Raw genomic sequence first — 72,089 nt, 5'->3', positions numbered from 1 at the left:
CTCCCCCTTACAGCCTTTGCTGCTGTCATTTCGCGGGGGGAAAACTGGAAGTCCCTGCACAAAAGGAACAAGCACTCACGCAGGGAGTAGAAATTTGCACCGGGCAAGTGTACCGTGCCCCAGGAGCTCCCCCTCTGGAATGCAGTGCCTGCTGGAGGAGTTATTTGTCCCCCTGACACCAGCCATAAATTCGGCGGCTGGGAGGAGCCATTATGCTAGTGTGAACCCTGGCAGAACACAGCCAGTGATTTGCGCATCTAGCCCAGAACTCCCTCTGGAGATCCAGTAAATTTTGGGGAAAAGCAGCCTGTCCTGACCTAAGGGCTGCGGGAAGCACTTTTGGTGGTTAATGACCCTTACAACATGAACACACACACTCTCCCGGTCTGAACCTGCCCACTTTGACACCTCACTGCGCCTTTTCTGCCCAGGGCTTGTTTCCCTGGGATGGATCTCAGCCCCTATCACCTTCTTGCTACCCCCAGGCCAGGGGAGCAAATTGAATTTCTCCTGTGTTACCTGTCAGCTCGTTGCTGGGAGGCATACATACCAAGCATGGAAAGGAAGAGGAGCGGGCAGCCCACCTGGTCACCTGCATGCCAGCACCCACGATCCAACAGCTAGTCTCCCTTATGCCATCACTTGGAATCATAGAATCACAGAATGGTTTGCACTGGAAGGGACCTCAAAGCCCATGCTGCCCCAATCCCTGCCATGGGCAGGGCTGCCCTCCACCCGCTCAGCTGCCCAGGGCCCCATCCAATCTGGTGCCTCTAGGGATGGGGCACCACAGCTTCTCTGGGCAGCTATGCCAGTGCCTCACTGCCCTCTGAGGAAAGAATTTTGTCCTCACATCTAACCTAAATCTCCCTTATTTTAGTTTAAAGCCATTTCCTCTTGTCTGATCACTATCTGCCTTCCCCCCTGTTCATCAGCTCCCCTCAAGTACTGGAAGACTGCAGTGATGTCTTCCAGAGCTCTCTCCAGGATGAACAAGCCCAGCAGCCTCAACCTTTCTCCACAGGAGAGGTACTCCAGCCCTCTGATAGTCTTTGTGGCCTCCTCTGGACCCTCTCCAACAGCTCTGCATCCTTCTTGTGCTGGGGGCCATAGGCCTGGATGCAGTACTTAAGACTACATCTTGGGGATCTGGCAGCTCCCCAAGGGAGGGTCAGGGTCTGCTGCAGGACAGGAGGAGGGAGAGGAGAGGAAGACTGTGCCTTGCACTGGGCAGAGCAGGAGACAGATGTGAGTGAAGGATTCTCAATGGACCAATTCTTCAAAAGTAATCTCGATGCCAGAGTGAGTTGGATGCTCTCTTTTAAGCCGTTCCTCCCAGTCATTAGAGAAAAAAGCAAACTCCTTTAAAAGGGTAAAAAAGAATGGAATTAGTCTGCATATTTTCCCTGAAGGTCATTGTTTATTTCCAGCTGCCACAGGACAGAATGCTGCCTGAGCTTGGATGCTCAGTCCCTGATCTTTCATTACCTGCACACCGGGGTCAGTACTAGACAGAAGCTCTGAGAAAGTCTTATTCCTCACTCTGTACTTCCACTGCCCTGCACCCTCAGGGCAAGCAGCAAGATAGGAGAGGGCAAGCAGCAGTGAGATAGGTATTTAACCAATCTCACTCCCATGTGGAAGACAGCCTTGGGAGAGCTGGAGGTCTGCTCTGCTGAGCTCCTCAATGCCATGTGGGGCTGGTGGCTTTGTCAGCTTGTCAGTGGGGGTGTGATGAGGGGCAAACTTCTACACTTTTGCAGACAAAGAGAAGTACAACCTTTGGTGCTGCTGGAAAGTAGGGGCCTTAGCATCCTGGAGCATTAAGACTGAAGACATTCTGCTATTAACTCCAGAGAAAACTGTAGAGAGGGGAGTAAAATGCAGCCCCGAGGCAAAAGGTGATCTCCTGCATGAGATAGCAATTACTCTCCATTTACCCCTCCTTCTCTGACAGTCCTGTCACTGTTGAAATAAAAAAAGCTAAATCACACATTTATAAAAGGACAGCTAAGGCTTTCTGAAAACCATTCTTCAGCACAGGAAAAGTCAACTGCTATTTTCAGTGCAATCACTAATCCCAGAATTTCTCCTCCTCAAGTCTCCAGCATAGCCTCACATTTGTCCCTAAGGCAAGGTTAGGCTGACCATCAGGGTACCCTCAGGAAGTAGGGTGTGGGAGGCAACTGAGGGAAGAGGGTCTTCTTTCAAAACACAGTCTGACAGCAGATGTACTAATGAAAATGTCACAAAGGACACTACTACTACTTAGATGGGTCCGTCGTCACCATTCTCAGGTTGCTCACCTCAACACATGTTGGCCTCACTCAGGGGATGTGAGGAGTAAAGCTTGTAACTGCCATTTTGGTTGTGACCATCTGTTTTGTTCAAAAAGGGTGGGATTGGAACTTTGATGCCAGTTGGAGTTGACTCCAAATGAGCACCATAAAAATTCTATTTGTGATGGGGGCAGACCACTGAGGAAGGTAGCATTCATGTGGCTTCCTGGAATTGCTTGATTTGTCACCTACTTGTATGCCTAATGAACCAGAAGAAGAAGCTGATCTGTTCTTTGTGTTCCAAAATGGTGTGACGCAAGGGGGCCAGAAGTTGAACTGGAGTATCCAGAGGTCAAGAGCCCTTCCAGTCCATGCAGTCCTGGAAGGAACAGAGGTCCCTTCAAGGCTGTGGGACAGCTGACACCGGCAGGAGCTGTGTTAACATTATCACTGCCTTTGCAGCAGTGCAGCAGAGACCTGCGCTGCCCTTCAAAGGAGTCATTTTGAAGCAGTGGCTTTGTCTGTTCTGGCTTCCTTTTCTTAACTTGTCCTGGAGATTCCAGATTTTGGATTCTCCTCAAGATCATGGAAGAGCTTTCAAAAGACAAATCTGAAATAAACCATTTTAATTTGTCTCTAAATCCTGGCTATGATTCATTCTATGTCCACATTTAATACCAGTGCTTATCTGTGTGCCCTTGCGTGCTGCTCTATCGATTTTGATGATTCTGCTTATAGCAAATGTGTTTAAAATCATAAGATTAGACAGGATCTTCTGGGCTGCTCTGTCACGTCTTCTTCTGTCACACGCAGTCATAGTACACAATCCCTTTCATAACTTCACAAAGCTCCAGCCTAAAACTAGGCAGCACTTTGCCCCTAGGATTCCTGCAGGAAGGTCTTTTCAGCATTACATTCTTCCAGCAATCATTAATTCTGTCGTTTCTCATCTAAACATAGTCAAGGAATAGTTTAGAGGCATTTGCTCAGTGGCCAACTTTGTCCTCAAGCCTAAATAACTCTTCTGCTTGCCTAGCGGACGCATCAGATGATGGAGAAGTTGTGGGGGCAGGCATGGTCCCATACAGCTCTGAGACTGTGGGCAGATACTGGAGTCCATCAGGTGAGGGCAGAGAGCAGGGCTGGCACAGGAGGAGATCCCAGCAGCACTGGCATGAACCCAAGCATGGCCAAGGTCTCCGTGAGCCCACAGCCCCTGGACTGACTCTCCAGGCCTTTCTGGAAATATCCTAGCTGACGCCACCTCCATTTGCATTTGCCTTTTTGTAGCCACAAGATGCTTGTGGCTCTGAGCCATCTCATGCCTGAGTAATCCATCTCTGCTGCTTTGTGGATAAGCTGCCAACGTCTAGCAGAAATTCTTGATGCTAGTGTCCAAGTACATGGCAGCGTATTTTTTCCTGCTAAATTACACCCCATTTGTCTCAGTCTCATCCTTAAGGGCAGTCAGCTCCTCCTACATCATATTCCAGCCCTTATCAGTACTCACAGTGACTCCCAGCTTCACGTCATCCCTGCTCTCTCTGCTCTGGTCTTTTAAAGAAAACACGAATTAAGATAGCATCCAAAACAGCTCCTTGATGAACTCCACTGGGAACCTACTGCCAGCTCTTAAATCCTCTTCCAAGCACATCCTGCTTTCTACCCACTGTCTGGCTCCTGACCCAGACCAAATCTCTTCCACAACACCTTATCTTAATGAGCACATTCCTGCTTGGCAGCAAGGAACCAGACAAATTTCATGTCCCCTGTGCCCTGACTCGAGCAATTCAGGTGCAGACTATAGCTAGCAATCCTGTTCCATCCTTCCTTGGAGTTAGCATGTGTTGGCACATGTATTTAGCAATGCTTGGATGACCCATTGGGCTGTCTCCACTCCCTGCTCCTTCCCTGACTCCAGCTGCCATGTTGGCTCTTGTCCTACCCACAGCCTTCAGCCTGATGGCTTCAAGAAGCCAGCCTTACAATTGCAAATAGTGGTCCTGGTGTGTGGAAACACATCACTTTGGAGTTATCTTCTCTCCTTGACTCAGCATGCTCTTTCTTTATGTCTGCACTCTCCCAGGTCATAAATTCCAGCCTTTGCGTCCATTTCCTATTACACCCTGCCCAACCCGATGGCTGCCACTGACAAATGAGACAAAGGATTGAATTCACATTGGGGCCTTGCAGTATTTAGTTCATGTTGGGTTGATGCCCAGATCACCTGTGCTAAGACGCATGCTTGTTGCATATTTCCTTCAGCCACATTCTTCTTTTGTTTACTGCTCTCCCTTCTGCTCTCAATTGGTCTTCTCTGCATGTTTAATACTGCTGCTGTTAAAGTTTTATAAGCTTGGTCTGTATTTTTATGGGTGTAATATTCCTACAGTTCAGATGTTTTTACAATATTACATTTATTTTCTCCCACATTCGCAGCTCCTTTGGTTGGCACAGTGGAGGTGGTTTTAAAACTAAAGTGAGAAAAAAAAAATTGTCTTCCTTCTCCTGATTTCAGAGTCCTAAAACCTTTTTACATCGAAGTGCACTTGTGTATTTGATTCAGAGATTGATTCAAAGAAGCCAGGGACACAGAGGAAAAGCAACAGATGGCTGATATTGCTAGGAAGTGAACTCATCCCTTCAGTTATCTTCTGGCCCTCCTGAGCTCATTCTGGAGTTATTTAGAGCCAGTCACACTCTGTTTTTCCTCTGTGGGAAGCTGAGAGACATTGACTTTTGCAAGCTGCAAGCTGGACACATCCCCCGGTCTCCAAAAGGATGGCAACTCACAGCCTGGGAGCAACAAACTGTGCAAAGTATGGTGCACAACTCCACAGCAAATGACTTCGTGCTGGCAGGAGTGGGTACGTGAAGGTCCTACAGGTTGTGTTCAAGCTTGTTCTGCCCCTATAAAATTCCCCACACATGCAGACACTTGAAGAAAACTCATCTCCTGCTTTTTCAAGCTACTTGCTTGAGAGAAGGATGTATGGAGTGTGAACCCTTAAAAAAACCTCATCATTTTGGATGCCTTTGCTCTGCCCTCAAGATGAGTCAGATTGAAAGAAAACAAAACAAACGAACAAAAAAAGAAACACATTTGTGACATCTTTAGCTTTTATGAGGATGTGCCCTATCTCTCCTGTGCAGAATGGATCATACATCATGTTGATGCACAATGGTCTGAGAATGGATGAGAATTTGCACGGAAGCACCCCTGAGGTACGTAAGGAACAGTGTTAGATACAGTACAAGTATGGCAATCTCTTTCTACTTGTTTTTAGAAGGCAATTGCAGACCTTTCCAGTGCAGGGGAAGTACATCTGCACTCACGCACTGAGCAAATCTCTCCTCCATTGAGCCTGCTCAATTCCTGTGCCCTAAAGGGCCCCACATCACATCACTCCATTTTTCTTGTCCTCAATCATTTCCAGCCAGCCTGAGTGCTGAGATTTGAAATCATTTTACCAGCGATTTCTCTCTATGAAAACAAGGCAGCTTTTTAAACCACCTAAAAGACTTTACTGAGCCAGTATCCAGCAGATCTGAGAGCTGGGTGCTGCTCTTCCAGAAGAGGGGAAGATGCATGACTGGCACAAAGTCTGCAGCAATCTTATGTGTCCCCCAGCAACCCTGAGCCTTGCCTGGGCATTGTAATAACAACCCATCAGCTGCTGTCCATTTTACCCTGGGTAGATTTGGTGCTTTTGGGGTGGAGTCCCCTTCTGTGAAGGCTTTTCACCTCCCTGCTTTTCTGCTCATTCCTGGCGCCAGGCAACATAGCACTAAGTCATAAAGAGGGGAGAGACAGCTTCTCTCAGCTTCTGTTTTTGATTGTGCCTACCTCAGTTTCACTTGAGGAAGTTTTCTCAGCAATTAAACCATAACTCAAATGCTGAATAGCACCACAACGCGCACTTCCCACGCTGCCTTCAGACAATTGCACCTTCCTGAGCCTGCTACAAAACACAGCACAAGCTGTGTTGCTCACTACCACAAAACACCAGCCAAGCTACTCCTGAATCACCATTTTTCCTGTGATATGATATTCCTTTAGCCTGGAGAAGTTTGCTGTGTGTGTACTGACTGCATGTGTAAAGAGCAAAAGTTTGGGTAACTGGAATGCCAATCAGCTGCTAAAAAAATGCTTTGGGTCCATCTGGCCCAACCCCAGCTCCAGCAGGGACTCTCAAATCAGCATGACTAGGTGCATGTCCTGGTGACTGCTTTAGATCTCCAAGGAGGAGACTCTGCAGCCTCTAGGCAGCCTGTCGCAGTGCTCTGTCATCTGTATGGCACAGATGTGCTGCTTGGTGTTCAGTGCCTCCTGAGTTCTAGTTTGTGTCCATTGCCTCTTATCTCTGGAGGTGTTCATTAGCCATGTAGATGGGTGCTGACAGTTAGACTAGGTGATCTTAGTGGTCTTTTCCAGCCTTAGTGGTTTTGTGACTATGATTCTGTTCAGAAATATCTCTGACGAATACTAGTTGCAGCCAGTACCCTGCAGAGATGAGAGATGACAGCAAAGCCATCATAAGAGCCTGGCCCCCAAGAACAATAGCAGGAGTGGTCAGACAAGTCAGCAGCCCTCTCCCAACAGTGAGAGGGCAGTGACAGTAACCAGCTCAGACAGTACTGATTTTCTGCTCTCCATGATGTCCAACTCTTTGTGCCTCTCCAGAGGAAACCAAGTGGCTTCTGCTCTGTGTCTGCAGCTAGTTTCCACCTTGGCAGAGGATAAGATGCAGTCTAGTCTTCTATATACCTCAGCCTGGAGGGATTCTCTGTGTCGCAAACGTTGGACAAGAGAACATCCCTGCTAATCAGTAGCCCAGGAGTCATACAGTGAAAGGGTTTGATTTGGCCTTGAGAATCATGTCGTGATTGTGATATCTTGGCATGACGCCTTGCAATGGAAGAGGGCTGGGATGTGCATTGCCTCTGATAAGAAACTCAAGGCCAAGGACCAACCCCAACCTAGCCACAGCATGATGAGAATTATCTTGGGATTAAATCAACAGCCCTGATCCTTTGGCCCTGAGTGGGCTCAGGAGACTTTCACCGGGCTTTGCCCTGGCTTTCCTTTCCCTAAAGACCCCAGCTGGTGGCTTCCAGCCAGGGGATGGCTGGTGTCCCCACTGGACCCACAGCTCCTGTCCCAAGTTCCTGTGCACTGTGAGGGGACAGTTTCTGCTCTGCCCTCAGGACCCACATGTGGACCTGCGTAGAGCTGATACATTCTGACAAAGGGATTTCAAGCACGAGCAGTCAGTTCCAGGCTTGTTTATTTCCCTAATTTCCACAGAGGCACTCAAAGACCCCACAGGCGATCTGCGCAGAACGCTCCTTATAAAAACCAATAAAAAAGCCTTTGCTGTTCCAAATGAACTTCCCTCAGGGTCCGTTTCAGCCCGCAGCCTCGGCAGCAGCTCCCGCAGGAGCTGGGTGAACCACGGGTTGCCCTCAGCGGGCACTGTGCTCCTCTGCCCGGCTGGTTACGTCAGCGCTCCTGGGTTATGCAAGCTCCGTTCACAGATACGGTCGCAGTTGGTCTTTTTAACCTTTATTCCCCAGCTCATTGCACAGGGAACTGAAATAAAAGCTTAGCTGATAAAGCTTCTGAAATAAAAGCTTAGCTGATAAAGCCCCGTAACGTACTGGAAAGGGGAAAGCGTGGCATCGGCAATAGATTATATTTGTGTGAAAGAAGGAACAAAGAAGCCAATTGCAGCCTATAGCTGTAGCTGAATCTTCAGTAGGACTGCCTCTGGAAAATAAAAGCATGATTTCCCAACTTGTCTGGGCATAAGCAAGGGACAGAGCTTTATCCAGGCTTTCAGCTTACCAGACTAATGCTTTGCAGCCATGGGTCCTGCAGGGCTAAGTTGCCTGCTCCCTGTGTGGCACCCCAGGTTGTGCAGCAGCTTCTGAATTACGAGATGGGAGCCTTTTACTTACATATTTTTTCTTTTCTTTTTTTTAAAATTAATTTTAGTGGCTATGTTTATTTTATTTATGGAAAATGGCTTTGGTGAGGGGAAGGTGAAAGAAATTTTCTTTACCAGGAGCATTTGAGAACATTTTTCTTCATTCAGCTCCAGCATCTCAACTGTCCAAGCCTGTCCTTCATCCCCAGTTGATGAGTGCGGGGTCACTTGCTGGTCTCCTGTTTTTGCAAGAGATAAATGTCCTGCATTCCTCCAAATTGCCCATAGATTTGCTCTTTAACCTCCCTTTCACAAGGAGTAAGCATGAAGACAAGGCAGATATGCGTGATATTAGTGCAGTGGGGTCTTAGTCCTGCTTAATCAACAGCTGTGTGCAGTGTGATGCTGATCTACTTCCTACTGTTTGAGACAGGTATTAAATCTGACTGTAATGTGAAATAATTGGCTGGCTGGGTGTACTTAGGGTGGTAAGCGACTCTAGAAGCTCCTTGCCTGTGTAGCAGAGCTGTGTTCAGATGACTGGGGCCAGAAAGCTGGGTGGTGCAGAAAAACAAAAATAAATACATAAAAGAAAGTAAAAATTCTTGCATTGCTTCCAGCTGTGAGCATCATTGCTGAACAAATGCTAATATCCATACAGCTGAGCTCTCGCAGCTCTTGCTGGCTGTGGTGCTCACAGTGAAGTGATGGGGAAGTGAACCCAAAAGATGAAACTGGCCAGTGCTTTTAGAGTTATCGAATCAGGCTGGAAAAGTCCTTTGGGGTCATCAAATCCAATTGTTGACCTGACTTAGTGACCCCTAAATTATATTCCCACAGTGCCATATCTACAGGTCTCTCCACAGCTCCAGGCGTTGAGTCTAAACTTCCCCTGATAGAACTTAAGATCCTTTCTTCCCTGAGACTGACATCCCCTCGTTGCCTCTTTTCAGGTAGTTGTGGACCGTAACGTCTCCTCTCATCCTCCTCTTCTTCAAACTGAACTGCCCCCGTTCCCTCAGTTGCTCTTCACATTTGTTTTCTAGCAAGAAACAATTTATATGTGCTGAAACCCATGACTGAACGGAACTGGTGGCCTGAGGAGCCCCGAGGATCCACCCTGGCCAGCTGTATAGCATTTTTGCAGCTGGTTGCTCGGATCCCAGCCAGGAGCACAAACAGAAAAGGTATGGCCTGCCTGTGTGGCCCTATCCCTATCCCTTGCAGGCTGCTGCCTCTGATCCTCTTTCATGAGCAGCAGGACAAGGCTGGAGGTTTAAATCAGGCACACAGAGCCAGGGATTAGTGAGAGGTGCATGGGTGTTGCATGGGGGATAAGAGCAGCTTACTCTGCAAGCCAGTGAGGAGTCATGAAGCCTTGCTAGCATTCTGCAGGCCCTGCAGCATGGTTAGCCTTCAAATCCAGCAAGCTGGTCCATGTTGCATCAGCTCCATCAAATGTCAGCTAACACCATGCAGGTCTTGGTGGGAGAGAGGGCTCCAGGAGAACTTACATCTGAGATCCTGCCATCACCACCACAAGACCGAAAGGCAGAAATAAGTGTGTCTGGGGCCAGCTCCCATTTCTGGCTCCCAGCAGTTTTCCCCTTTTGCCATGATCTCATATTTTCAGTCCTCTCAGTTATCCAACACCAAAGCATCTAGCACTGTATTGCCTTTGAGATAGCACGTTTCCATGCAGCACTGTGAAATATTCAATATTAGGATGTCATATTTGGGATGAGCAGCATTTTCAACAAATGTGGGAAGCAGTGAAACAGCACTCTTTTGGCTCACCATGCACACTGCCTGCAAGGAGTATGAGCAGGCAATGAGCAAGAAAGGAGATCTCCATGCCCTTTGAAGAAGAAACCTCTTGAATTAATAATCAGTACTTACATCTAGCCGTAGATCCAGTGTTATTAGGAGGACCAACAGCAGCCAGGTATTCTTCATTAAGCGTGGACAGCAAACCACCTCACTACAGAATATGTCAGTCTGTCTGGGGCTGTGGGAGACATCTAAAAATGACGGAATGGGACAAACTCATCTCACCCCTCTTTGGGGCTTTTTTGCCTCTGGTGCCTGACGTCTGGCTGTGCCCATGCTCAGTAATGCAATTAGCACACGCTCTCTGAGGCTAATAAACCTGCTTACAGCACTGTGAGCAACTGCTTGCAAGCAGGGGAGGCGTGGGGACGCACGCTGTGATGCCAAGAGCATCCCTTGAGGCTTCAGGTCAGGGACGGTCTCATCCCCTAGCTAGGTTTGGGATGCAGGAATGCTGCCCCACACGTGCTGTGGCAGCCAGTGGGGCACACGCGGCTCCCAGAGCTTCACACGTGGCCGCTCCCCGGCGTCACCAGCTGCCCACCTAATAAGCGCTAATTCAATTTTTGGCTTTGCGCCTTCATCCTTTCACGCCGCCTCCTGAGCCGCTTTGTGCCGACGTCTGCTGATGTCAGGAGCTTTGGGACAGCAAGGGGAGGGCGAGGAGGGGGACGCTGGGGCTGGCTGTGAGTGAGACAGAGCACAAGTTCCTCGGGAGCCTCTGGATGGTGGGAAGAGCACCATGAGTGGGCACTGCATGGCTGCATCCAGAAGTGGGATTAATGTTTTGAGTCAGTGATGTGGGAAGTCGTCTGTCATGCTCTGAGTGGAAGATTAGTGAGCTCAAACTCGGCGTGAAATTCAGGAAGAAAATCCTATCACACGCCAAACAAGTGTAGCCACGTGCTATAATCCTGCTGGAAAGGGCTGAAAAACAAGTAGCACAGCCTTAAGGTTCCTCTTTCACTATCTCAGCCCAGCTCTCGGGCAGCACACTGCTATAGGACCAGGCTAAGCACCATTATTCCAGCCATCACCCCTGCTCTAGTGCTTGCTGAAAGTCAGCTGGGCACTGCCTTTCTGTGTCCTCACAACTGGCCAAGCAATGGGGCAGTGCAACATGACAGGAGCTGGAAGCCTCCCTCCTCCTCTGTGCCTCATGTGCATACATGGATGCCAGTTCTCAAGCAGCTCTTGATGGACTATGCTTCAGGCCAGCAGTAGGCTACCAATCAGCCTGCAGAACAGATGAGTCACTGCTGAATGCAGAGGAGAGGCTAAGAGCTTCATAAAGCATCCTGGTCCTTAAATGGAACAACTACCATCATAAATGTTCCAAACGAGTTTATAAAACGTAAAGCATTAGGCCTGGAGCAGTTCATAAAGTGAAGAGATCCTGGGTAAGCTCCTCAAGGATGGGAGAAGAGAAGGACATGCATTGTCTAACCCACGTGCTGACTCAATCCACCGCAGTGCTGCCATCAGAGGTAGGCATACCGTGTGGCTACAGAGAGGATACGTGCTCTCAGAAGGAGTCCTGTCTTTTTGGATGGATCTGGGTTTTGTCCTGGGGCTAGGACTGCCTTCCTCCCCAATAGCACTCACTGCAGCAAAGCAAGGAGCAGACCGCAGCTTTTGTGCACCACAGCTAAAAAGCAAATTGAGCTGTAATGAGATGCAGTACAAACATTTGGAATCAAGTGGTGAGAGAACTGTAGCACAAAGAAAAACCTCAGTAAAGGATCATTGCAGATGAGGTAGAAAAAATGCTTGCCAAAGAACCACGGAGCTCTCTACATCCTCTACAGCATGCCGTGTACCCAAAGGAGACGCTCAGCATTACATCAGCATTGCCCCAATTATGCAAATTGCTCATCGGTTTGTGCAGCAGGACAGCAGCATTTTGTTTGCTTTGCTCCCAGCTGTAGTGCATTGCTCCTGGGGCACATGATGAACAACCGGGGACGCACTGGGGCTGGCAGGTGCAAGGGTTGCATTTCAGAGCCCCACTCCCACCACTGGGGCTTGTTCCTTAGGCAAAAGAGACAGGGGATGACAGGAATCATAGAATTGTAAGGATTGGAAGGGCCCTCTGGAGATCGCCAAGTCCAACCCTCTGCTAAAGCAGTTTCCCTACAGTGGGAAGGGGCTTATGGGTTTATTATCCGCATTATAATGTACTTCCTCAAGGCAACCAACCTGGCTGTGTTCACAGGACATGGCGCACACTCATCCTCCAGCACTACCTGTCCTTCAGGCTGTGAGCAGTGGGTGATGCAGACACACTGACCTTATCTCTCACCCTGATAACTGGGAATGGTCTGGCTGATTGCTGAGATCCATTTTCGCCTGAAGTAGAGGTTTCGGTAAATCTGTCAGGGAAGCAGTTTCAGTGGTTTACTCAAGGAGAAAAACTTCCCACATCCATGGATAATACAGCATAGGTAATTTATTTTATTTTATTTTATTTTATTTGTTTGTTTGTTTGTTTGTTTTGTGCTAAAGATCCCTCTGGGATATTGAGAAATTCTACTGACAAAGTTCAGAGCCAGGAGAAATAATCTGAAGGGCATCCTTCTTGTAAATATGTCCAACATATCAATTACATCAGCCAAATGCTAGATACACTAAATGTCATGTTATCAGAAAAGAGAGGCTGGCTTTTCTGTACCATGCTTTCAGCTTTTTGCCCTGATCCTGCTACTGGAGATACGCAGGGAAGCTTTGAGCCTTGGAAGTTCCCTGAAATCTGTCAAAACTCCTTGCGAAACTCTATTTAATGATCCATTTCAGTGCCTAACTATGCTAGTTTCAACATTCTTTCACTACAACCTAATTCAGAAATCTTCTTGGACCGTACCCAGCCTTCACAATTTCATCAGTACTCCTGAGCCCACAGACTAAGCCTCAGCAATTAGTGCTTGCTAATTTATTCACATATATATTCACCACAAGGATACAAGACTCCACAGACACTATGCAAATAGTGTATAGCAATAAATGCAAAAGCCCTGTTTGAATTTACAACATCAACATTCATACTTTGAAAATTAAGACTTTCTTTTGTCTACTTGCATATAGCAAATAATGGCCAGTGCAAAGAATTGCAACTGTACAGAAATATTTCTCATCATGGGAAACTGGCTGCAATGGTCCCAGTTTTCTTCTTTTTCTATTAAAAATAATAAAAAAATAAAAAAGAGAAAGCTAAGCTTTGAAATATTTGCAGGGAGCATATCTGGCATGCAAGTACAAAACTTCCAACCCTGAAGTATGAAATTATTATCTGTTGGTTTTGCATGTCTGAAATTTTTGTTTTTAGATGAACAGTTATTTTTCATGGAAAATTTGGTCTGAAAACCAATAGGGCTGTATATCTCCTTTGAAATCCCAGCTCCCAGGCCTTCTACAGTGTCCAAGAGCTGCAGTCTCATGTGTCCACGACCAGCTGAGCACTTGTTCCTGGTAAGGTGAGACGCTGCCCTAGATTTTCTGGCGGAGTTGCTATTGCTCATTGACAAGCTAGCCACCTGTTAAGCCTCCTGGCCAAATCTGACAGCACCACTGCTCCTGAGGTGCTGCAAAACTCAAATCATTTGGAAATGTACATTTACAGGACAGAGTTGTGGACAGTTCTCATGAAATGGCTCACCAGGACCCTTATTTGCCACCATCTCTGAAGGAGAAAGAAAGAAGAGCAAAAGTAGTTGGACACATCCCAACTGAATCATCATGTTCTCCAAGATGGGAAACATGTCCAGTAGGCAGAGGCGCATCCACAGCAAATGAGAAGACCAAAGACTTAGCAATAATATCAGTTTTGTTGGCTACTATCTTAAAATGAAGAAAATTGGAGCACCCTCTGGACCTTACACTACCACACTTCAGAATCTCCAGGAAAAAGTGGCCTGTTGCAGGGAATGAACTGACAATAATGCCTCAAATTACCTGAGCTGAGCATGGATGTCAGTTCTGCTCAGTCTCCAGGTAATGGAGGAGCTAACTCCTCTCTCACAGCTCCCTCTGGGTTTTTAACACCATGAGCAGTCAGGTGGATCTGGTGTGATCTAGCCTTGGTCAGTCCTTGCTGACTGTTTCCAACTGTCTTCTTCCTGTGCCCAGCAACATCCTCCAAGAGGACTTGTTCCATGCTTTTCCTAGAGGCTGAGGTGAGACTAACTGTGCTGTGGTCTCCCGGTTCTTTCAATCTTTTCTGATGATGAGTACAACATTTGCCTTTCTTCAGTCCTTGGCGATCTCCTCTAATCTCCACAACCTTTAAAAGATGATGTAGAGCGGCCTTGCGAGGATAACATCCATCTTCCTTGGCACCCTTGGGCGCAGCGTACCATATCCCAGGTGTGATTCAGGTCTCTCAAGCTATCCCTGACTCGATTCTCATCATCTCTGATCATTCTCCTTCCTTTTCCAACTTGTCTTTCAGCACAGAGGCTTAGGAGACCTTGATGACAAATTCTGCAGTAAAAAAGGCAATGAGTACCTCAGCCTTACCCATCTTTGTTGTCTCTAAACCACCTGCCCACTTCAGCAAAGGGGCACCAAAGAAGATGCAGCGTTTGCCTCCTTGTTTTTAGTTTCTTTGTGCTCAGTACCACTCTTCTGCTCAAGTGAAGGCAGAGATGTCTGATAGGGAACAGTGTAAAATGAGAAGTGAAGGTGCGCTTACAGATAATTTACAGTAACAGGAAGAAGGTGCATTACATCCGATTCAAAATGCTGACTCTGCCTGCCCTGCAGAGGCTCTTCTGCTATATAATTACAGCTCAAAGATCATGTTCATTCAGATCTTAGTGGATCAATAGCCTACAGCCTCCCTCTGCAACCTCGCTCCTACACCTGAGCCCCAAACAAGCTGATCAGTGCTTCTCCTGGGACTTGAAGCTTTGAAGGGTCCCGCAGTAGAAGAAAAGGAAGGTCATAGCAGCTAGGAGGCAAGAGGATGTCCAGCATCCAGGGATAATAAACAAAAACAAAAATTTAAAAACAACAAGAAACCACCTAATTAACAAAAATAAACAAATAACAAAATAAATAGAAAGCAAACAACAACCAAATATCCAGTGAAAAGCAACCAAAGGGTCCTTTCCACCACCCTGAGCAGTGAACTTTCTTATCCTCCAGGCTGTTCTCTGGCAGGTAGTTTCTCCAGCAGGATGCAGCATATACACAGTTCATGTTGCAACAAAAATTGATTTCATAATATAGAGGACTATGGATTTATGGACTTTTTCTAATGCTTTTTCTTCTACAAGTAGATTTCTGGTGTGAATAAAAGCTACCTGGGCAAAGAGAGAGGGCTACCCACAAAAGCAATGTTGTGTGAATGGCAGTCCTCCACTCAGTGACTGGGGGGAAACTTCTGAACCAAAGTTGTTTGACCTCCAAGTAAAATGACACTGGTTTGGAAAGAGGTTGTTGAACCTGGCATGGTCTGTCAGGTGAGGAGAGTCCAGGTACATGAGTGAGGTGCATCTGATGGGGCTGGAGTAAAGTTTAGTTGCTCTGGGAGAGGCTCAGGTTGGATCACAGAATCACAGAATTGTAGGGGTTGGAAGGGACCTCCAGAGATCATCGAGTCCAACCCCAGTCTTGGGTAGGCCGTGAATTGAGAGGAAGTGCTGAGTCCTTGCAGCTGTATCTGGATACAGGAACAAGAGAGACTGTGGCTAAGATGTCCTGCTGCTTGCACTGGCTGTCACATGAAATTTTCAGCCAAAATAATAAAAAAAAATAATGCTCATGCAAAGCCCTTCCAGGAGGCATCTCCACATTGCAAAATACCATCCCCAGCTCATGCCAGGACTACAGAAAGTGGTCCAGAAAGACCACCAGGAAGTCAATTCAACTAAAAAAGCCAATGAAACCAACTAAAAAGGTTGGAAATGCAAGTATCATACTCTCTTCGAGTTGACTCATGGAGGGCTGGTGTCCCATTGCAGAATGTGGATGGGTGATGCAGATTGAGGTAGGACCAGTCAACCTACTCTTGGCACTCTTACTACCCAGTGCTTTGCCTTGCAATACCACAGCCAGAGGATCTAATATGGCCAGCTGCTCCTCCATTACAAGTGAGAATGTAGGAAACCGAAAGATCCTTGGTCACCCATTGGAGCTTGGAGTTGTTTTCTGAGCTGGCAGCAGGAATTTAGCCCTTACTTCTGCCCACTGCCTCCCCCATGTAAGCTAAGCAGGTGCAGAGCTGGGGAAATATGGCTTTGGGGCCCTTTCCCCTTTCTGGAAGCACTGTTTTTCTCCCAAACGCTGCATTTTTTAGTGGTCATTTACAGCAAGCTGGTGCTTTAGAAATAATTATCTCTTCACGTGCAATTTGCAGAGTAATATTCTGGCTTGGAGGACGATGTTAACAGGACCCAGCAACCCTTCAGGGGCTGGTTCTTACTTTCCCTTGAACACTGTCACCCAATCCTGCTCGAAATATAGCTCAGGAGAGATTATGTGACCACAGACGTCATTGCTGCTAACAATTGCGCACTCTGCTTTGTGCTTTTTCCCCTCCTTTTTTTTTTTTTTTTTTGCCAAGTTTTCCTAAGAGAGGCAGTTTCTGCCTGGCAATGTGAAATGCTACCTTTATCACTTCTCTCCAGCACCAGCGGTATTATAGGTTGTCAGTCTAAAAAAAGCAGCATTGTTTGACAGTGCAGAGCAGGCGCTGAGCTGGCAGCATCCACTCACCACATCAGGCTCCAGAGGTGGAAAGGGTTCCATTAGGTGCTGACACAAATGTGGCACGGCTCTTCCTGGACAACTCTTGCTTAGACGTGGGACCTATAAATATAGATCCCCATACACGCACAGGCAGCACCGTGCAGCCAGGAGCTCCATCACCATCATCCCCACCCCCATCTTCCCCCCTGGCCGGGATAGATGCAGAGGAGTGCAGTGGGGAGAAAAAGAGGAAAGATTGCTCAGTGCTGAAACATCAGCAGTGACGCAGATCCCTAAGTGGGTCAGATGGGAAAAGTGATGTTAATGAGTTTGCATGGAAGTTTTTTTTTAATTATTTATTTAAAGAAAAGCACCTAATGGTTAAGGTGAAGCAAAGACAGAGACCAGGGTTTGGAGTTGGTGGGCTTGTCGATGAGGAACGGGTTAGGAACCTTCCTCCACTGGCTTTTTTGTTTCTTTGCCAAATATATGAAACAGATGGGGAGTAAAGGGAGGACAGGTCCAGATAGGAATTATTTAAAAACAACAACTGAGAAGTTTCCATGATGAAATCTGATTCTTGCAGAGAGCACGTGTGCGCTGGCTCTTCGTTATCTTACTGCAATCAGCTGAGTGTGTGGTACGCCTGTTATCTCCTCACAAGCATCCCCATCCTGATTTGCCATTACAGGGAGGTGTGTAATGCAAGGAGCTTTACAGGAGGCAGAACAGGGATTTGTGGCTCCCTAATACAGACCTGCGTAAGAGGTGCCAGCAGTTTCAGACAACTTCTCTACAGAAAGCAGCAAAAGGAAGTCTCTGATATTGGTATCCTCATCCATTTTCTTAAAAACGCAGAGCTGCTGCCTGTTTGAATATTGTCAAAAGCAGTTCCTTTGGGCTACAGCATTTCTGCCGATGAAGAACACAGCAGAGACTGAAGATAGGCCATGGAACAACAATGAGTCACAGGATGGGATCTTGGAGGTCATCTAGTCCAATCTCCCTGAAAGTAGGACTACAATCAATACAAAATCAGCGTGGCCACAGTTACCAGAGTCTTTAAACCTTCAAAGAGACTCTCCAAGGAGATTCATCAAGGAGTCTCTTCTGGGCAGCTTGTTCGGCTACTTTACCAAATACAAATGTAGGCCAACTGAGCACGTCCAAGGAAGGGCAAAAAGCTGTGAGGGGTCTGGAGCACAAGTCTGTTTGGAGAAGAGGAGGCTCAGGAGAAAATTTATCACTCTCTACAGCCAACTGAATGGAGGTTGTGGTGAGGTGGGGGTCAGCTCTTCTCCCATGTAACAGAGGTAGGACAAGATGTGATGGCCTCAAACTGCACCAGGGGAGGTTCAGGTTGGACATCAGGAAAAAACTCTCAGGAAGGGCGGTAAGGCAGTTGTACAGGCTGCCAAGGGAGGTGGTGGAGTCACTGTCCCTGGAGGTGTTCAAGAACCGTGTGGATGTGGCACTGAGAGCCATGGGTAGTGAGCATGGTGGGGATGACGGTTTGACTAAGTGATCTTACAGGTCTTTGCCAATCTTAATGATACAATGATTCTATGATTCTAATATATAGGTGTAGATGACTGTGTGGGAACTCTTACCTCTTCAAAGAGATGAAGAGGTAGCATCATTCCCAATGGACAGTCCTGATTTAATGGAAAGTGGAGAATGAGGAGGAGGACTGGAGACAATGCTGCCTGCAGCCTGACATCAACCCAGAGACCAAGCCCTGCTTTTGGGAAGGAAATTTGTCTGTTTGAGAAGATTATCTCAGAAAAAGTGTTGCCTACTGCCATGCAGCCTGTGCTCCCCAGACAGGACACAACAAACAAAGTGCTGTGAAGCCACAGCTACATCTTTGCAGCCATCAGTGTCGGACTTCAGCATCCCCTTCATTTGTCCTGGGCAAGTTGAAAAAGGCTGCTGTTGCACTTTTTTGCCTCAGTGTTCTTTAGCTGCTTGCCTTAGTCCTAGTTCATTTGCATCAATGAGTTGCTGTGTATAGCATAGATATAATCCATCAATAACCATCCTGCCTAGTGATTTTTGCTGCACTGGACAAGCACACAGACATTCCCTGGAGCCTAGAAGGTATTTTCTGTTGTGCATAAACCCCGAGATGTCATCTGAAAGGCAAATGAAATCAGTGCCTTTCCAAAGGGGAGAGTGCTGATTCACCTAGTGTTTGCATCCCTGCACTTTTCCCATGTAGGATAACTTTCAGCAACATCTTTCTGCTCTTGCTAAGTGCTCTGCATCTCCTTCACCTCCATTGCCTCTTTCCAGTTGCATGGCTGCATCCTTCGTCTTTTCAGAGCTCTCACACACAAGCCCTGTGCACTCTCCATTGACTGTGCAGTGCACAACCTAGGCCTGGAGCTGGTCCACATGTCTGGCTCCTGTTGAGGCGTGCAGTGTAGGCTTCAGGAGTTTGTTTCCAGTGTCATCCTTGCTGGAGTGCGAAAAGCGACAAGCACTACTATGCTAAGCCTGGGCCACTCAAGTCTCCTAGATGCACAGTCAAATGTCATTACCTAACCACAGATAAATCTCCATGCGGGAGTCTGCAAGAGAGAACCATTAGGAGTGACCTCTCCGAGAGGTAATCAGCCACTGACTAGAGGAAAAAAGCACCATTTCAAGAGATGTTTGAGAGCAGACACTCTTAGCTCTGGTGGCAGGTGCCCGGTAAGAGTCTCATTATGTCCAATAAGTAACTCACAGAGAAGCTCCCAGAGCTCTTATCCCCTCTGGAGTGACACGCAGAAGTGGTCTGATCTGTTCTTGAGCTTACAAGAGGGTTCAGTTATTTGTTTCGGATTAATTGCCTTTCTAAAAAGAAAATTCTTATCAGAAGCCTGGGAAAAATAGAAGGTAAATGCTCATCATAATGACAAAGAACAAAATTATGATAGGATTATATAACACCACTGTTTGCAGTGAGGGGATTCCAACCTCGGCTGGCTGAAACCAGATGAGAATTCTCTCTCTCACCTTGCAGGGAAACCCCCCTCGAGCAACCACTTCAGCTGGATTAAAATTTTAACCAAGGACATTTCCTGAGGAGGGTGAGTAATAACTTCATAACCGCGCGTACCCTGCATCTGACATCTCTTTGCCTTTGAATTAGGCATGCGTTCACAGAAACTCCTTTGGTTTGGCATTCTTGTGTGGGATTATTTATTTTATTTCTGTTTCTAAGAAGCTTTGTGTAATAAGGTGTAAAGCTCAAAACGGTTTAATATTTGATTGTGGAAGAAGGCAGTATCACCAAATAAGGTTAAAAGTGGGCGCTTGTAACATTAAAAATGTACTCTGCTTTTGAGATTAGAACTGTAAAACTATAATAAGGATATTTTTTCTCTCTCTCTTTCTTTCTATCAGGCTTTAGCTTTTCCCTCAGAGGAGCACAGACAGTGCATTTGGTCCCATGTGCAAACTTCTCCCACGAGGACAAGTTCACGAGACTTTGGATCAAAAATACTCCATATGTGTTACCACTCCTGTTGTCCAGAGCAAGCAAACAGGAGACCCAGCTGAGCTCATTAAAAGGCTTGGAAGGGACATCACTGGGGTCTGAGCATGAAGGCAGGCAGTTGTCCTGAATGCTTCAGCCTGTATGGACGTGTCTGGTGAAGTGAATTTCCATTTCCAAGTGCTTGGGTTGAGCGTGACCTGAAACTGATGTGAAAACTTGGACAGAATATTCAGAGGCTCCGTTATGGAGAGCCAGACTGGAAGGTTTGGCTTCTGGTGAGGAGTCCACATTTTATGGGGGGCTCACATTAGAGGACAAAGCTGGCATGGGAAGTTGGACAAGTGATATTACTTGCAGGGCCAGTTTTGGAACCAGTGAAGAGAAACCAAAGGTCAGTGTGACCCAGCATGGTGGAAAGGGAGCCCAGCAGCTAGCTTCACAGCTCAACTCGCACCTCTTGATGGCTCCTGGAATGTCTCCTCTCACACTGCTCATGGATGCTGTCAGGACTTATCCCACAAGCAGATGTGAGTGAGGAGCAGTTAAGTGATGCAGAAAGCTTTGCCATGAAATTCATTTTTATTTTCCAGAAGATGGGGTGAAATCATCATGTCAAGGCAAAAAAGGAAAGCTTCTGGCTTGCCACAGATGAGAGTGGAAAAGGAGCCTCATAAAGGTGTCTAGAATTATTATCCCATTTTGCAAACAGTGATGGAAGGGAGGAGCAAAGACATTTGCTGGGGGCTGCTGTTGAGATGACCGTTTCTCTGGCTCCCCCCAGAAGGATCAAGCCATGATGTAGTCTGCTGCCTGTACCCCAAAAGCAGCCTTCCCATGCCCCTGGTGATCCCCTGAAGAGGAAGGGAAAGGAGTAAGAGAAACGGGGGAGCAGAGAAGATAGATAGTACTGTTTCTCCTTCAGCAGCATATCAAAGCAAAGCAGCATGATCTGGTGGGACATAACCCTACCCATGGCAAGAGTTGGAGCTTGTTGATCTTTAAGGTCCCTTTCAATGTAAGCCATTCTACGATTCTATGAAACTCATACTGTACATATACTGGAGCCACATTCAGAGAAATGAAGCCAGGTGTTTATTTTGGGAGATGACAGCATTTTGAGTTCAAAATGAATGGTACAGAGTTTCCTGAACAACAGTACTCAGTGGAAACAATCTGAGATTTTTGCTACATCTCATGCCCTAGTTGGGTATTTGGAAAAGAGGATCATAGAGTCATAGAATCACCAAGGATTGGTATGGCACACGGAACTCCTCAGTTCAAAAGCACTCAGACAAGACAGATAGGATGGCTGGGTTACTTGAGGTCTCTCCTCTCTGAAGCAGCATCCAGAATCAATGTTACCACATCACAAGGGCGACCCCCCAGTATAGACAGCAGCACAGGATCCAGGCTGTCCTTGAGAAGAGCATCCGGGCTACTGGAAAACCAGAGACTATGCCACGGAGTATCACAGGAAGGTGTGCACAGCACAAGGTCTAGGCAGTAAATGCAGATGGTTTGTATAGCAGATTTTATCACCAGTTTAATTGCCATTGCCTGGTAGCATGATGGGATAGGTGATGCAGTATTTTGTGTTAGCAAAGGCCAGTGGGAAGGACTGGCATTGCAGCCTCCAGATGCACTCTGGATACCACCAGGACTCACTTTGGCTTGGCTTTCATTGTGTGCCATTTTTTATAACCAGCATCTCCTGAAGCCTGGTCGAGACATAAGGAAGTCTGAGCCAAAACCTGGCCATCTGAAACCAGTGACACAGTGGCTGCTGCCACTGGAAAAGAACACATACAAGGTCAGTGAAATGCAATGTAAAAATGGTGATGTTGAGAAGTGGCCACAGCAAACAAAGGCTGAAGGTGCTAAGGCAAATGAGAACATTTCAGGCAGAAGGGAAGCATGAAGCTTGCCAGGAGGATGATGAACTATTGGTCTACAAATGAGCTGGCAGAGCAATTTAAAAGGCCAAGAGAAAAGGATCTCTTGGGGTTGTTGGCAAAGATGTTTGGATAGGTATTTGCACACCAGATTTTAAGGATAAAAAAGGCAGAGGCTTCACCTGGTATTGAGGTATGAAAAGAAATGCAAACCAGTGCATTGAATATCAAATTATGGGAACCTAAACTTTTAAAAGTATCCTTCAGGGGCTGGATACCATGATGCTTCTATAAACTGCACCTGTAAAAAAAAAATACATCCTTAAGTGTTTCAAAGGGGTCAGAAACATCATCAACAAAATATCTCCCTTTTAAGTGTGCTGTTCTATCAGAAAACTGAAAAGGAAAAAAGCATATTGCATGCAGCCCTGAAGACACCATTGTGACTGCATAGTCTGGTGAACTTTCTCAGAGTCTCAGGAGCATTGGGTGAGATAGCAATTAACAACATGATTATTAACAGTGTGTACCAGCTCAACACACATTACCTGGAGGAGCTTCAGTCCATTTGGACTGAAGGTGGTGGAGTCACCCTGGAGGTGCTCAAGAGCTGCGTGGATGTGGCACTGAGGGCCATGGGCAGTGGGCATGGTGGGGGTGGTTGGTCGTTGGACTGGGTGATCTTGGTGATCTTTTCCATCCTTAATGATTCTATGATTCTGTGAAATGCTTGCATTCTGCTGGCCAGTAATTTCTACCCCTAAATACTAGAAACATGGACACCTCGTGTTATCTGTTGGGTAACTAGTAAGCCTATGCAGGGGAAGAATTAATGGAATTAATCCAGGTGATAATTGATCTGAGAGCTTAGCCCCAGAAATATGACAGGCATTTGACTAATTTTAAAGGACGGAACAATAAAAGACATGAAGTTTAATAGAAAGTGGTATAAAATGCAACAGGGAGGTTACCAAAAATAGATCTGACCTAACTCAATGTTTAAAGATAAAAATAGCTGAGATTCCAGACAAGATAATGCCATAGATCTCATCTCTTTGGCCTCCAAGCATACATTTTCCACCTCCCCTCTCCTAATGAGTTAGTAGAATGAGTTAGTAAGAACTAAGAGGGTAAGGAGTAGTCCAAGTGTAAGGTCTCCAGAAGTAGGCCAAGACTCCAGGTTGCACTGAAGCTCTCTCTGTTAGCAGCAGTGACTTTGGGCTTCAAAACTTCACTTCTTTGTGTTTACAGAAACATCACAGTGGGTGGGGTAAGCCAGATCTAATGTTCTGAGTTCACCTGGTCAGTGGCCCCAGTTGCGGCCAGCTGAGTGCCCTCACGTCTCCTGTGCCCTCCAGTTTGCCACACTGGCATCCTCCAGTCCCACCTCCACTGGATGTACAGTTCTGCAGATAGCACATATCTCCAGGAAGAAAGTATCCGATGGCTAATTAAAATTTTCTAGCGATGACTAAGTTTGCAACAACCCCTCTTAAGTTCTTCCAACGGTTATTAATTAATCCCACTGTTACCATGACAGGACTTCACTCGCTGCCTTTTCACCAGATACCCGCACAATGCAGCCTTTGCTCAACCAACAACGGGCATTTTGTCTGGTGGGAGATGACTATGTTCATCTAAGAGGTGTCCCAACACATGCTGTGCCACTCGCATTGGACCAGCATGGCATGCAGACCACCAAAAATGTCTGCGGTGTCTGGCAATGCACAGAGATTGGCAGGCAGACACTGGGCTTCAGCAGAACTGGGCTGGCACCAGCACGGTCAGTGGTTGTGTGCTTGCTCTGCTGTCCACTCCCCTCTTTCCCTTCCAGTGGATTTTTGTGGGGATGGAAGAGCAGCCATTGCTCCTTGGGACTGATCATTTCTCCCTCTCCAGCCTCATCCATTAGTGACGCACATCGATTCAAATGCTGTTGCTTTTTACTTCTCTTTTTACTTTTTTCTTCCCCTATTCCCCCTATTTTTATGACGCACAAAGTCAGGGTTGTCATTATTCTATATTTTCATGGATTAAGCTGCCTTCATCATCTATTAGCTTCCAAATGATAAGAACCCACATACAGGCTCCCTCGTTATGTATGCTGCCTCTGCCCTCCCTTCCTGATTGCTTCTGGCCCATACTCAAGCTCCAGGAGCCAAATGGCTGTCTCATGCACAAATGCCTCAAAAACAGGGTTTTTTTTTGAGATGTTCTTTTCATAAAAGGAAATGTGTTTTCTTCCACGTTGGGCTGTCTTGGCTGCCTCTTTTTTGTTAGCAAATCACTGAGGTTTTCTCTCAAGTTTACGCTTCTTCCTTTTTGGACCAGTAATAAAGTTGTATGCAAAGAAAAACAACTTGATCTAAAATCTTGAGCAATAACAATCTTGGGCTGTATGTGCGATGGGGCTATTTTCAAGTCTTTTACAGAAATTAATGTATCATTTTCTTAATTAAAATTACTTCCCCATTACTTATTCAACTCGTGGGTTTAAAACAAGACTAAAGAAGAGAAAAAAAAACTACCCTGGAATTAGAGAAATGGAGAAGCCCGGGAAACCTCCCCATTGGGACTGGGGGAGTGAAAAGGGAATGTATGCATGATATGAACCCAAATGGTGTGCTCATCTCCTTAGCAGTACAGCAGCAGAAAGCTGGCTGGACAGGCTAAAACTGGCAGGACCTGATGATTGATAAAGTCTACGTATGACTTCACAATCAAAACTCCTTGAGAAATTCTTAGAAAAGCAGCCAAAATGCATTTGGAGTTTGTTTTGGAAAACCTTCATTTATGGAGAGGAGCAAATGCCTGAAAAACTTGCTCACCAAACAAGTCAGCCAGCCAGCTGCCTGCATGCTTTTTAAAATTGTAAGGCTAAAAGGCAAATAAATTTAGAATACACTAGCCAAACTTAAATTGGTTTCTTCCGTATTGATGTCAGTGACTTATGGGAAGGGAGGGCTTCTTTGCTGCCCTCACTGCATGCAGCACAGTGTTTTAGTGCTGGGGATTATCATTACATTGAGCAGTGCTTCAGCTCTGTGCCTCTGCTCAGGACGGTGGGCAATTAGATCACGGCTTATCAGGAGTAAAAGTCAGTTTCCAGATAAGTAGAGTGTAACATGTGGATTAAAGTTGTCAGTTAATTAAAGAGGCCAGGGCTTAAGCTGTGGATAGGGCTGCATTTTGTGAAGTAATACTGCAAGAGATAGTGCCATTCTGATGGTCCCAGAGGAGGGTGGCTGGGGTGTTGAGGTGCAAGGTTAATTGCCAGAAGTAATTACAGATGCTGTGTCTGAGGGCTCCAAGTCTGCTCTTTGTGAAATAGACTCAGGTACAGAACACAGGTGTAGGGCAGATCTTCCCATTCAGGCCCCTAGTGCAAGCACTGATGGAGCAGCCAGCACAGCCTGGGATACTTAGCATGGCATTTTCTTTAACACCAGAGAAAGTAATAGTATGGTGGATTGACAAGCCTTCCAATGGATATAACACCTTTCCTCTTTGGCCTACTTGTCCTTTTTCTTCTTATGGTGAGATTCTACTTCCTGTCCCAGCAGGCAGCACCAGGACAGGATTGGTGAGAGCAATTGATCTCCAGGGTGCGTGGCCATGTGCACCATGTCCATATCTAACAAGAAAGACAATATTTTACCTGCCCAATGCAGGAAGAAACCCTGAGGATGCCCTGCCTTGCAGTGGATGGCAGTCTTAACTCACACATCAGAGCTGTTCAGCACTTCATTGCAGCTTTGTGTTCTTTAAAAGAAATAGAGGTCTGTGCAAGGCACTCCAAAAAAGGCAGGCACCACTTTGAAGAGCTCGCACTTGAAGTAAGCATCTCCCAAGTCATCCACACGCATTGCACCAAGATGCACTTTGCACCTTATGACATTCCTTGCTGAAAAGCAAAGTCTTCCTCCGTTGCACCCTACGTTTCCTTGGGCAGGCAGTACAATTCACTTTAAAGTATAAATGAAAGCAGATTCCTAATTCTTACTGCTCCCAGATGGCAGCAGGCAACCCAAACTAACATTCACTTTGTTCCTGGTTTTCTCCTACTGCAAATTTCTTGAAGCAGAGCAGTAGCTTAGGCAAAGGACTGTGTACAGCGTTGCCCTCCTCGATGAGTCACGCCAGCTCTGGTTCTGAAAGAGGTGTAACTCCACAGTGGCAGTAAAAAGAGAGGTTGTGAACTTCAGATCGTGTGAGTTTAGGGAGGGTTTAAATAAGGGTCAAGGCAGATAAAATTCTCCTTTCATGTATTTAAGTCGTGTAAGTGCAAGCATCCTGCCAAGTCCCCATTGGTTTACTCCCCATTTTCTGCTCCAGAAGTGAGAGCTTTTCCAAACTGCCCTAAAACTGTGGAGCAATAAATTACATCAGTGGCTGGTTATACGAAAAAGCTAAGGCAGAATAATTAATGTCAAAATTCGTTTATTTTGAGCAAAGAACCAAGGAATGATTTAAATTGGAAAGGATTTCTGAAGGTTATCTGTCCCTCATCTGGCTCAGAGCAGGGTCATCTCCATGCTTAAGTCATGTCACTAAGGGCCTTGTGATGATCTTCAAGATGAGAGGTTCCCCCAGCCACCTCAGTCTCTTCCAATGCTGAGCCACTCTCATGTAAAGCTTACCTTAGTCTACCTCTTATACCTTGTGCCTGTTGCCCCCCTCTGCTGCAGACATTCAGAAAGAGCCCGGCTCCATCTTCTCCATCAGCCTGCCCCAGTGGGAATTGTTGTCCTGGTCGTAGTGATCCTGGCAACCCCTGGCCACAGCCTCATTAAACCAGAAACCTGTATCAAATGCATCCCACATACATGAGACTAAGCTTGACCTGTAAGAAAATAAAAAGCTTATTGATGGAATAGGAAATGGCTACCGAAATTTCAGCTCCAGAGCCCTGCCATTTGATGTTCTTTTTCTGTTTCTTCTATTGTACGTTTCAATATACCTCTATTGTAAACTGAGACCGGTAGCTGCCTATGGGGGACCCAAAGACCAACCAGAGGAACAGAGCAATAGGAGGGAATTGTAATACTGTAGAGAGATTATAGATTTATGAAGCCCTTTTGAAATATTAATCAATCACGACAATCTGTCTTCCTCAGTCAGGTAGATGCTATAATTTTCATTTTGAAAAGGAGCGAGCCAGGAGGCATAGAACTTCTCAAAAATTATTCACCAGCAGAAAGAAAGACCTGGTAACAATGGGAAGGGAGCTGGAGAGGTTGGAGTCACACAATGGTGCCCCACAGAGCAGAGCAGAGCACAGCAGGGCAGAGAAGGCTGACACAGGGGAAGAAGTGTTATCATGCAGGAGCTGTCTGAGGACGTCGCTTCTATGGCATTTAGCAGGGATTTTTCTTCTCTGTTACTGGTGCGTATGCCCCTTCTTGAAATGGACTGTGTTTGTTAAAACTGTGCAATGGCAGCTTTAGGAGAAAACGTAGCAGGGAGGGGGAAGAAAGAGAGGCTGATATTTACAGAGATTTCAAACTGGCAGAGATGATGAAGAAATCCAAGGAAGAAATAGTGCACATAAAGAAAGGTAAAAGATGACCAAGGATGGCTGTGGGAGGAGTAAGAAATGTTTAGTTACTTTTTAAGTCTGCTTACAAAGATAAAGAAAAGGAAAAGGAGAAAGATCAAGGTCAAAGTGGATTTGCTTTTCCAGTCACATGTCAAAAAAAAAAAAGAAAGAAAAAGAAAAAAAAAAAAAAGAACCACTTCATTTGGACTTGTTGCAAAATGTCTCTCTGCCTCCAAAATATGACATTTCATTGTTTTGAAATGGTGTCACCTTTTTAACTCTTTGAAAGACATCTCATGTATTTTCCGTCAGAAAGAGATACACAGAAATTCCCTCAAATGGTGTTTGCCAGCATGTGCATTACATTCACGCCCCAAAATAATTCCCACTTCTGCTCAGCAAAGGCCTGGGGAGGAGGGTGTAGATGTTACGATGTGAATATTTGACACGATTTGGCTCTAACACCTACTGTGAAACGACCAGTGCCCACGCTAGCAGAGGAAAAGAAAGCGCAGTAGGTCTTGCTTTGGATCACTGTGGTCACGAGGCTCATTTACAACCAGGCAATGGGCTCCAGCAGGTCCCTGGAGCTTCCACCAAGAGACTTTACTTGAACTTAATAATATTAAAATGATTTAACATTAGAAACAGAGTAAGGGGAGGAAATGCCTCTACCACTGTCCACTTGCAGTGTAGACAAGCCTGCCAATGACTCCTTCCAGTCCAAGTTTATCTTGACAGATGTCTGAAATACGCAAGTGCTAAACTTAGCCTTCCCCATGTGGTATGGTAATTTATGGCAGCTCAGGTTTATTGGATTAGTATGCAGCAACAAATAATGCAGTGAAACAGCAAATACCTCGGGGCTGGGGACCTCAGGGACTGAGGCGGTTAAAATACGTAAGGCATGAGAAAATAAGCTGCTACTATTCTCGTTTGCTGTTTCAAAGGGAAAGAAAATAACAGGTTGAAACAGGGAAAATCATCAATATGTCAACTGTGGGCATCTCCCTGCTGGGTGGTCAGCAGCCCCTCTGATGGAGGATTTTCCTCTAGACCTCCAGTGTGGGTGAGGAGTGTGCAGTATGTGTGCAAGAATTGTGCCACAGCCTCTGAACAGCAAGGGCACCTGCAATAGCATCTGTGCTCTGCTGGGGTAGGAAGCATCCAGCATATGTATTTCCTTCACTGTCATGGCCACTACTCACCTTAATGTAATGGGCTCTTTTGCTCAATTTCTGAATCACAATGGACCCTAGGCAAATAGATGAAGAGAAATGAAAACACATCCGCAAAAATGAAAGTAGAATGGAAATCCTGACAAACAGCTTTATCGGGACAAATCGAACCTGGGAGTTCCTTGATAGCTTCGATGCCAACCTGCAGCGCAGCAGCAAAGAAGTGATTTAGCAGTGCCTGCAGGCATGCTGGTTTAAAGTGTCTCTGTGCTGGGAGCTGCTCATCTGTGAGAAGACCATGTGAGCTGCAAGCCTGGAACTCTGCTCTGTCCCTCCAGGGAGAGGAACTGTGACTTGAAGCTTGAAGACAAGCAAAAGACCCCCAGTTTTACTAAGAACGCCTATTTTATTTTATCCTTTTTTTTTTTTTCTTCCAGATCTTTGCTCTAATGAACTTGGATGAGGCTGCCTAGTGTCTTTCCTGTTTTCCTAACTTGCTTTAGCATGACAATCTGATTCAGCTGGCACCAGGCACGAGATGGAAACCAGAAGGGTGTGGGGAACCTTTCTCCAAGATAAGTCAGATGTCTTGTCACAAAGAGAAAATAAATTCCTTAAATTTAAAACGTGTAATTAAAATGAGTCAGTAAAGAAAAAAAACAAAATGGGCAAGAGATGGATGTGTGTGTGGCAGTAGCACAGGAAGCATGGCAGTTGATGATTATGGAGGAAACTCATGTAAATCTTACTCATGTAAGGCTGTAAGGAGAAAATACTGATGGGGCAGATTAAGGCAATGAACCTGGATATACCATCCAGAAACGTTGGCACCATGCACAAGGATTTTGGTTTCCCTTTGTGCCTGGCCCTGGGACTTCTTCCTTCCCCTTCCCCTTCCCCTTCCCCTTCCCTTCCCCTTCTCTATCCCTCCCAAGCAGTTCAGGAGAGCATGGACCACCCCAATGCCCCACACAGTCCTTGCCTGTTCATATACCTGTGCTCTCCAGGCAGCGATGCTCACTGGTGGGAGTGATGGCAGGGAGGAACAGGAGGAGGTGGCCTAGGGCAAACAGAGGCAGTGGAGGATTTGTGTGAATTCAACACAGATCTCTTTGCAACACTTCCTAGTGTTGCAGTACCCTGCACAGCTCAGACCTCCTGAGATCAGCTGCAGCTCATTTCATCTGGAGTGCCCACATTTCTGTGGTGGTGATGGCACCACAAGCTCCTGCCCTCACAACAAGCCTTCAGCATTGCCCTGGTGAAACAAAGCCCTAAACCTTTGATAAAACTCTGGTTGTGGATATGGAAACACAGAATCTTGGAACAGATCAGTCTGGAAGGAGCTTAAATGATCACACTGTCCAAAAATTTCTGTGGGAAAAGAGAGCCCACATGAGATCATCTAGCACCTTGTCCAATGCCATTTTGAAAATCTCAACAAATATAGACTCTACTGCATCCGTGGGGAAGCTGATCCAGTCGCTGAATTTCTCATTGTAAAAAATTTCTTTTTTTTTTAAACAAAATGAAACCTCTTCCAGTGTGTCTTGTACCAGTTACCCCTTGTTTTCTACACATGGCTTCTAGCAAAGAGAGAGCCTCTTCTTTGTAGCCAGCTGGTAAGCACTGGGCTACTGCTATGAGTTTCCCCCTGAGCCTTCTCTCCTCCAGGATGTGAAGGTCCATCTCCTTGGCCTCAAGTTGCATTAGGAGAGGTTCAGATTGGACGTTAGGAGAAATTTCTTAGAAAGAGTGGTGAGGCAGTGGCACAGACTGCCCGGGGAGCTGATGGAGTCACCATCTCTGGAGGTGTTCAAGAGCCATGTGGATTTGGCATGGAGGGACGTGGGCAGTGGGCACAGTGGGGATGGGTCAGTGGTTGGCCTAGTTGATCTTAGAGTTGTTTTCTAGCCTTAATGATTGTATGACTCCATGATTATCCAGCTATTTGGTCATCTTTGTAGCCCTCCTTTGGATCTTCTCCTGCTGGCCACCTTCAGATCCTTGCTGTTTTGTCCATCTCCTCCTTGAATTTTGGGGACCTGAACTGTGTGAAGGAGGAGGAGGCTCTGGTTTGCAAGCTTTGTCACAGTGAGTTAATCAGAATTTATAAAGTTGCAGGTAGACAAATTGCTTTAGGAAGCTGGGAGGGCTAATTGGCTGGCGGTGACTAATCGTCGTCTGATTACAGAGTAGCAGTTGCACAGGTCTGAGTCAGAACCTGCAATTGTCAGAGCCTCATCTGAAGCCACCCTGCAAACAGAGGCTTTTCTCTCCCATTTTGACAGAGCAAAGCCCATTGTGTGATAGCGACAGGTAGCGCATCACACTTGTGAAGAGAAAATACAATTACAGTGCATTCTGAAGTAGGAGACAGGGATCAGTATACAGGAAAAGAAATAATTATATACAATGCACAACCCCTGCAAAAAGAGAGGCATTTAGGAGATTTCAGGGAGGACGGAAAGAACAGACCATCTCGATTTCATGAATTTGTCTCACATCAGCATCTACAAATGTGTTTTCAAGGGTGGAGCAAGTCTGGCTCCAGATTAAGTCTTATAAAAGAGAACGTTTACCTCCCTAGCCTGAGGCTCTACAAAGCAGCACAAAGCCACCACAGAGCTTCGTAGCACCTTCCTTTGCTCCTCCACAGTGCAGCTTCAGTGCCCATCCTTATCCTTGCTCTGTGCTGGAAGGGCTGAGGCACGACCAAGCTTTCCCCTAACACATTTATCCAGTTTCCATGCCCTACTTAAAAACTTTGGCTCTCACAGCTCACTGGGGCTGCTGGATAGGTTAAGAGCTGCACCTCAGGAATGGAAGGATCTGGATGTTTGAGAGCAATGCTGGGCTTCTCCCAGAACTTCTGCAAATGCATGAAGAGGAGATAGCTTATTCAGACATTTACTACAAAATATATTTTTCAAAATAGTTTCCTACGTGGACATTTGGGAGGAAGTTTGTTGGGAGACGTTCAAGATCCCTGTGGATGTGGCACTCAGGGACACGGCTGGTGGGCATAGTGAGGGTGGGCTGATGGTTGGACTTGGTGATCTTAGTGGTTTTCCAAGCTTAATGACATTGCCATTTTATTCGTAGATGAAAGTTTTTAATGAGTGCGTTAGCTCCTTGACATTTTTTTTAATCACACAAACTAGTCTCCACTTTGAACAAACAAATCCCTTTACAGGACCTTATTTGCAGAACTCTGTGCTTGTTATCCTAGAATTATCACCCAGGAACTCTGCAACAGCTAATGAAATTTTAATCCCTCGGTACTCAGCGCATATGTACGTAATGAATGTTCGCAGATACGTTCTACCTCTTTGTCATCCATGAGCACTGACACTCACCACAAATACGCACACATACGTGTTAGTCAGCACTGTGAGTTGTCGCTTTGGGCCATCATGAGGTGTCCACACTCCAGATGCGACTGGCAGACCCAGGGAATGAAACAAGTCAGCACTGCATCACACAGCAACAGGGCTCCCTAGCTCTCTGTGAGGCTTCTCACCAAAAGCCATTTATGTGTAGGTGCTCTCACAGAATCACAGAATCACAGAATCACAGAATCACAGAATCACCCGGGTTGGAAGGGACCTCAAGGATCATGTAGTTCCAACCCCCCTGCCTAGCAGGGCCACCAAACGTACACATTCAGATCAGGTTGCCCAGGACCCCGTCCAACCTGGCCTTGAACACGTCCAAGGACGGGGCATCCACAACCTCCCTGGGCAGCCCGTTCCAGGGCCTAACTACTCTCCTTGTAAAGAACTTCCCCCTAACATCCAACCTAAATCTTCCCTCCTTCAACTTGGATCCATTTCCCCTAGTCCTGCTGTTGTCAGCCCTTCTGAAGAGTTTACTCCCCTCCTGGGTGTAGGTTCCCTTCAGGTATTGATAGGCTGCAATGAGGTCGCCCCGCAGCCTTCTCTTCTCCAGGCTGAACAAGCCCAACTCCCTCAGCCTGTCCTCATAGGGGAGGTGCTCCAGCCCCCTGATCATCTTAGTCGCCCTCCTCTGGACCCTTTCCAAGATCTCTATGTCTTTCTCTATGTCTCTCTGTTAATAAAGAACCAGCTCTATAGCTGTTTCTTATTTTGCGTAAGTTCTGATTTTTTTGTATGAATTGGTTGCTTCTTCTACTTTCAGCCTTGAAAACATTTTTTTTATTTCATGTGTAGATACTTAAAACTTGGACATTAAAACCAGATCCGGGAACATCTTGTGCTCAGCACTGGTGAGGCTGCACCTCAAATACTGTGTTCAGTTTTGAGCCCCTCACTACAAGAATGACGTAGAGGCCCTGCAGTGTGTCCAGAGAAGGGCAATGAAGCACTGAGGGATCTGGAGCACCAGTCTGATGGGGAGCAGCTGAGGGAACTGGGATTGTTCAGTCTGGAGAAGAAGCTGCTCAGGGGAGATTTTATTGTTCTCTACAACCACCTGAATGGAGGTTTTTAAGGTGGGGGGTTGACCTCTTCTCCCAGGTACCAGTGATAGGATGAGAGGGAATGAGAGGTCCTCAAGTTGCACTGGGATATGTTCAGGTTGGACATCATGAAAAAAGTCTCAGGAAGAGCAATGAGGCAGTGGCACAGGCTGCCCAGGGTGAAGTCACCATTCCTGGAGATATTCAAGGGCCGTGTGGATGTGGCACTGAGGGACATGGGCAGTGGGCAAGGTACGGATGGGTTGACAATTAGGCTAGGTGATCTTAGTGGTGTTTTCCAACCTTAACAATTCTATGATTCTAATCTTAAAATAAATAATCTGTTTTTGACCATATCTCAGTCTTGGAGAATTCAGATAATTTCAGATTTGGAAATTCAGATAATTTATTTAGGTAATGAAGTTAATGAAGGCTGGCTTCTTGTGCATTTTGTTACACAGTCTCGTACATCCTACCAAAATAATCACAGTTCATCTTTAGCACTATCCCCCATCTCAACTTGTGCCCTTTCCTCAGTGTATCTTGCTCTCCTACTGCTGGTACCACCTGTGAGCAACATGTGCAAGGAGTGGTCTGTAAGGTTTGGGCACCAAATGACACCAACATCAGCCAAACCACTCTGAGAGCTCCCATAACCATCCTCTGAGACCTTGAGAAGGACTATAGACTCATTATTAATAAGAAAATGGCAAGCAGGTAAACATGGATGTGCTGTTCAGAACAGGAGGAACTCTCCTAACAATTTCCCTACTTTGGTATAAGTGTATCCTGGCCCATCGCATAAGACAGCAGTTTATGAAGTGAGCAGGAATTAGAGGTCAATGGATTTCACCCCTCCCGCCTTTTTCTGGAGACAAACATGAAGCAAACCTCTTGGAGCAGTTCCCCATCCTTTACAATCTGCAGAAGCTTCACGATGTGAGACAGCGCATCGTGAGACTTGCTTGCTCAGAAGATGCAAAATTGCAACCTGAAAGAGGTTTGCATCTCCAAAAAAATTCTTAAAACAATAACTTCCAAATCAGGCAGCAATAATAGGTTTTCCCACTCTGAGGCCTCTGAGGAGTTATTAAAGACAATTTTCCAGACTCATTCAAATGTCAGCTCATTACAGCCTTTGCAAATAGGAAGGCAGACCGTGGGATTTGTGTTTTTGTTATAACTATTTTTACATCAAATTTATAAAATGTAAAAAGGAGCATTAAGCCTTGTTATTCTCTTTCCTTTTTTTACTCATATATGCTCGACCTCTTCTTGAAAAGGATCATTCAAAAGCAGTCAAATAACAAAGGCTGGATGAGGACATTCCAATCCCTCCTTATCCACTTTAAAATACAATATTTCAAAGGCAATTCTGGAGTGCTTCTTTTGGCAGCTACAACCAGAGCCACAGTAGAAGCCTTTCAGTGGGTCAGCCTGATGGATGGCCTCTTACATCAATGAGCCAGCTGTCCCCATTAGGAGTGAGAATCATCTGAGCAGCCCGAGGAGACTTTAAAGGAACATTCATCACATACAGATAAAAAGGTACCCTGCACTTGTGTGGCTCATTGCAGTAGCAGATCTCAAAAGGCCTGCAGCAAGGAGGTGAGTTTTATTGTTCTGCACGGAGAAGTGGAGATAGCAAGCTCAGAAGGGGCTTGCTGAGGCTTGCTGGAAGTCCCTTGTGGTCCGACTGGAGGAGTTGGGATTCAGACACTCCAGCCCCCTCTTCTGCCTGACAACATCCTCCATCACCCCAAGGCGTCTGTTGAGTCACAATACCTATGTAAAGACATAAGCATATTTGCATTTATTTCTCCCATTCCATGGCATTTTTTCTCAAGGATGTTCAAGTGGAGATTGTGCAGGCTGGAAGCTAGTGTCCTAAAGATGAATCTGTTTGACTACCAGGGCTGCGAAGACCTCTCCAGCATCCAGAGATATGGAGATCAGGCTATTCAGCCTGTAGAAAGAAGGCTCTGGGAAGGCCTGAGAGCAACCTTGCAGTATCTAAGGGAGGGGATACAAAAAATAAGTGGACAGACTCCTTGAAGGTCTGTTGTGACAGGACAAGAGGAAATAGTTTCAAACTAAAAGAGGGGAGATTTAGATTGGACATAAGGAAGACATTTTTTACAATAAGGGTGGTGAGGCACTGGCACAGGTTACCCAGAGAGGTGCTGGATGCCCCATCCCTGGAAACATTCAAGGTCAGACTGGACAGGGCTCTGAGCAACCTGATGTAGCTGTAGGTGTCCCTGTTCACTGCAGGGTTTGGACCAGATGACCTTTAAATGTCCTTTCCAACTCAAATGATTCTATGATTCTGTGACTCTCTCCTCAGCCATCTGTCCCTGTTCTTTCTCCTCATACACTGTTCCCCACAGAGACATCCACACGTGCAGCATCCCTGTCACAAGAGTTGCTGTTGTTTTTGCTCTTCCAGATGCTCTAAGGCTGCCACTACTTCTACATCTCCCACCCATAAATGTTCATTCACAGTCCCATCACCTTTACCAAAATCCCGCCAGTTTGTTTTGCAGGTGAAAGAATATGTGTCTTTATGAGGTTTTGCCAGTCTTCATCTCCTGAGACCAGGTAGAATGGCAAAAACTGAGTTTGCTGCTGAGGGAGTGCAAGAAACTCGTCTGACTTCATATGACAAGGAAACTACTGACACAGTCCTAAGCAACTGAAAATGCCTCAGACTGGAAACTGATGCCACAGCTCTTACAAGTCCAGAGGACTTGCAGGACTTCCTGGGGCCTTGAATTCTTCAATTTCTCAGAAGTGTTGGGTTTTTAAAAGAAGTACAGTAGCAAATAAGCAGGATTACAGATTCCTGAAGCATATTTACAAACCTTTCCTGGGCTACCCAAGCTGAGCCCACTTGATGGTTCCTAGAAAATTAGGCTCCCTTAAGATTTCCTGGCTGGGTGCAGACCTAAAATTTAATTTTCTTTAATAACAGTCCCACAGAGTAATTGTTTGTGCATGCATGGACATGCTGAGATGGATGTGGTTATTTGGCTCATTTAATTGTCTTTGCGCCAGGGATCTGGCAAGAGGACCTGCTGTGTCAAGCAGCATCTAATCTCCTATAAAACCTAACACTTCTGGCACAAACACACGAGCTTCCAAGTTTTAAGCACCTTTCCTTGCCAGTACAAGAGGCGAGTGATCCTCCATGTGCCTACAAAAAGGACTGTGAGTTGCCCGCCCAGCTCCCTCCTGCCAGCTCCTCCCCATCCATCCTGCGTGCAGGACAGAGCAGTGCAGCCATTCGGCCATGTCTGCTGACCTCCTACAGACTCTGCTGGTTGTTTTGTTGTATATGAATCTCAACTTTCGCTGGTCAAATTATATATATAAAAAAAATAATAACAATAAAAGTTTTGGAAGGAAATAATGTTTCGAGGCCTGCTGATGGCAGAGAAAGTCCTGACAACGCCAGTGTTGTAACATCTAAAGGCAAATGAAATCAACTCAGAAATATGCACTTTTAGAAGAGCGTAACTTGTCAGTGACTCACAGTTCTCATACCTTATGACTTTTACGATATTGGGTCAGATTTGTGCTGAAAAACCTTTTAAGAATGTGGGATATGACATGCCCAAATAATGTACAAGGGCACCATGATGCTGCACCCCATGGCCTTAAGTTGTGCTGGAGAGGTTCAGGTTGGATATTAGGAAACATTTTTTCTCTGAAAGAGCAGTGAGGCAGTAGCACAGGCTTCCCAGGGAGTGGTGGAGTCACTGTGCCTGAAGGTGTATGAGAAAAGTGTAGATATGGCACTGAGGGATGTGGTTTAGAGCAGTCACAGGCAAGGGCTAGTTGGACTAGATTATCTTACTGGTTTTTCCAACCTTAATGATTCTGTCATTCTGTGATTCTATGAGGTCCAGCCTGGTACCTGCCTTCATGCTATCACCTCTCCTCCTCATGGCCTTAATGAGATTTTTGGAAGAAGGGAGGAGAGTTCTACCATATCTGAAACACAGAGAGAGAAAAGAAAGAAAAGATAAAAGGTATAGTTTCAAGACCCAGGTGAGTTGATTTAAATTTGAAATGTTGAAAAACACTGCCTTGTTTTCAGGCCCCTGATCCCATGGAAGACCAATGCTTTCTGTGCTGTTTGTCCAAAGCAGGTTGCTAGGCTGGTTTTCATCTTAGGCTTGCCAAAGACTTATGAGTGGGAAAGGCAAGGAACTAGTTGTCAGAAAAGGGGACAGAGCTGCTCTTTAGTCCAGCAATGGAAATGGGGATGCTGCATGGACAGGCTTAAGGCTGCTGGCCTCAATGGCTAGTTGCAATCATGGGCAGAGGATCTGGCCTTGGTCTGCAGACTCCAGAATATCCCCATACAAGGGGACATCACAGCCCTCTCCCCAGGAGAGAAACACAGGTTGGAGGGAAAATCAGTCTTTGTGCATTCTGTACTTATTTCTCCAACTTCCCAGTTAAGTCATTAGAAATAAATAAACGAATGAATGGATATCTGGAGGCTCTTCTGTTCCAGTTACGAAACCAACAGAATGCTATATTCTTCCCCACTGATGAGCATTTAAATGTTCTGTCCCCCAGCTACAGCCTGCTAATAGGGATCATAAGGCCCACTTCTGCTGCCAAGAAGAAAGCTTCAGCATTGCTTTTTTTCCAAGTCTCCATAGGCGCCTGATCTGTGTGCAAATGCTCTCTGGATTGTTTTTTTTAACACTCTGTTTTGTTAGGTTTCTCACTTCCAGATAATAATCGTACAGACTGGATGGCTGCATTGGCTGTGAAGGCAGGCGGGTCAGCAGCAGGAGATTTGGATGCTCTTCCACTGCCCCTAAGTAAAGTGGGTTGGGGAGGGAGCTACATAGCCTTCATGATCCAGCTTCATGGGTTAGGTTTTTTCTGATCTTCTTTTGTTAGTCAGAATGAATTAGCATATTAATCTCTTGTTTTACATGGCTGGTGTTAATTATTTTATTAATTGCAAGAACAAACCAAATTTCTGATCATTAATGTTGGTAGAAATCTCAGTGTGCTCAAAGACATATTTGGGAGGTTTCGTGCTACGTTTTTCAGATAAAAAACAAGTGACTACAGCAGCATTTATGCCTATTATTTTAATCCCTTACACAGCTGGAGAGTTCAGTGTCCATGGCTGTGGCCTCGTTCTCCTCTTTCCCTGCTGAAAGTTCTTCCCGTTCAGTCTGTTTTAGCTGGGACAATAAGTTCATCTATTCTAAAGGTTAATACGTTCAGTGTTTCTCTTACGTATGCAGCATTGTTACTCCGATTTCACAATCAATCAGGCACAAGAATGTGAGGTAGCTTGCCAGGAGAAGAAAGGGGATAGAGAGGAGGACACATCCCATATAATTAAAAAAAAAAAAATCATGGAAAGTAGAAAATGATGGAAAATAAATCATTAAGTGCATTCAAAAGAGCAAAGAATAGCCAGTTATTAAATGTCACCTGTAGTTCTTATATATGAGTCATATCTGAGCTCTGTCCTCTACTGTAAATAGAGGCAAAAGACATGACCTTTCATTCATGCCAACCCTTTCTATATGGTCAGGACCTGGCTCAAGCTCCTAGTGAAGCTAGGTCAGTGGGCAGAGATGCCCATTTAATGAATCCAAAGTGTGAAGGTTTATGATAGGGCCAAGGCCAAGACAATGGCTCACTGCAGAGGGATGGATGGGCCAGCTCCCTGCTGTGTCCTGTCCCCAGTTCACGAAAATGGCTGGAAATGAACCCAGAAGAGAATATGCGCTCCTGGTTTAGTGAGCTGGGAACAGGCTTTGCAAGGGATCGGGTCAGTGCTAGAGTTAATGCAAGAAGAGGAGGCTGAGAGGGTAACTGAGGGCAAGATGCCCTTGCTCTAACTTCAGCAATGGAAGAAGGCACCTCCAGAGGGCATTTTAGCATACCTTCTGTCTCTTCTGAAGCATCTGTTTTCTTCATAGATGTTAAAGTTGACCAGGTCAACCCCAATGCTCACTCTGGCTCTGCAGTGCCATTTCAGCCTGCTCATAGCAAGGGCACCCTGCTGCAGTACAGCTTTAGCTGATACCACGCACACTTCAGTAATTCTAAAATCAACCTCTTCTTCCACAACAAGGGATTTGCAGTGCAGTTATCAGTGAAAGTGGGCAGCCCAGTGCAACTGCCTCTGAGTTCAGCTACGTTCTGTCAGTATACAGTACATTGATAGGGCAGTTCTCAAGCAGAAAAAGGTGGCAGCAGCTTGATAACTTTGTGTCCTGAGCTGATATGCAGCCTGTGTGCCAAGACAAGACTGAAGGGTCTCCCGTGAGTCATGCCTGCGTGGAGAGAGAGAACGTTCTGCATGCAGATTTGTCTCTGACGCAACGACATGTCAAACCTGGCAGCACAACCATGCTGCCTGGGAGCTGGCCCCTCTCAGCACTAAATCTTGGTTCATGATCTCTGTGAAGTTGTTTTCAAGTCCCTTCAACTGAAGCTCAGTGTGGCTATGAAATGCTTCGCATACATTGGAGATGCCTGTGTGAACACGTCCTGATAGCAGAAAAAAAAGAGCCCAGTTTCAGATTCCCAGACATCCCTACTCAAAATTCAAAAAAAAAAAAAAAAAAAAAAATTTAAAAAAAGAAGAAGGAGGAAGAAGAGGTAGAGAAAGAGAAGCATGACTTTTCATTAGCAGCATGGAGACACTTTCACAGTGATTTTATTGCAGAACGAAAACCACAGCGTAGTCACTGAGTTACAACTCAACCTACTGCTAATTAAACTCTTTGGAAACCACAGCCATAGGAAGGCAGACACTTGTTAAATAGACTACATTCTTCTTTGCTCACGTGTTTTGAGGCCGGTCATCTCCATTTTCACCAGACACATTCACATCTCTTTCATTTCTTCCCACACGGACTGTCCAGATACACAACAGAATTCTTACCAGCAACAAGCCCCCACTGTGCAGGGCACAATGACCATTAGTCACCTTGTAAATAATTGAAGAGCAGGGAGTTCCATCCCTTGGTTCTTTCTTGCAAAGCCACCCACAGCAGGCAGCTCCTCAGAACACATCTAGGTGCAAGCACTGGTGGAGTCACCATCCCTGGAGGTGTTCAAGAACTGTGTGGATGTGGCACTGAGGGCCATGGTCGGTAGGCATGGTGGGGATGGACTGATGGTTGGACTAGGTGATGTCAGTAGACTTTCCAACCTTAATTTGGTTGGAAAAAAAAAAATCCAACAGGATTCTGTGATTATTCTCCACACCGGGAAAAAGGAAAGGACTTCTGTTAGATGTGCTGAGAAAAGCCTTCCCTTGCCATCTGAATACTGCAGAGCTCTGTTTGGTACACATAATTATCTGCTTCATAATACATGTTTACTGCAAATGTGGTGGCATGCTGTGTTTATGAAATACCTGTGAAAGGGCGCACCCAAGCACACCTGTGTGCTGCCTTACTGGGCACCTGTGAGCACATCTCAGACATGCAGCTCATTTGGACCCACATCGACAGTGACAGGTCATCCCCCCATGCCAGCGGCTGTCCCACAGTTGCCAAAAGATGGCAATGGCTCTTCCAATAGGGAGTTGCAGTAGGGCAGCTTCATATAGTGGCAGTAGAAGGTACATATGCAGAAGGATAATTGGTGTTGGCAACAGGAGTTGTCACATCCAAAGAACACAATGCCTGCAAAACTCAGCCAGAGTGCAGAAGGGATGCGTTTGATGAGCACCTGGCTCCATAGCATCTGAGATCTGGCTGCAGCTGCTGATGTCCAGCACAAGGTGTGATCTGTATTCATTCCTATGCAAAACCATCACTGTTTTTGCATGCAGATGAGTACATCTCATCTGCGTTCAGCCAGGCGTGCTCTGCTCTGCTGGAAGTCTGAAGCATGGGATGCCCTGAAGCACAGGATCTGATTTCCTGGTGCTGAGGTCACTCGTGGGGACATTTGTGCCATTGGCAGTGGTATGGAGCCCTGAGTCTGGCACTGAGACAAATGGGTGCTGTGTGTTTTACCAGCCTCAGCAATCAAAGTCAATGCCCAAAAGATGGCCCTGAGGATCTCACCACTTGGTTTTTTGCACACTGGGTGTAGAGAAGCATAAACATTTGCATGCAGTTGGGATAGTCTAGATAAGGCTTCTACAAGCAAAGCACTGACAAAGCTTGGCTGGAGGTTGATAAAGCTGCCACCTCTTTCTTAAGGCTCTGTTGGACTTGCTGAGTGCAAACCTGGTGTGAGAGATGCTACAGACTTGTAGTGAACCCACAGATTGCTGTATGGACTCCATATATGCGTGCTGGACCCTGAAGTTTGTTAGCAACTGGATTCCTGCCTAGATGGGCATGGTTGGCGAGTGCCTTGTGCTGAAACTGCAGATAGCAAAGGGTAATTGTTGCTGATCCTCAGCACTGGAACAAGGCTGGCAGCAATGGGTGGGCCTTCCTCCAAGTGCCCTGCTTCAAGAGGAAGAGGTACAGCACAGGCACTGGGGAACATGATTGCCAACCTTAAGGACGTAAGCCCAAAGAAGATCTAGCACCTCTAGAATATTTTATGCAGCATTTGTGCTACATCTAAAGGTAAAACACAAGCCATTTTTAAAATTGTCATTTAAAAATTGGATTTTATTCTAGGTCATTTTAAAATTGCATTTGTTCTGTGGTGAGTAAGGAGGCATGACATACCAGGACAAGCGATTCCAAACTCCTGTCATTAATATCTTACAGAAACAATTAAAGTTTAAAACAAACAACTGAAGTCAAATATATCAATTCAACAAAAGCAACTCCCCCACAATAGCAAGCATTTTTCTTCTTCTTCTTAAAGAGGAATCAACTTGTTTCATCTACTCACTGCTCGTTTTCCTCAAAATGCTTCATTTTTCAAGGAGTAACCCATATGTTAGGAGTTAGACTCAATGATCCTTATGGATTCCTTCCAACTTGGGATATTCTATGATTGGTGGGTTGGGTGGTTCATTACTATTTTCTTCTGGGTGAAAACAATTTCCTAGGATTTCTATGTGTTCAATAGAGATGGGGCACATGAAAGGTAAAAATGGTCCGGTAGTATAAAATAGATAGAGAGCATGCTCTTAAAAGTAAGTTCTTTACATGTTGATTTTTTTTGTAACCAGGCGTATCGTACTGTTTCTAGGGGATGAAAGACTGTCCATGGGCCTTGGCTTATGCCTGACTATTTAGTAATAGGTCTTAAAAAGAAAACACCAACCACTACCTTGCTTGATTTTTTTTCTCATTTTTAAAATAATCTGTATTAAATAACAACTGCATCTAGCATGATAAACCATACACTGTCACAGCTGTAAGCAAGAGCAGCTATTTACAGATCCTTGCACACATCCGTAATCCATTCCACTACATTTCATGCACACAAAAGCCAAGCTAAACATCAAAAACCTCAAAAAAAAACCAAAAAAAACCAAAACCCAAACCAAAACAAAAAATCATTCATCTAGACTAAGATTGAGAAGCCTTTAACTAGAGCAGGAAAAGACTAATGGTTTATTGATTCATGCTGCTCAAGCCACAATTGCAACTGCCTTTTCCAAACTTCAGGGTTAAAAAAAAAAAAGAGGTGAAAACTGAGGAAAGAAAACCAGAGTAATGCTACCAGGATCTTTTAAGGCTTGACCCTTTCTCTCCAGGTCAGAATGAATTTCTGAGATGTGCAGGGCAACCAAAGGGACAGGAGTACATGGCATCCCACGGCTGTCAGGGAACAAGGAACACCAACATCTCCCAAATCCAAGCCCTGTTTCACAATGGTGGACTGTGCTGGTCACTGTCTGGGGGACCTTCGTGGTGCTATATCAGCTACATGACTGTGCTTCCTCTTCTTCTCTAGTTTACTTCCTCTAAAATGGAGCAAAGCACGTAAAGCAGAGAATATAAAGACATTTTGGACTGCCCTTTTGGTGTGTTGGCCATTCCAGCATCATTTGTTTTCTAAGCAGCTCTGATCCTGGCCTGAAGTGGTAAGTTTTGAAACCCTTAGTTTGCTGCTACTTCCATTTGTGACGCATGTGGATCACAATTCATTAAACCAGCATTGGTTTCCATGAAGCAGCCATCTGCTGGAGAATCATGCCTCTGTCCTGTTTTTTCTGCTAAGAGGGAGAAAGGCTGCTCTCCACCACCATTTCACACAGCTGTGGTCAGCAAGGATCCCTGCTTTAGACTGGAGCTAACAAGAACGTCTGTGATCACTGAGTCATGTGGTCGATATGTCCTCATTGAGTTTCCTCTTCCAGGTTACTTGTGATGGTTCTCAGAAATTCAGCAGAGAGGGTCCAGGACCTCAGCCAGGTGCAGGCTGCCATCTCCTTTCCATTTCTAGTCAGCTGGGTAGAAGAAGCATTTATCATAGAATCATAGAACCGTATAACAGAACCACAGAACTATAGAATTGTTTGAGTTGGAAGGAATTCTTAAAGGTCATACAGTCCAACTCCCCTTCAATGAACAGGGGCATCTACAGCTAGATCAGGTTGCTCAAAGCCTGGTCCAGCCTGACCTTGATTGTCTTTAAATATTAACAGATGATGGATGATGCTCTTTAGGTACTTCCAAAAGGTTTTTCTTAGGGTTGAAATATTTTGCTTAAGGGTATGAAGAACTACATCAACATTTCAGCCTGGTTTTTCCCTCTTCTCTCTGAACACTCTGCACCCTCGATGCTGACATTGATGGCTTTACATGAATGCCTTCTCCACTAGGAAATATTTGATCAAGGGCTATGGCCTTGACTGAGAAATGCAAAGCATGCAGGGGCATCTGAGCTGAACAAGGCTGCTGTGGAATCTCGGGAGGTTTGCTCCCAGCCAAGCAGTGCTGACCTTGGCAGTGAGCAGCTGTGTGCTTCTTTTCACTGCTGGGATGTTTTGAGTGTCATGGGGGAACGCTGGGAGGTTGCTAGAGCAGAAAAAACCTTACACAAGTGTTTCATGCAGAAAAATCAATCTAATTCCTGTCAGATCTAATGCTTTACAAGCCTTCCGTCTGGTAAAGCAACAAGACTGAGGAGAACTCTTGCCACTTGCCTTGGCTAAGGGTAGCAAGAGCCCATGAGGCCAGGTGCTCTACACCATTCCACATCTCACCTCACACTGAGCAAGGCTGACCAGGTGTTTGGGATGAGGGATGTCCAGTACCCAATGACAATCATTTCTTATCTATCCATCTTGTCCATTTGGGTCCATCCAAAAACCAGGCTACCACTTGGGATTTCCATTCATTCGCTAGATAAATGCTGCTTTCAAGCCTCCCCTCCTCCAGTAGTGAATGCAGCAGTTGACCTTAATCCAAAAGCAAAGTGTTACAAAGGAGGGAAGGGAAGGGAAGGGAAGATGCAAGCCTACAATAACTAAAAACTGAGAATCACAATAGTTTGGGTAAATTAATTGCCTATTTCCAAATTTTAACATTTGGCTGGGTTAGTTTTCCCATCTCACTTTGCTTTTGGTGTGTTCTTCATAATGCTTCCACAACAAGGCTGAACCCCAGTGCCTGGCTCAACCTGCAGCCATTCATTGTCTCCCTGTCCTTGTAACCAGAACTTATCACAGGCACAATCCTGGATAGAACACACAGCTTTAAACTTAACTATTCTTAAAAACAAGTAAACAAACAAACTATATTGCTATGGACAGGGTGATGATCCTGTGTCAGAAGCACACGATTTGGGGATTTTCTTTTTGCAAGGGGAATTCTTGCGTGAGTAGGGATAAGGCACTCGTCTGAAAGCCTCAGACCGTGTGGTGAGTGATGTGATTTGCTGTGGGATATGTAAACACGGGACAGTCCTTCCTGCCTAGCAGGGCAGGATACACCAACACCTTGAATATTGATGAAAGATGCTGGAGAAAGGCAAAGTTTCTCTGTCCTGGCTCTTTTTTTGTGTTGTCAGCATTCTTGCGAAAGGGCTATGTTGAAACTGCAAGATACAGTCTTTACCATGGTAACCTATAGCAATATTATTCAGTACAAGACTCAAGCAGCACTTGCAGAGTGAATGCATCTGGAGGAAATGGCCACATTTATGTGGCATGTTTGTGATGCAGTGGCACAGCTGTCAATACTGAAACTAAACAGGTCTGTCACTGGCCTCATGTTTCAGCATGGTGCAGGCACAGTGTAAAGGTCTTGAACCCAAGGAGAAGACCCAGTACAGGACGTGCTGCATAAGGCATGGGGAATTAGCTCCATGTGAGGAAGGAGAGACAAGAATACCAAACCCTCAATGTAAATGTGCATGTGTATAATAACGTGACAATATACCAAGAGGAGGGCACTGTAATATTCTCTCACGCTCCTTGGGAAATAAGTGACCTGTCAGCAGGCAGCTCTATAATAGCTGATTTCTTAGGTATGCAAGTTATCTAAAAACAGTTGTTCCCTAATCTTCTCTCATCTGCTCCAGGTTATGGGAGTTCATAAATCCATGTATGTTTGACGCTAATGGAAAATCTGCGTCGTGACTCCCTGGAGTGACCCAAGTGTGTGACAGTAACAAGCAAGCTATGCATTTGCTTGCTTTGCTGACAAAATACAAATGAGGAGGAACAAAAGAGAGGGAAAGGACAGAAGTCAATAGGATGGCATCACTCACACCTGTTCTGCCTGAATCAACCTCCTTTCCCAGCAGCAGGCTTATGCTACAAGGCACCCTCTGACAACAGCCATAGTTGCTGGAGGACTCTGCTCACGTGTTGCAGTGCTCTGACTAGGGAAAAAAAAAAGTGGTTTTAGATAGCTGGAAGTGCAAAGACCTCAGGGGATGGGAAACCATTACGACCAGAGGGAATGGTTTCAAGCTACAGCAGGGGAGATTCAGGCTGGACATGAGGAAGTATTGCTTTTCAGAAAGGGTGGTCAGGCACTGGAATGGACTGCCCAGGGAGGTGGTGGAGTCACCGACCCTGGGGGTGTTCAAGGAAAGGCTGGATGTTGTGTTGAGGGACATGGTTTAGTAGGAGCTATTGGGAATAGGTGAACGGTTGGACTGGATGATCTTTTAGGCCTTTTCCAACCTTGGTGATTCTATGATTCTATGATTCTATGAAGCATCTGCCCAAATTCTTCTAGTGCATCATTCTCTCCTCACCAAGGAGGGGCTTTATGTCAAGATGTACTTGAAGAGTGCAACCTTCTGATGCCCAAATTGTCTGAAAATACACAATTGACAGCAAGTTTTTTCCAGAAAACATGGTCTCCTGAGGGGAACCTGTGTGATGTTTGGCTGCACTTGTGCAGAACGCTGTCTGTGATTTCTGGGAAAGAAGAGGAGGAACCTGGCACAAAATCCAAAAGGTTAGTGTACCACATTCTTTTGTGAATGGTGAGATACGACAGCTAGTATAAGAAGTGAGGCAACAAGAAGGCCAAGGAAGAAGGGAAAAATCCTTGTCATGTTTTGTACTAATGTAGTACTGCTCAGAAAAGTGGCTTTACAAACATCAGTATCTCTGTGATGGGAATAATACTTCCTGCACTACTGGGCAGAAAGCCAAGGGCAGGAGGCAAGTGCTCACTGAATAAGGAGAAGCCTATGCTGCATGATGGAGTTAGGGAAACAAAGCATGTGATGCAGAGATGAGAAAACCTGCACCTGGATCACTCATATTCAATAGAGTGCTATTTTTCACTTTTATTTTATTTTATTTTATTTTATTTTATTTTATTTTATTTTATTTTATTTTATTTTATTTTTTTTGCATGGGTACAAAACATTCAAAGCTAGAGGCTTGAACAAGTCAGAACTCCTTCACACACACACATACACACACACATCCAGTGTAGAAATCATTCCTCTTAACACCCCAGTGTGTGTTTAGACTAACATTTTATTAGAAAGGAAAATGGAGAGACAGAGAGGAAGCTAATGGCACCCTGGATAGAGGAGATCCTATTAAGAACCCCTGCTGTATAAAGTGTTGAAACTGTGCTGAGGGCTTCCTGAGCTGCTTCTATTAATACAACTGTGCTCGAGAGAAAAATAAACGGGTTTCGGGTTGGAAGGTCTCAGAGGGCTGGATGGTCTCAGAGCAAGGAAAGGTTTCCAGCTTGCATTTACAGTAAAGACTATATGCTATCAATCTCATTGATTATTCAGTCAGCCATGTTGCAAGTGGCTGCACACCCTCCTCTCCCAAATGTGAGGGTTCACAGAAGCATAGAATTGTAGGAGTTGGAAGGGATCTCTGGGGATCATCAAGGTTAAGGAGCAGTCTCATTGCTTCCTGGTGTGGACTGAGGTTCTTGGCTTGCACTTTGCTCCCTCCCACTTCTGTTGCTGCCTTTAGCATTTCTTCTTGGTAACCTACTTCTTTTTCCCCCACTCATAATTCCTTCCATTCTTCCTTCTCCTTTATAATCTCACTATGCCTCTTTCCTCTCCAGTAGTTTTCACCTTAATGTTGATATTGTTGCACACTGAATATCCAAACAAAGCCACTATTCATTCAAAAAGTAAAATAAAATAAAATTTGGGTCATTTGTTGGCTCGCAGCAAACAGCTCAAAGTACCAGACAGTCTCTGGGAAACAAGAAACCAGAAGGAATACAGGGCATCTGCTTTTCGATGTTTGGGATTTTGCAAAAGTTGCCATGAATTGAATGCCAATTTTCCTGGACTAGCTTGCAACCCAAGCATTGTAATGAAAACAATGGCTGTCACTGGTGCCAGTGTGTTCCTGGTGCATAACCCGAATGTCAAAGCAGCAGAGTTATGGGATAAAAGGCAAAATGATACAGCTGACTGAAATTTCCTAAAGAGCAATACACTAAAAGTATCAAGAAAAGGAGACTTTCTTCCCTAATTCAGAGAAACTCTGATCAAAACTATCATAGTTTACAGGGTCTTACGGAGAGACAACCGTGAATATTTCCTCCCTCCCTTGCTCCCTCCCTCCCTTGCTCCCTTCCTCCCTTCCTTGAAAAACCTCCCTTCCTTGAAAAACCTCCCTGCTAAAGCACGTTCCCTACAGTAGGCTCAGTGGATGACACTGAGATTTTTCTAGCCTCATATCCTTACTTTAAGTACACAGTAATTGTTGTCAGATCCAGGAGAAGAGACTAAAAGGGGCCACTGGTCTGGTCTGAGTTGGTTCTTGCAGTTCTGGGTCAGGAGGCAAAATCTGTCCTGAGGAAAGCTTTCTTAGCAATGAAACCAAGACTGGTGAAGCATGAGGAGAATGCAACTACAGGACACAACATATCTGAGGGTGCTATCATTTTTAATTGTGAGGACATTCGTCTTTATTTTACTGACAAGCTCCATTCTACAACCAAGAGCAACTTCACTTCTTCAACTCAGTGCTGCCTGGCCACCTCAGCATCCCAAGAATATGAGGTGAACATGTTGAGCAGACCCTGTATTTAACAAGGTCTCTTCTGGTCCTTTAACCACAAAAAGTAGTGTATACAAAACACAGATGCCAGACAAAAGGACAACAGTCTCTTTTGAGCTTGTGGCCTGTTAGCCCACAAAGACTGGGCACATGCCCTTGTCCTCTCCCACAGAAAAGGCATCATTCCCACACTGGGACATGACCAAGTGTTGGGTCAAGAGTAATCACACACCAACTTGCCAGTTTCCTCTTTTTCCCCCCAACATGATAACTTGTTTTAAGCAAATTGCCTTTCTTGTCCTTTTTTCTCCTTGTCCCTCCCAGATGCCCCTCATCTTGTTGAACAAGCAAGCAATATAACTCTTTCACCTCTGTGTACAACATAGGCAGGTAGAGCAGCAATAAGGGGTCAAAAAGAGATGCACTGGTGATTCTGCAATGATTCCTGAAAACTAACACAGCCATGTGTGTCACTTGATGGCAGAGCCTGTGGGAATGCATAAAAGCAATGATCTACAGGAGATGGGCTTGAGGCAGGAGAAGGATGAAGCACAAAACTTTATCACTCTCTACAACTACCTGAAAGGAGACTGTAGCTAGGTGGGGTCTGGTCTATTCTTCCAGGTAATGGGGACAGGATGAGAGGGAATGGCCCCAAGTTGCACCAGGGGAAGTTCAGTTTGGATATGAGGAAATAATTCTTCTCAGAAAGAGAGGTTAAGTAGTGTCACAGGCTGCCCAGGGAGGTGGTGGAGTCACCATCCCTGAAAGTGCTCAAGAACTGTGTGAATGTGGCACTGAGGGCCATGATTGCTGGGCATGGTGGGGATGGGCTGGTGGTTTGACTGGGTGATCTTAGAGGTCTTTTCCAACCTTAATGATTCTATGATTCTGTTCTGTGTCTGGAATGAGGGCTGGGAGAAGATGTGAAATTCATGGGGAGAGAGTGTTCCTTGAGAAGGGTTATCATGAAGATGTTACAAGTAATTCCTTCTGCTGCAAATTCTTTCCACAGTTGTTGTAAAGCAGAGCCCAGTTGCTTCAGCAAGGAAGTCAAGGCTGTGTCATTGCCAATAGGGCCACTCATTGAGTCAGGCTTCTTCTATCTGACAGTTTAGCTTTTTCTACAAGCAATATTCATTGCAAGCATTTTTCCAGGCTGTGGAATACTGCAAGCCAACAGAAGTTGCACCAAAGGAATCCTTTAGGATCTGTTGTTCATTTGAGTTCTTTCATAGATTTCTATAATCTAAAATTGCAGCTTTCAAGTAACCTTTAGTATTTGAGACAGACTCCTCCAATTAACTCTGCTCCTTCAGCTGAACATATCAGGGAGGACCAAGGCTTCAAAATGAGCTGCATAAAGAAACATACCCAGAATAATTGCAACCTAACCCTATTGTTCACAGTGGCCTGCCCTATAGCTGGTAACTCACACAGTTAAAACTCTTCTATTTTTTTCAAGAAAGCAGATGAAGGAAAGGGAAGGGAAGGGAAGGGAAGGGAAGGGAAGGGAAGGGAAGGGAAGGGAAGGGAAGGGAAGGGAAGGGAAGGGAAGGGAAGGGAAGGGAAGGGAAGGGAAGGGAAGGGAAGGGAAGGGTTCATGCAATGACTCCCTCCATTTTCTCCTAGCTCCAGCAGCCCAGCACTGCCATTTACATCACCTCCCTTCTTAGGCAGCCTGAACCTCCCAGCCTCACACAGGGGACACAAGGTTGCATCACCCCACCATCTGACCCAGAGGGGTGGATGCCACCTTTCTGTCACCAGTTCAAAACTCCCTCATCCTCTAGGTGAGGAGGATGCTCAGTTAGCTGCTGTGTGAGCTGCTGCCTGAGATGGCAGTCCCCTGCTCTGGCTGCAGTCTGCCTGGCATGCCCCAGGTCAAGGAGAAACCGTTGTCACCCAGCAGGGAGATAAACACTGCGCAGCCGAACAGCTTATCGCTTTCTGCAGCCGTGCTGCTCCCTGCCTGTGCAGCCAGCTGTGCTGGAAATGGGGACACCTGCCTTATGATCCCCTGTGATGATGCTGTGCCAAGGGGTCTGCAAAGAGAAAGGGTTTACGTGGCACACAATGGGGGGTGATATTGGAGGATGACACGGCAAGGGAAGTTGGGGATAGCAGATTCTGATGCAAAACTAGGTTAGGCTTGTCTATTTGCCATTTATGTGTGTGCACAATTGCCCAGGTAAAATATAAAATGGAGAGTTGAAAGAGAACAGGTGAGAGGGATTGCAGGAATGAAATGCTTAACTAAAACCTGCACATTTTATTGCTTTGTCTTTGCTATTGTGTCCTCACTTTCAGTTCAGCTGGGAACTGCTTATCATAGCAATCCCCTGTACTGGCATTTCAGCCTAGAATAGATGTACAGCTTTTTCATTAGGTTTTTGTCAGCTGCTTGAAATGGCAAGAGCAAAAAAAAATTGTATACACACAATTTCTCTTCTTTTTTTTTTTTTTTCTTTTCAGATTTTGGTTATTTGGGGTCAGTTGGATTACAATTACAGTACTAGCCTCTTTTCCTTTGTGCTCTACAGGGAAAAAAAGCTGTAAGCACTTATTTCAGCCTCCTTCCTGGATAAGACATCTTGGCTGTGTGCAAGCCATACTTATATTTTACTATTTCCTTTCTCTCCTTGCCCCTCTTTCACATCCTGTCTACTTAGATTATTGTGTGATGAGTTTATAGTGCTGTGCCCCATAAATTTTGTCTTTTGTCATAGCACTTGTGCCTCCTTCCTTGCTTCTTGCAACCTTCTTTCCCTCCATGTCTTCACATTCCTTCTCAGTATCTGGGCACTCTTCTTGCCCAAGATTTGGTTAGGAAAATTCTAGTCAAACTTGGACTGGGGCAAGCTCAGATGGGTGGGAAAGCCCACGTGAGTTGTTTTGTGGACCCTTAAGGAGCGGTGTAATGGAGCATGTTTAGCAAATGCAGAAACAGAGAGACATCAGAAACCCAGCTGGCATGTAGATGGGGTGCATGTGGACCGCAGGACTCTTAAGATGCTGGCCAGGGATGTACTTTTAAGCAGAAAGTAAGACGTACATTCCTGGCACTGAGGACACTTCCAAATTGCGGGCTCTAGCTCCATGAAGAAGCTCAGCTCTGCCAAACACAGAGAGAGCACTGTAAGCCAGGAGAGGCTGGAGAAAATGGATGCTTTTCCTCTTCATCTCAAACTTGAAAACTCTGGAGATATTTTTTTACTCAAACCCTGAAGGTTTACTTTTTGTGTCCAGCATGGACAATTTCAGTAAAAACCATTTACTTCAGGTAAAGTCATGATGCAACTGAGATGGAATCTGTGACAGAAACCCAGGGAACACCAGAGGCTGCAACCTGATTGTTATGGGGAGGGAGATGATGTGCTCTCAGAGGAGGTGGCAAGCTCACAGCCACAGCAGTGCTGAAGGTCATAGTGCTGTGAAGCCTGATGGATAGGTGCTCTGCTCCTCAGCTTTCCCATGTATCCACCTGCATGAATTTTGTGCACAGATCTGACTTAGGCTGCAGCAAAAAGAAACTGTTAAGCTTTCAGTAGTACAAACTGTTAAGCTGTTCAGTAGTACAAGGCCTGCTTTTATTGATGCAAATAGACACAAATAGCTGGTGAAGTGTCTGGTGCACAAGTTGTATGGGGAGTGGCTAAGGGAACTGGGATTGTCCAGTCTGGAGAAGAGGAGGCTCAGATGATACCTCATCACTCTCTACAACCACCTGAAAGGAGGTTGAGGCAAGGTGGGATTTGGCAAGGTGGGGATGTGACTCTGAGGTCAGTGGGGATGGTGGGGATGAGCTGATGGTTGAACTAGGGGATCTTAGAGGTCTCTTCCAGCCTTAATGATTTGAAGATTCTATGATTTTTCCCCTGACATGGGTCCAAAGCTCAAGCTCAAGTACTTGCCATCTTATGTATACCAGTAGTGAACAGTGTCATTCATACCAGCAGACAAAAGATACCAATAACACAGTGCCCTTTGTGCATGAAACTACCCAAATCTGCATTTGCAAGTGAAAAGTATATATCTGCATGGAACAGATTTAAGAAAGATTTATTTCTGGTCAGCTTGTATCCTTGAGAAAGAAATCTGGATTGTGAAGGCAGCCATTTTAAAACCACAGCACAAATTTTAACCAGGCTGGACATTTTTGAAATGTCAGAAGAGAGAGACAGTTGAAATCTAAAGCCACGTAGGTAAAACGCTTGGTAGGAAGCCACAGCTGTTGGCTCAGCAGTCCTGTAGGAACTGAAGGAAGGGTTGCCTTCCCCTTGGTAATTCCTGTTTCATGCAGGGTGTCTGAATGCAGACATTGAAGCCAGCAGGATGAGTTTCTTGCTGGTGCCAAGCAGTCTCTTTCTTCTTTCAAGCCCAAATCTTGCTAGCAACAAAAAAAGAGTAATAACCCATCTCACCAAGGGGCTCAGCCATTCACAGGAGTTTCTAACATTTTCTCTATGCTCTGCAAAGGTAGTCACAGAAGAGTAGCAGATGGAGGACTCATTTCTGATGAAGAGATGTGCTGAGCCATACTGATTGGTTCAGAGAGAACTGATTCATAAAATAAGGAGAAGACAAAGAAGGGGATGGCTTTGCAGCTAAAGCAATGGGTGCTGAGACAGAGCTGGTTGGCAGATTGACCAGTGTGACTGTAGATGGGGAAAGCTCCTCTTGATGGATGCCCATGGACTTTAATCTGCCCCTTACATTGGATGTGCACGTAGCCTGGTATGACAAAGCCTTGATCTCACCTGGAGCCTGATAGCAGTATCACACTGAAAGCACACAGCCACCCTCAGACCCTCTAAACATCCTTTGCCCTTCTCAGTCCTTCATGTGCTGACATTCTGACAATGGACAGTGGGTTTGCACCTATGATACGCATGCATACATGTGTATGAATATGTGCATATGAATGTCATTTTATCAAATCACCTGAAAATGCATGGCTGGGCACAGGGTGGCATTCCCCAGGTGCAACGGCATCACTGGGTGAGCAGGACAGCCCCTACCTATCGCCCTGCTCCCCTAGATGGGCCAGGTCACTGAGGGGTTTTTCGGTGTAAAACCGAAGTGGAGTGCCATCTGCTGGGCACGTGCAGGGCTCTTCTGGCAACGAGGAGGAATAAAGCAAAGGAAAAACCCACAGAAACCGGCTATGTCTATGCTGGGACTTGACATTTTGCTGAGACCTGTTCTCAACAAACTGGCAAGGAGCAGCCCACAGCCAGGCTGGTTCATCTCGTAACTTGGCATGTTGCTGCAAAGTGGTCAGTGGAGGTGGCAACTGGCTCCTGCCAACAATCAAGCCACTCGGGAGAATTCTGGAGGAGAATCCCAGTGCATCTGGGCTAAAAACACACTAGGACTCATTCTGATAGCGTGGATATACTCGTGCGAACCAGTGCCTAGGGATAACTGTTTGGTATTAGTTGATTTGCTAGCATAGACATTGTCTTCATGCGATGTGCTTGTGAAGGACCACACCAGTGACAGGGAGGAAGAACAGGTTTCATATCTTGCAACCCTGACTATCACACAATGCGCTTCTGGCTGTCAGCTACACAGGGAGATTGCCCCCTAAATGTATAGCATTTGGCTGCCTCAAGGAAGCTGTGTGAATCCCTTGTGCTTAACACCTCTAAAGGGAAAGTCTCCTCCTTTTGAGCCATTTCTCCCTGCTGCATCTTCTCTGATTCAGCACAGATGGTGGCAGTTGTTGTAACCTGAATCACAGTGGCATTTTGTTAACCCTCCTCTGATTACAGTGTGAATGAGGAATACAAAGGGAGGAGGGCAAGAAGAAGGGGAGAGTGGGACACAAGCTGCAAATTAAAGGCAAATCACAAGCTTGGTCTCTGCTATTGTGTGAGCGGGGCGGTTCAATTTTTTGCCATGCCAGGAAACTGCAAGACATACCACAGCGCCAAAGATCAAGGGCTGTTACTACACCAGCCATTCAGATCCCTATTTTTTCTCCTATTAGAGATACAACTGCCTCATGCATTTTTGTACAGCTGCAGCATGTTTCCTTCCCAACACAGAGAATCCAGGGAAACAATGGAAAAATATACAGTGACTGAGTTGGACAAGGTCTCTCAGAAAATTGTTATAAGAGGACTGAATCTAAATACATAAATAAATTAATGTTAGATTTCTTTGCCTGCATGCAGTAATCACTAATTCTACTTTCCTCCATGAAATACATCAAAAGTAAGCTTTCTCCCCATCCATCATTTGCTTCCCAAAAGTAGCAAAGGGGCCTTGACGTCAAGTAATAGTTAAACCCAACAAGCGAGAGGTAACACGTCCTTCAAAACAAGCACATTCTTTCCTGACTTCATGGTTTTATTCACGTCCTTCCAGCCTACTCCAAACACAAACTTATCACTGTCCATTTTTTTTTTTTCTTTCTTTCTTTCTTTCTTTTTTTTTTTTTTTTTTTGCCAAATCAATAATAGCTTGCACAGAGATTGTGGAATGCTGCACTTGAAAGCCTCTCACACACTCTGTTGAAGTAAGGGACTGATAATAATTAATAGCTGCCAAGGACATTCAGCCTCGCTGAGTGACTGTTAGCGTGGTTTTCACCTGGACACAGTTTAGACTGAGCCTTTCCAATTTTCCCAGACAGCATCTGAAGACCAGATGATTTCTCTGCACTTTTGTGCACAACCCCCTGCAGAAGGTGATGAGAACATCCCATGAAGCCCTTGGACCAAAAATCCTTGCCAATGGATGCGCTCTGCACCTTTTCTGGAAGCTCTTCCAGAAGGAACAGCTTTCCTACTCATATGGACCTCTGTGGTTTGAGTAGGTGAAGTAGCTTTGGACAGGCTTCCAGGTCACAAGGGACAATCAAAACACTCAAACACTGCATGCCGGAGGCTGAAGGATATGTTCCAGATGGTTCCTTCCTCTTTCTCTCGTGATTCAACCACTCTGATAGAGTTAAAAACCATAGGAACTGTGCCTGGATCATAAGCTGCCTTTATTTCGTAGATATTCTGGACTTAGTCCTAAAAGCATTGCTTTTGGGAGCAAGTAGTCTAATAACATCACTCAACACAGTAGCTAAAGGAAGTAAGACAGCTCAAATGAAGCGCAGAGCTCCTGGCTCTGCAGCTGACTTTTGTCAGCTCCTCTCAGACTAGAGGAAGAAAGTTTTGGAAATCTCTAATTTTCTTCCTTTATGCTTGGGCCAGCTGGAGACAGAAGAGCAGTGGGGCCGGCAGGCACCAAGCACACTGAAGGCAGCAGTGATATAGAAGAAAAGCAATCTGACAGGCAGCCAGGAAAAGAAAATACCCTAGCTCTGAATGCTTTGTAGGGCAAATCTGGCAAACTCTGCCATTCTCTTTCTGGTTTTCTCTCTCCAGTAAAATTCAGATGCTCTAATGAAGGTGCCAGTGCTTATGCTTAGACAGGAGGAGTGAAGACCTTCAGACTGGCTGAGCATCCCATTTTTCCCACAGCTGTGTGAACATCTCCAGGCTGTAGGATTATATGGCAAGACACAGGATCAGACCAACATCTAGCTAAATGTGGTTAGTGGGAAAGCTGTAATGGGAAATACGTGCACAGCATGTGGCAGGTTGGAACATATATATCCCGTGAATGAGTAACTGGGAGATAATATTTGCTTATGTCAGGGCCCAGTCTGATTCTTACTCCAAGCCGTCAGGGTGGCCAAAAGAGCAGTCTAAACAGAGGCAATTTAGTCCATTCGCAGACATCAGAGAATCTACCTGCTTTGACAAAACCCAGCTATGTTTCTAATTAAGCAGAGATAGCTCAGAGTCTGTTGCAGCCACTGTGGTTACAATCCCAAATTCCCACAACAAATTGCATACATTTCTGACTGTTGGCAGAATTAACCTATTTATCTACCATCTCTGGTCAAATGCTGGTGTGCATCCTCACACAGGAGTGCTATCATAGCCATTACCTGAAATTTGTCTGAGTAGAACTTGTGGGATTTGGTGTTTGACACCAGGTGTTCTGCCTGAAGGGTGGAAGCTTCCTTTTGAGCATGAACAAAGGAAAGTCGCTTGGGGCTTGGGCTTCCTTCTTGTTCTCCATCAGCACAGGGAGAAACTAAGACCCGAGTGGAAATTTCTTGAGTTAAATTCTTCCCCCTCCTGCTTTCTATCGGAAGTGTACTCTTTGCTGTTGTTGTTTTTTTTCTTTTTTGTCCTTTCTTTTCTCCTTTATATCCTTCCTCCAGCTTTCTGCACAGCTCATAGAGAGGCCTCCCCACACTGCCCAGTTCCTTCTAGAGACTTTTCTGTTGTTGTTCACTGTGCCAGCAGCCAAAGAATCACAAAAACACAGAATGGCTGAGATGAGAAGAGTTTTTTGGTGATCACTTGCTCAAGCAGGGACACCCAGAGCAGGTTGCCCAGGTCCATGTCCAGGCAGCTCTTGAAAATCTTCAAGGAGGAGATTCCACAATTTCTCTGGACTACCCTTTTCATTATTTGGTCACATTCACAGTGAAGAAGTGTTTCCTGATGTTCAGACAAACTACTGTGTGTCAGTTTGTGCCCATTGCCTCATCTTGTCACTGGACACCACCAAAAAGATCCTGTCTCCATCCTCTTTGCACTCTCCCTTCGGGTATTTTTATGTATTAACAAGATCTCCCTGAGCCTTCACTTCTCAAGCTGAAACTATTTGGCTTCTACTCAACTGGTAGAAATGAAGGAAAACACTCTCTCATGCAGGCCTTCATGCACATTGACTGCAGTCCATATTGGCTGAAAATGAAAGTTGCTTTGTCTTAGGTAGATCAGCCTAGTTGTCTGTGCCATAAGTGAATTCCTAATGCATAATAAGCTGGTTTTATAGCAGCTAGCATGGGTATGAGCGGAGGGCTCATTGCAAAACCCATTACAGAGCCAGGCAATCCTCTGGAAGTTGTTCTTGCTATGCAGACCCCACTGTGTTGAGGACAGCCATGGTGTGGGCCTGCACTTGGCTCTCCTCAGAACTAAAGAGAAAGGGAAGAGCAGCCCATTTATTCCCATACTGTTTTCTGAAAACCCTCTTTTTGACGTTCTTTGGGTACCAAAGCTGACATTCCCAGCGTCCCAAAATGCAGCTTGGACTTGGTCATCCTGAATTGACACCAGGACAGTACTTTCCATTTCAGCTTAAAAATATTTTAAAGCATCAGCTCATATGCTGCAGCAGTAGCCAGTGGTCAGATTTCATCCTTGCTGGCAAGCAGAGGGATAATCCTGCTTTCGTCTGTGCAGCTGGCACCTCATGCTGTGCTGTTGTGGAGATCCCCTCCTGCCCCTGCATGTCCTATGCCACCAGAGGAGAGGACCTGCTGGCAGCTGTGCCCCTGCCACTAGCACCCAGTGTCCCAGAGGTAGAAGGGGGCTATTACTTTGTCAGCCCCTTGCATGAGGATATCATGGGTTCCAGCTTAGCTTGGCATGCTGCTGTGGGGTGGGAAGGGCCAGTGGCAGCATGGATGATGGCCATCTTCCTCCTCCTGGTGGATGAACCAAGAGGGAAAGGAAGGAACAGTGAACAGGGAAGGAGGGGACAGTGGATGGGGAGACAGGATGGGAGTGGCAGGAGTGCACAGTGAAAGGCTTTGGGAAGGGAGGCTTTTTGCAGGGAGGGACAAAGCCTGGGCAGGAGGTGAAAGGAGAAGCATAACTGGGACAAAGGAGAGCGCTGGGGAAATAAGCCTTACCCTTATGAAGAATGTAACTTTTTTTTTTTTTTTTCTTTTACAGCCTTTTTATTTTAATTGAAGCCATTCTTCTTTTCTCCCAGCTTTCTTTGCCCATTCTTTTCCTCCTGGTATTTGACTGTCCATCTGTAATTCTGCTTCAGTGTTTGCTAATTTTCTGTCTCTTGCTCTGCCAGTACAACTGTCATCGCATGCATTGTGCTATGTCCTTTATGAAACGATGTGCAGATAGCAAACAGTCCGTACATACAATACAAAGGCTGCTCTTACCTCTCTGTTGGCATCATTTCCCCATCTGCAATTATCCTTTCATTTCGTCTTTTTGTCCTTTTCTGTTCTGTGAGCCTTGATTTTCCCATGTTTTCTGCAGCCTGGCCCCTTTCCAGCTTTGCTTTCCCCTTTCTCCAGCTGAGTCTGTCCCTATCCCTGCTGTTGGTATCACTTGCAGCGCATCCCTCCCGGAGCAGCCTTGCTGAGGCAGCTGGAAGGAAGCAGAGCAGTGTAACAGGGAGAATGTGAACAGCATCTACTGCAGATCTCTGTGGTCATGGCTAAGGTCAAACAGCCAAACATTTATGGTTTGTGCGTGGGTGTTATATAAACAACAGCAATTATTCATTTTCAAAACCTCATAACTCAGCCAAAATTTGACCATTTTGCTGGACTAATCACAGAGGCTGCTACTTCTTAAGATTAACTTTCAGCCAAACTTTACAACCTTCCTCTCCCAGATTGAAAGTTTTGTTACTGCTACTAAATTAAAGAAACAATTCATGGTTATAGTGAGCTTCCCACCTCACTCTCTCCTGCCACTGGAGACGTGACCCTTGCTAGGTATGGCCCCAAAAATCATACTCTCTTGCACAGTATTTGCTTAAGTCAGCTAGAGAAGTAGCAAGTACTTCAAAGCTCTTTAATATACATGAGATGGCTCCTCATGACCTTTCACTTGCCCTTTCAGAGGTCCCAAGTGTAAGGTAGGGGATAGAGTTTCTTCACTATACCTAGATCCCCAAGAAAATCCCATAGTAATCCCAATCCTTACACTGCTTGCAAGAACGCTCCATCCTCCTTCTGCCATCACATGCGGTGTAATCCTCCTTTTCCTGCGTCACCTGTTCAGTGATCCTTCTTATTCTGCAAGATCACATGCATTGCTTATAGCAACCTTCCTCACACACACAGGGCGAGCACCAAGTCCAGAAGAAAACACTCTTTCTCCATTTCTCCCACATGTTGCATAGGAAGCCTCCCTTTTTGCCCGTTCCCCCCAAAAGCCCAGGGCAGTCTAGATTCCATTTCTCTCCCTTTGATGCCATGAGACTTCTCGTCCTCGAATGGTACCAAAGGAAGTGCTTATTAATTTAACCAGCTAGCTTTTGCTGCCCGTCATTGAGATCCATTTCTCTTTGCTGTGATAACCTTTCTCACTCACCCTCCTCCTCTGAGACCATGAGCAAGGCAACAGCAAGCTGACATTTTCTGTCCCAAAACAAAAACGAGACACACTGAAAGATCAGATCAGGGCTAGGTTATTCTGCCAGCTCCCCCATGCACTCCTGTCCTTGCAATACAAAAACCATTGTATTGCAAAGCAGTATGCTGCTTAGTCACAAGAGAAGCCTGTATGAGCCTGTAGCCTCAGGTAAAGAGCTGCATTTTTTCGATGTGAGAAACAGACAGCAAAATGAAGAAAAAATACCCTGTGAAATGGCTTCCTTGGTATGTGCAATCCCAAGGGGTCAGGATTCATATACCTTTTGCTGTAGTGTCACAGACAGCCACTGCAGCCACTGCAATTCTGGGGAAAGAGCTCTATGCATTATCCTTCAGATAGCTGGGGGGCTAATAAGCGGGCTCAAAAGCCTCTGCTTCCTTGATTATTGTCGTCTTGCAACTCCAATGGAGCAGCAAAATTGAGATGGAAATAATAAAACATAAAAACGATGGTGACTTGCTACTAGGTACTAGCATGGCTGCGCTGCTCCAGAGACAGCCTCTCTTGCCTTTAGTGGAGATGACTCAACCCAGAAGGGGTGATGAGGAGAAAGATTTAAATCAAACCCAATTACTGGGGCTTGATAGGCTTCCCTGGCAAGCTGTTTGGGATTGACCTAGCAGTTGTCAGATGGCTGCCTCCTCCCTTGACACTGCTCGGAGGGTTCAGGAGCAGTATGAATCATGGCCAGGCTCTTAACAATCTTCTGGGCTCTAAAAGCGAGCTCCTCCTTTGCAGGCACTCACTGAGCGTCTTCATAACGGAGGCTGAGTAACACACGGCCTTTACCTAATCTTCATCAGTGGGCAAACAAAACGAGAAACGGCTCCGTGAGCACTTTGTCTGAGACCCTGGAAATGGCACGCTCTCGCTGTGGCTTTGGAAATAATCCACCTAAGAGATTATTCTGGTGTGGCTGTGAGATAATACCGTGAAGCCATCGCGTGTGCTCAGCTCCCGTCCCTCAGGCACCTGGGCTTTGCCCAGGCCTCTCCCCAGACACATGAAGTGCTCGTGAAGGCTGTAGGCAGGACCTGACCCACCGATAGTGCCTGGCTGTCACAGGCAACAGATGCCTGTAGACACGAAATGAGAGGCAGGAGAAAAGCACGGCATGCTGCAGAGGGAGAACCTGTTATCGTGGACCGTGCTACAGCGAGGCCAGCACACACTGGCCAGTACCTGAGCCTCCCCAGGAGGATGCAAGCCATTAAGTCCGCTGGAAAAATGTTTCAGAAATGATTCTGAAACAAATCAAATACATCCATTTTCTCCCTCAATGCAGTCTTACGTGTGGCTATTAAATCAGAATGGGTCATAAATAAAGAATTGGACCAAAGCAGCATGAGCATTTTTATTAAAAAATGGAGAGTAATAAAGTAAAGCTGTAATAATAACATGAAAATGTTGACTAGTATCTGTGAAAAGCTTGGAGAGGCATGGAGGGAACGAGCTATTGTGTTCTGCGGCGGGTGGGGTGCTGGTGAAGTGTTTGTGGTTAGGACAAAGACTCAGAATTTTGCAAGCAGAGCTGATGAGTTTCAGGGTTTGCTTTCTGGAGACTCCCTGCACCCATGAGGAAATGGCTGGTGCTCAGGGAAGGCCAGAACAGACAGGCTGTTATTGAATTCATCAGATCCTCTTCCAAGGGCTTTGTCTGTCCTTTTTCCATCCCCCCTGTGCCACTGGTAAAATATGGTCCAACATCACAGTGGCGGATGATGAGCTCCTTGTTCCAGAGCTGTGCCAGGCCCGTCCCAGCACACTTAGCAGCACCCGCCATTTTGCCTAGCTGAGTTGGCGCTGTGGCTGGGCCCTGCTGGGGCCTGGCAGAGGGAAAGGCTGCGTCTGTGGAGACGTCAGCAAAGCACGAGTTCAAAGGAGGGGAAAGGATGGGGGAGATAAGAGCGCTTCAAATCTTCATTTAAAAAAGAAAATCTGATTAAGATGTGCTGGCTAACTCAACACACATGAACCCCAGCATCAAAAGCCTCGCAGCTTGTACACGTGCTGTTGATCACTATCAGCTTCACTCTGCACTGCCTACAGTGACAGAGCTGATACTGGGCCACTCCAGCACGCACCTGGCCTGCCCAGTGAGACCCGCTCAGGCCTGGGTGGTTGGACTGGGGCTGAGTGTGCTGACTGGGCTAGAAGGGTGGATCGTGAAATTCCCTGCATATTTCTAAAGCCATAAGATTATGGCAGAAGGCAGGTAATGAATGCCAGACCTTCTGACAGAGCCACACATAGCCTTGATGTGAGAATAACATGACTTCAGGGGATGGCACAGCAAAACACCTCCCTTCCCTGTCTAAGAGGCTTCTGCTCAGAACAAAACCCTCCCCTGGAGCTGAAATGACCTTCTGTCTGCCTGTCCATGGGAGGCAGAGACAGAATGACAGGATGCAGACAGAGAGGTCAAGTTTTTGTTAGAAAGAAGAAATAAGCAGAAGAGTGGTAGTGAAACAATTCCAATCCCATAGCAATTTGTGAGGGGGAGGTGGGAATCCTCTCCCTCTCTCTACCCATGCATGACCCTGTAACAGTTTTCTTTCATGAGCTCTTTGCACTTCATAGAATCACAGAATCATAGAATCATTAAAATTGGAAAGACCTCTAAGATCATCTAGTCAAACTATCAAGCCAAACCTATAACTGCTCTAGACCATGCCACTCAGTGTGACATTCACCCTTTTCTTGAACATTTCAAGAGGCAGTGACTCTATCACACCATGGGCAGCCTATGCCAGTGCCTCACCACTCTTTCTGAGAAGAAATGTTTCCTAATATCCACCCTTCATCCACAATCTCAAGATCACTTTCACTACATTCTGCAAATCTTCAAGGACAATTCTACTACAATTGCTACTAAGTCTCACACTGTGCACCCTTTCACTACCCCATCCTTGTAGAAGATTGTTTTCTTCTTGCACATAGTCCTTCATTTCATAGATACCCAACTGCACGGGGAACTTCAAGGTTATAAATTATGAAGCCTAATCTAACCTGCAAGACCCAACCTGGTAAGTCATGTGTTTAGAGTAGGCTTCTGAGGAATAGCTGGAGACCAATAAAATAGTCTGTATTTTGGGGGGCAGTGTGGAAATATACCTATAAATAATACTTTCCATCTATGCCAAAAACAAAAACACGAGCATCTAATTCCACAGATAATAAGGCAGCTCACTTTATAACAAAGTAGATTCATGCCCTGTTGAATATTAGATACGTGCTAACTGAAAGATCTTCTCTGGACGTTCAGTTGTGTCCCACTTGGTGATCAACTGCACCTCTTCAAACAGAACATAAAACATTATTTATTTTTGCAAAAGATACAGAACATAAACCTATTCTCACAATGGTGCTTTAATTACCCCAAAAGACTGACAATAAATTTGCATTTTAATTGAGAGTAATGAATTATGCATGATTGCTTAGCACTTTCTACTTAGTTAGCAGACAAGCACAGAGAAATGTACAGTATGGATTGCAGGAATTAATCCTGACAAAAGAAGGAGGAGGCCATTTTGTTTGCAGTAACTGACCACTGAGGAAAAAAAGACTTTCCAGATCTCAGACTGTTAAAAACATCCTACTGAAGCTCTGCTACAAGCTCAGTATTGTACTATGGTCTATGAGAACTGAGTCCGTCTTCTCTCTATCATGACAACACTACCTGAAGATCATTTCACTAGAAATTTAGCCCTTCTGAACACTTTAGGACTATGTATGTAGGAAGAGTGATGGCAAAACATTTCCCATCCTCAGCAGGGACATGGAAACAACAGCCTAACTGTTCATGTTGCAGACACCCAAGATTTTGCTGCTTTTGTCAGCTTACCTGTCGTAAGTGTTGCTCATTCCCACATAAAACCATAGCATCCATTCGAGGTGAAAGAAAAGGGAGAAAGTAACTCTTCTGAATGCATAAAACAGCATGTAAATTTGAGTACATACAGACATGAATCCTGAAAAACAAAAGCACTATAGGACAAGCTAGACATGCAAAGAACACTTGAACTGCGACTTCTGAGACTTTTTACATCACAGGTTCTTAGGAATGGGCATTAGAGCATCACTCCAACATTATTTGTAATTTCTCTACCTGTTCTGCCTCCTAAAGTTTTGACCTTCAAAACAGCTCTTGTTTAAAAAAAAAAAAAAAAAAAAAAAAGAATAAAAACATGGAAGGCAGAAAAAAAAATGATGCACCAAAGAAAAAGACAGAACATGAAATTGGCATTATCACATTCTCTATGCCAAACTCCAGTTTGACCAAGTTGCCTGACTTCCATATTTTAGCTGCTTGTTTTGACCTCATCACAGTATCGCTTTCTTTAACTGCAGTGTGATCTGTGCTCCAGTCCTTCTCTGCTCCTTGCTGGAGGCACCAACCTTCCATACTTTTGTCTGAGGGAAAGTTCTACCTTGGAAAGTGGAACTCACAGTGAGCAGCCACTTTGAACTTTGCATGGGTGAAAATCTGAGTTTTGTGACAGCCAGAAAGGCCAGTGGGGAGATAGCAAGGAATGAACCCACAGAGCTGAGTTAAAGCCCATAATTCTGCAAGTGATGGCACTATGTGAAGTGCACTGAGGCTCAACAATTCCATCTGACCACTACAGATCCAGGGCTTCACAGAACTCACCAGCTTTCCACCAGTGCAAGGGACAAATTGTTAATGTTAGTAGAAACCTTGCAGAGAGCTACTTCTGAGTTGAATGACAACTGTGTCCAAGAGTTGCTGTACAAGACTCCTTGTTTGTGCTGGAGCTTTCCCCTTAGCCTTAGCTGAAAATGCTCCCGTAGCTTGTTTCACACAGAGATGCCAAAGAGGTAGCTGTAGTTGTTATTCATTTCCTCCCAAGACAGGGAGAAGGCACTGAGCACAGAAACGTCACTCACCGAGACACTCACTGACTGAGGTATTCCATGCCTGGGCAGACTCTGAACCGGATCAAAGTCTTTTCTCAGACAATGGCTCACACCACAGAGAAAGGGGCAAATCCCTCATTCAGTAGTCATATCATAAGTCGCCTACAGAACATCCTCCCAAACTGCTCACTTAAAAAAAAGAGTTTTTCACTCTTTTTATGGAATAAATCCATTTCTGACATATGCTTCTCTCTCCCAAGCACATTTCTGTCTTCCTAATTGCCTACCCACAAAATGCTTACCACTCTTTCTCTTGTTTCCAGATGCTAAAGCACCCTGAAGGACAACTGCAAACACTTGCTTAATGTTATTGTTCCATTTAAGTGATCACTCATGTTGCCAAGGGGATATCATCCCTTCTCCAAGGAGAAGAAAGCATATTATAACATTCTCTCTGTACAGACGCAAATCTCATGGGGAAAATATCCAAGAATGTCCAAGCTTAAATTCTGATCTTCTTGTACAGTCCTAGGCAATAAACAGAAATAATCCACGGCATTTTGCAAACTGCAGTCAGCGAACTCTGTTTTTGTCACCTACTAGTGTGTCTTCTGCTCCCTAGCAGGTTTTTTTTGGACTGCAGATTCTCCAGTATTCAAAATCTCTGTTTTATACACAGAATGAGGCATCAGGACTGCACCTACAGCAACAAGCTAGAGCAGCTTTTTTGTTTGCCAAGAGTAAATCATAGGAATATTTGCCAGAACCAAAATTAACTTATCAGAGATTTAATAATAATAAAGACATCCTACAAGTCTTTCATCAGTACCCAGGAGATACCCTTATTAAAAAAGATTGTAGCTGTAGTTAAGAATGGATTTGGGGCACCTTGTTGATGAATGCATAAGATCACCAGAAAGTAGAGGGTACCATTTTCAGACTCTTTTTTCCCCCCTGCTTTTACAGAAATTAGAGATCTGACAGGTTTGTTTTTGGTCTGTCTTTCCATTGTGGCTGATAGGTGTAATTTCTGTTACCCAAAGGCGCCTAAAAGCACATAAATGAATAGGCTGCTGCAGTACAACAGTACAGAAAGTACTTTACAATAGGTAAAATATATATATGAAAGCCAAAATTGAATGTTACCAATACCTTCATCTTTAATACAGAGAACTCTAAAGGAGGTTACCACAGCACAACGGGACTGCACCAGGAACTCTGAATTCTCCCTGCACAAAGGTACAGAGCAGAAAGCAGCCTGCATCTTTTCAGACAAGGTGTTCTCAGTAAGATGTAAGATAGAACAAGACAAGTTTCTGGATAATGCTGCTACCTTATGGGATGTCTAAAGTTAGAGTCACATGAAATAGAGTCACATGCCCTACAGGAAAAAAAAAAAGCTTTTTTTTTGTTATGTTGCAAATATACAGAACGTGCTTTGTTAACATCTCTGCCCTAAAGCTCCAACAAAGAACAGCAAAGCGGTGTGAATACATCATCATTCAATGCATCAGTACAAAAGACTTCACTGAACTTTGTTATTCAGTATCACATGTCAGCTCATTTTAGTAGTTGTGTTTGGTGATATTTTTTACAAAACTTATAGCAATCACCTTGTTAAATTAAAAGGCTACAAGAGACTATCCATTAATTTCACACAGGCTGCTGAACAGCCACCATTACAGATCAAGGCTGTTGCTACACCTTATCTGAAGTCAAATTTGTGACCTTGAATCACGGCAGTATGATCTCATTACCAGCCCCTGTAAAGCAGCCAATCCCCTAGGTAGGACTCTTTTGTTTTCCTCCTTGAATTTCCCCTTTCAGTGTGCGATTCTGGTGACACTGAAGGGTAACTTTAACCGGTTCAGCCACCAGAAGCTACACCTAATGTTCCTGAGTTACTGCTTTTTGAATGGGAGCTTTCACTGAGGCTGGCTGTGAAAAAGCACCTGGAAAGATACCTGCTGCAGCCTTTGATGTTGGAGGTGGTGGGAGGTTTCAACATCTCCTGGCTTCTCCGCAGACCTTCAGGTGATAAGGTAATTTTTGATCTCCATCAGTCTGCTGGGCTGTTGCCAGGAAGAAAGAAAAAAAAAACCACCCACTTTCAGCTGCTGGTGTTTACCATTGTTTGCTCCAGCACCAGAGGGGGATGTTTAACTCACATGAACATGACGTTGAGTTTCGCACAGCACGGTCCATTTGGTTGCTGTAGCTTTGCTTGAAGCAGATCATAAAGAAGAATTACGCTCTTTCCTTCACAGTCATGCAAAAGCCCTCCAGTTCAGGCAGGCTTAGCAAAAGGGAGAAGAGAATGTCTGTCTTCTGAGCAATGGTAAGTGTGGAGGCAGCCTGTAAATGTCCCAGTAGCGCAGTACTGCTCTAATGACTCTAGCCCACAACCGTCACAACAGTCTTAACTCCAAAATCCCTATTATGATGCACAGATGAGCTAGTTTTTCAGGTTTAAAAAAATATATATGTTTTTCCCTGACCTCCACAAACACACTCACACATTCTTCAGTTCTGGCAAGCCCCACACTTTCTGGTTCACTGAGAGCCAAGTTGTACCAAATGAAGTGAACTGATGAAGGCAGGCCAAGATGCAGACTTGGTACAGGACTCACAGGTTTGTTTGTGTCCACCTCCAGGTGGGTATTGAGCCAAATTGCAGGTTTTGCCCCATGTTGGTGCAGTGCTGCCTGCAGAATCACACAGCTTCTGGGCTAGAAATGCCTGGAACCTGAGCGACATTGTGTGGGTGCAGTTAATTTGTGTCTGCCCTCACCTGCCCACTGAGACACATCCTAAGGAACCTAAAGAAACCAGAAGATGAATTTATCACAGTTCTGTGACTATGACCAGGGAATGAGTATAAATATTAGACAAACAGATAGTAAGAATCTGGAAGAAGACACTTTATGATGGAACCAGGCAAAATAATATTAATAATAATAATAATAATAATAAGGATGAAAGGCATTTAAAACCTTTGGGCTCAGTAGGAGCAGGTACTCAATGGAAAGAGTGTGGCCAGAGCAGCTGAATAACTGGGAGACATAATTCCAGCTACAAGAAAACTCTCAACTAAGCAAAACTGGAAGGCTCCAGAAGGTCAAGATAGTTATACCTTAGCTGAGACCTGAAAAAAAGACATGGGGATTTACTCAGACTTAGTGGTCAATGAATTTTTTGGCTGTGGAAAAAAACACAGATCACCACTTAAGTCCTACATATAAGTGTAAGCACAGCATAGCAGACTCTGTAACTTTTTAAATGAAGGCAAAGGGAGACATAAGAGAGACAAAGCTCATACCTATTCTTTGTGTAAGATAATAAGAAGCAATTCTGTGACATTTGACTCATCACACATGCCACAGCTATCAGGCCAAGTCAAAGAAGGATTATATTTTAAATAACCATGGAAAATGGAATGCAGATTTGCTCACATTCTATAAGAATACTGCATTTATTTCAGGATATTTTTTGCATGTTACTATGATGGCCCTGCAGAGCAGCATCAGCTAAGCAAATAGCTGATAGAACCAATTCTGGTAGGTATGGTGCATCAGGTAGTCATTGATGACTGAGTGTGGATTTAGCCCACAGCGCAGTTTGACTATAGACATTTCACTGTTGTCTGTACTGTATTCATTTTCAACATTTTTATTGAAAACAATGTTTGGGTAAAGAAGCTCTGCTGGAAAGAGGAATGGAACAGATACCAACCCTGTCAGCCAAGTACCTGCTCAGAAGGCAGGTTTCCTCCTCACAATGGGCAAGGTACAAACACTCTAAGTCTGTGGCCAAAACAGCACTAGCTGGCTTCTCTGTGCTCCAAGCCCAGTGAGCAGTACATGAAATTGATCTTGGGCAACCTCCCTGATCAATCTGAGGCTCTTCATCCAGCTACAGGCTCCTCACCTGCCCCAGAACCTACACTCCCCTATGTCCCTCCATGTCTCTCCATATGTACGTCCTACTGTGTCTCTCCATATCCCCACGCATTCTTCCATGTTCCTCCATAACACCCCATATCCTTCCACGTGCCCCCACAACTCTCCAGGTCTCACCATCTCCCTCAAGCCCTCCGTCTTCCACATTCCTCCTTGTTTCTACACCTCCCTCTGTGTGCCTTCATGTCCCTGGCAGGTTGCTACGCTCTGGGAAGAAGAGGAAACACTGCATTGAATGTTCTTCTGGGACAGGTGCAGAATGTTCTTCGTCTTTTCTTTCTGCAAGGATCAGGGAGAAATGCCAGGAATGCCCAGTGCCACACAAAAGCAAGCTGCTTCCTTGCCTCTGAACATTGGGTACGCTCTCTGCTTGCTCAGTTTGTTGAACTCGGCTGTGTTTGCTTCCTAGCAGGATCATTCCTTACAGATCCTGGCACAGAGACCCGGCCCTGTTCTGGGTCTGTAAGTACTAATAATGTGCACGTACCTCAGTAATGAGAAGGAGCTGAAAGTTGGAATGAACGCTGATGTGAAATGATAGCAGGCTGGGAACAATAGCACAGGAGAGCATAGGCGTAAACTACAGCGTGTTTGCTCACAGGAGGCACAGATCAGTCTCTCAAAATTGTACTAAAAGAACATCTGTGCTGAGGAACAAGAAAAGGGACATGGTTGGAAGATGGCTCCTACAGAGGCAAGTGCTCTGTCAGTATCCCATGCAACTGGTCACAGTGAGGATGGAAAGGTGATGCACTATTTAATCAGGATTACCTACAGACAGGGAAGGAGCTCCCCAGATAAATCCTGCTAGGAGGCACATCTTTGGGCTTCTGCTCCAACCTCCCGATTTGTGCCTTGTGTAATTTCACTAGCACTGTCTTCACAGTCTGGGAAAAAAGCACAACCAGCCTGGGAACCACAGCAGACAGTGGGGTAATGCGAAGAGTGAGTGGAGAGACTAGCATTTCCCAGACTGGGAAAAAATTACATGATATAACCCAGATTTGCACTCTGAATGAGAAACAGAGGATTTCAAGGAAACATGGGAAGGGAGGAGGTCTCCCAGCACACTCAGGAATTGAACTGAGCCATGAGCAGGACTACCTGGGGAGCTCAGCAGACACATGCTGTCTCCAGGAGCTGTAGGCATCTACACAGGATGCACAAGCCTTTTCTGCACTGTGGCTCTTATGCTTCCCAGATAGTGTACTGAGGGAAGGGATATGTAGGGAGAGACAGAGGTGCTTCAAGACCTTCAGGAAGTAACTGGTATGTTCTGTTGGGCTGAGGCTGTGCTGCATTCTGGAGTCATACAACAGGGTAAGGGCAAAAAGGATTAGGTGAAAAAGGGTCTAGAATTTGCTTCTTCTAGCAAGGTGGCAATGCTAAGCAAGGTCTTTTGACAGAGTCACGTTGGCCTCAAGCTGTCCTTCCAATACACCAATATTGGAAGAATTATTACACAACCTCTTCCCCAAACTGCTCCTCTCCAACTCATGAGCCCAGCAACACAGCATGGCTCTGTCTCATCAGACAGGCCCTCACCCAGTGTAAGCTGCTTTCACTTTGCAAATTACTCATGGCATTTCCTGTAAACACGATCAACATCACCTGCAGGCTGTGGGAAGGCGAGCAGAGTGACATTACAAAATGTCTTCTGAAAGGGCAGGCTACCTCATTTTTTCCATTGTTTCCCAGCTTCCATGCTTGGGAGAGCTAGAAATTGTGGGGTGGGGAAAACCCCGCGTTGACTGAAAGTGGGACAACTTCAGTAAAACTTCTGTGCTGTACTTTCCAAAGCTGCCCATAAACTCACTGTAGAACAGTTCTTTCCCTAGAAAACCTTGGGTGAGAAAAAATGGTGAGTGCTCCATGTACTCCCCAGTCTCCTATCCAGCGTCTATACTCACTGTGCTTGAGGAAAAAATACTTGCAGCATAACGTCAGGATAAAGAACAAGCCAAAGGAGGACATATAAGCAAGGAGAGCAAAACAGAGCTGTAACATAAATAGTCTGTAACTAATCTCACATGCTTGGAAAGTCCCAATTCAAGCTTCCCCAAGTCATGACATTGGATTAGAATGACTTAAGCAGTTTGCTTTGAAAAGTACAAGAAAACAGGTAAACAAAGAAACCTTGGCCTACCTGAAGGTCTATTTGTCTTCTGATATCCTTGTCTTCAGGCTCACAGGAGGGCCCTAAAATATCCGTCTGACCATGAGGCCTAGAAACAGCATAGAAACGAACAGCTCAGATTCTCATGTGACCACCAACATTTATAAAGCAATAAATATCACAAGATATATGATGGATCACAAGAGCAAGGAAGCATCACCAAACTTGCTGCTAACACAAAGCAAAGCAGAATGACAGTGTCACCTTACACTGGCATATACTAATGAAGTGCTGTAAGAACCGGCTTCAAGGACTATTTGAAGTCAAAGTTATTTTCCCTTTGTTTGCCTTTTGCTGGCATTTGCCTGCACCTTGGACAGGACAGGGGGGTCACCTTGGTAAGGAGCTTTATAAAGCCCTTTTTATTGTTTCCTCAAAAGCTCAGAATCTAGTGATTAGTGGGATCCAGTGAAACAGACCTACAGGAGTAAATCAGTGAACCAAGAAGAGCCACAAGGACTGGTCTTAAATTACTGTTCCAGAGATGTAGAGAAAGAAAAATAAAATAAAATCCATATGATGTATCATCACAAAAATGTAAAAGAAACTTAAATATGTGGCTGCAGCCAATGCAAACTGGCAAGCTCCCAGACGTTACTGGCACTGGCCCAGTGGGGTTGGTGCCATGTGGCCCGCAGCCGTGCCAGAGGCTTTGATTAGATGAGGAGCAGTGATTGATGAATGAGAAGGCAGAGATGCAGGGCAAATGGCAGGGGCACAAGGAAGGGAGACAGAGAGAGGCAGAGGCAGTCAAGCAGCAGCAAGTTTGGATATGCTTAACTATTAGAACAAAATCTCCAAGGTTTAATTTTTATGGCAAATTTCTGAGGCCATTTCTATCTAGCTCTGTCTTTTTCCAAGAATGGTCAAAATTTCCTGCTGCCCACAAGGGCTTCGTGTCACAAGGGAGTGCAGTCTCTTTGGGAGTCCCAATATCCCTTTTTTAGATAGAACAATTTGGGACTATCCTAGTGAACATTTCTCATACTCTCTCTCTGCTCCTGCAGATTAGCCCAGAAAGAGGGAGACACATGTAGAGAGGAAAACTGGTAAGTTTGTGCTTCTAAACCACCAAGAATCTGAATCTATTTGGGATCAAGTTAGCTCTAACTGAGCAAGTTGGATTCTCAACTCAAGCCTTCCCCTTATCCTCCAAAACCATGCTGCATACGCAGTTTCATGTGGAATGTTTCTTCATTGCTCTTGGTGTCATCT

General features: G+C 45.3%; 1 long non-coding RNA gene across 4 annotated transcripts; it reads right to left on the bottom strand.

Annotated features, from left to right (window-relative positions):
• Positions 1-33,662: 33,662 nt before the first annotated feature.
• LOC128076508 (uncharacterized) lies at positions 33,663-71,054 on the bottom strand. 4 transcript variants are annotated; one of them, XR_008204403.1, is made up of 5 exons: positions 70,845-71,054; positions 66,908-66,962; positions 66,704-66,811; positions 58,634-58,844; positions 33,663-35,048 (listed from the first exon to the last, which is right to left on the bottom strand). It is a non-coding gene; the product is annotated as an uncharacterized LOC128076508 (long non-coding RNA). The 4 variants fall into 4 exon arrangements; XR_008204405.1 differs by lacking the exon at positions 33,663-35,048 and adding an exon at positions 45,335-46,016 and having other exon boundaries at positions 58,364-58,844; XR_008204404.1 differs by lacking the exon at positions 33,663-35,048 and adding an exon at positions 45,335-46,016.
• Between the last annotated feature and the right edge of the window lie 1,035 nt (positions 71,055-72,089).

Source organism: Tympanuchus pallidicinctus, unplaced genomic scaffold (genome assembly GCF_026119805.1).
Source record: "Tympanuchus pallidicinctus isolate F22 unplaced genomic scaffold, pur_lepc_1.0 scaffold14, whole genome shotgun sequence".
Lineage (NCBI taxonomy): Eukaryota > Metazoa > Chordata > Aves > Galliformes > Phasianidae > Tympanuchus > Tympanuchus pallidicinctus.
This window is presented reverse-complemented; position numbering and strand designations above follow the sequence as displayed.